We start from the raw sequence: 72,089 nt of genomic DNA on the forward strand, positions 1-72,089 counted from the left end.
AATCCAGTTTACCTACAGTCATCAGGGCCAATCACCTTTGAATTGCAACCCATTCAACAACGGCAGGTGTTAGAGGCCTTAAAAAGTGCGATGGCACAGCCTTCCCATTGGGGTTAATGAAGGCTGCAAGTATTGTTGGAATTACAGGTCTCAGTGACCCCTATGCAAGTGGTTTGGAGCCTGTGGCAAAGGGCTGTAACCAGGGTGAGTGCACCTCTTGATTGTGGACATGTAAATTACCTGAAGTGGCCACCAGATACACCCACTTCCAATAGCAGCTCTGCACCTGTTATCGGGCCCTATTGGAAACAGCGCGCAGGACCGCTGATGCACCATATGTGACCCTAAGACCTGAGCTGTCTGTCCTCACGTGAATTCTCACTAATCCTACTGAGAAGAGAGAGCAGGCTCTGCAAAGCTGCATCATTAAATGGAAATGGTACATTCAAGACTGAGCCTGAACAGGGCCCCAGGGAATCAGCTGACTCCATGAACAAGTGGTTGCTTTTCTGGAGGGGGCTAAATGGCCTGTGATCTCACCCCTCCTTTTGCCAAGTGGGTCCAGGGTTTGAAGACATTCCAGATGATTATATGGCTTCGTTCATGGATGGATCCATGAATCCCAAAGATGATGGAGCCCACTGGGCTGCTACAGATATCTATCCAGGATTGGCCACATTTTGGGTTCGAAGAGACAAGGATGACCTATCCAGTGGACCTAACTCCATGTGGTAGTGACAGCTGTGAAAAACACTCACCAGCACCTCTCTGCTACACATCTAGAGTTGTAGCTATTGAAAACAGACTAGCCATATTTGGTGACCAGAAGATCAGTGATTGGACCATTAAGGCTCCCCTCCATTGGTATGAAGTCCCTGGCAGCAATTTGTGAATGGGAAGGAAACCACTCAAAAGGGAATGGGAATGGAACTCACGAGCTGATCAAGCCTATGCTGCACAAACCACCATGCTTGCCCATCGGGTCTACCACCCATGGGGCATGATGACCACCTCAGATGCAAGAATGGGCCAAATCATGAGGACTCACCCTAGAAGAAATGGAAACCAAGGATGCTGCACAGTTTTGGGACTCATTCCAGGATCCCACACCATACAACATGGCAGATTAAGCCACATACCCTGAGACATAGGCCCCATGTGGGTGTGTGAAATGGACCCATTCGGACAGCTAGTCTCTAGTCATGGATTACAATAGTGTCTCACCACTGTGGACAATATGTCAGATATGGGACTGCCATTCCAGTGTGCCATGTAGATACAGGAACCACTACTGGGGCATTAGGAAAACCCCTTTGCTGTGTGTTTGACATTCAGCTGATTCCAGTCAATCAAGGTGCTGCATTCACTCACAAGCTACACAGCTATGGGCACACTCCCATGGCATAATTTGAATGATTCTTGCTCCCTAGACCCTCCAAGCAAATGGGATGGTAGACTGAGGAGCACTTCAGACCCATCTGATGGTTCCACAGAGGAGAGCCTTGATAAGCAAGTCCATGCAAGAGGTCAACGTCATTCCCTTCAATTCTGGGAACATGTGTGGACCCCAAGATCAGTGGCAACTTCCTTAGTAGTAATGCCTGAGTTTAGACATTAGCTTCAGAAAATCTCAATGATAGAGTGAGAAAGGATAATAGTATAAAGTATCTGGGAAGCACATGACCGTGTCCCCTCTGGATTTCTGGGTTCCTGGAAGAAAATATCCATGGTGCTCATGGATCTACGTAAAAAGATATGGAGTTCAGATGGAAGGAGGTCTAGACAAAGCGAGAGAACATCTAAGCCAGATCAGCCTTGGGAATAATGGAGTATAGGAAATGAAATAAGACTTTCCTTGCTCTGGAGGCATCCTCATATTGAAAGAATCTGAATGGGGGTGAACTGTGTTCCAAGCAAACTAACCATCGAATTGTCTTCAAGGAATTGGAGATCAAACCAGTGCTAGATGGCCTTCTTTTCTGTGAGGACTGTTGCTGGTGGACCTTTCCCACTGCTGTGGGAGGGGAGCTCTCTTCTCTGAATCTGATCTACCTTGTTAGAGACAGTAGGTAAAAGTTCCTAATTAGAGATATGCTAATCCAATTTTGATGTGGACCCTGGAGATGAGGTCTTTCCATTTTCAATCCTCAGAACTTTATTGCTTTTATGAGTGTTATGTCAGGAAGTTGGTTTTTTTTTTTTTTTTTTTAATTTTTTATCAGGGTATCACTGAACAGTAATTCCAATCATGTATAAGAAAACCACATGAACCCAGACAACAATGCCGGACAATAACATTTCCCAAAACAGACATGTTGATTTAAAGCCCCCTTTACAAGTTCTATGTATGAAAAGAGGAAGGGGAGAAATGGGGAAATAACATCGTTTTCTATTACAATTTATATTTACGTGAGACAAAGAGACAAATTATAAGCCGAGGCTTCTGTGGTCACGTTCATTTCCCCATGAGAAAAAAAAATAATTTCCCATATGTTGGAGTTGATATTAACATGTTGAATCATCTCAGTAAAAATAGGCTTTGTCACAATGGCTGTCACAGGAAATAAAACGGATACAATGTGGTACCCAATAGTCAGCCATTGAGTGACACAATTCCTGAAATGAATTATTATAAAAGAGGACTAAAACCTCTTACAAGAGTACAAATAAAAATGGGAGCAGTGAAAATTAAAATAGAAATTTATTCCTCCACTTCTTTTCCAAATGACTTCATTTTTATGTAAATATCCATATCCCTCTTCTTCTGGAGTACTTAAATGTGTACCTCTTGAAAGATAGCAGAGGAGGGACGGCCTTGGAATAAAGATGTGATAACCGTTCTTTCCACTGCGCCTGTTATCACTGGCAAAATTACATTTATCTTTCGGTTCAGGAAGCCAGGGATAAAATTCAATGAACTCCTAATGTGTTTGTATTTCAGGAACGCGTTTTACCTTATGGTGTGCGCATACTTTCTAAAGTAAGACAAGTTAATTACACAGACGAGCTCCAGAACCTTCGTGTTCTGCTATCATCATCACTAATTTGCTTTAAAGGAGTTTGCAAAATGTGTTTCCAGCGTGTAGCTCCAAGCTTTACTGCGCCGCAGTCCGTAAGCTTTCTAATTTGGGACAGGAACCCTGCTTTATAGTTGTCTTTTTCTTGGGCACGTGTCCTCATGCTCACTACGTTTTTAGGAAGGAAATGATAAGTTTTGTGGAGTTAGACCCATCTACGGAGTAAAAACGGTGGCCCATTTGAAGACCCTTTATAGGTTATTGTTTCCTCAATATATAGACGGATGCTTATAATAATGAAATGATTGTCATACTGATGTGAAATGATTAGTGTGGTGTGGGTGGCTGATTTTGTAGTTACATCATCTCCTGACTTCTGGGAATGAATTTGCTCCTCCAATGCTTGTGTCCCCGGGGCAATTCGGTAGCTGCTGGAACTTCCCCACTAATCCAGAACACTCCGTGTGTTCAGGCTGTGCTTTTCCCAAGCACGGGCCTCAGAGAAAGGGATGAGCACTTCTTCCAGAATTCGGCTCATCACTGGTGAAGCATTCTTCCACGGCACCACCAATGGCGGCCTCCCTGCCGGGCTCTGGTGGGCAGAGGGAGTGGGGTGGGGGTGAAGGGTAAGGGAGGCATGCAGGGAGGGGGGAGGTGGAAGGGTTTGGGTGATGGGACTCCACAACTTGCCTCTCGAGCATGGCCCCTAGTGCTATTTCCATTTGCAAGCCTAAACAATACAGAACATGTAGTAACACATCTTCAGCAGTTTCAATAAGTTCATGGTCTGAAGTTTGAAGTTAGAAACACTTGAGGGAAATCGACATTTTGCACCAGGGGGAACAAGTTACCAGAGTGCTTTTGTGGATCTCATCCTATCTTCTACCCAGTTATTTCATAGAAAACACCCCTTCAGTAAAAAGGAACAGTGATTTTCCTTCTATTTTAGTAGCTGTCTTGCTATGCTCTGAACGTAAACTTAACAAAAACTTGTTTCTATTAAAACTTCCCAAAGATAATCCTGAATGAAAAGACGAGTAAATTCCTCGCAGCATCTGATTGAACTCCAGGTGATGGATGTTAGGGCCGGAGAAGGAAGAGGGGAAAAGAAAGAAAAACACTTCTAATTATTTTGCAATTTGCTTTAATTTAAATCAGAGTCTAATTTGTTGTCACAACAGATTAAGAGAGCCTGCACAAACAAATGTAATGAGTTCAGTGTGTTTCAAAGCCAAGGGCTAAAACCTGGATTTACTGCGGCATGCAGTGTTCAACTCCATACTTTCAGAAAAAGAAATGCTTTGAAGGGAATAAACGAGTAGGGAAGTGACCCGTGAAGCGAATCTCACCTGAAACTGGTTGCACAGGTCTTCAAGTCAATGCCACAAACAGCACTATCCCTATATCGCTTTCTTTTTTAAGCAAGAATTAAGACTGTTTTATAGTACAGCATTGATTTGTGCTTAATCTGGAATAGGCCTTTTTATTAATATCGTACTAAACCCCAGGAAATGATGCCGTAGGCCACAGATTAGTGCCAAACTACATATGAAGCTAGTTGATTCTGTTTATTAAGACCATAGAAGGTCCCTGACCCCGTGGCGACGAACAAACCCGAGGCCAGCTGGCTCGGGCATTATTTGCCACAAACCTGTTTGCTCCTATCTGCTCACCACTTTCCCTTTCCTCGAGGTCACAGCAATTCAAACCTGTGTAGGGGCGCGGCAGTGGGAGGCAGGATTGTGTTAGCAGAGGGGTGTGGGGACCGGCGTGCCAATTACCCACGGCTACAATTGGGTGCTAACCAAAACCGGCTTTCTGCAAGTGTGCAGGAAACAGCGCCTGGGGGCTGTCACACAAGATGAGGTGCCCTCCGATGATTTCCTTCTCCCTACTCCAAATATTCGGTTGGCCATTGGAAGGGAAGCCTTGACTTTGAAAAGAAAAGACATGCGGGGCAAGAAAAAAAAAAAAAGATCACTTGTAATTCAAAATGGCCATCATGTTCCATCCAAGCGACACGCTGGTGACACATGACTAGTGGGCAAACACACACAGACACAACCACCACTGTAAGCAACAGCCACTTTACAGGTATTTTTTTTTAAAAACAACTGAACGTAGCATTTCTTTCCTCTCGTGTGGTTTGCTTTGTTTCCTTTTCTCGCCTCCAAAGAAGTCTGCAACCTGATGTTAAGTATCTTGGAAGGTTTCCCACTGTCTTCCTGACTTCTCGTTTCCGAAATGAAATGCTTGTATCACGTGGGACTGGGGTCCGCACGGGGTTTCCAACCAGGTCAGTGGAACAATTGCTAAAAATGTCACAGAAGTTGTAATTAAAAAAAAAAAAAAAAAAAAGCTCTTCAGAAAAATTTCTCTGTGTGTGTGTTGGGGGTGGGGGGCGGTGGTAGTCAGAGAGAGGACATCCAGGGCTTGTCACGGCCTGTCTGTGACAAACTCACTTCAACTTAGTAGAGGAAGGATAGTTTCATTTTAGAGATAAACGCGTATGCCTTTCCCTTGTTCATAGCACTGCAGGACTGGATGGTTCTGCTTGCTTGGCTTTGTCCAACCTGGTGTTTTACAAAGAACCTGGAGATATCCTGGCCGCCATGATGGAAGTGAGTAGGAGAGAGGCTCTTCCTCTCCTTTGGTGGCAGCTGTGGGGTAAGCTGCTCCCTGTGTGAGGAATGCATTTTCCTGACAGGTTCCAGATGCCGCACATTAGGGACCCACTGAGGTTTCCATGCTGAAGCCAGCCCTGGCCCAGACATCTCCCAGCCGCTACTGAGCATGGAGGTGTCCTACAGTCAGGCCCTTCCTGTCCACCCTCAGACGGGCCAAGGCTCTCTCAGAGCTGCACTGGGGGTGAAGGCCCATCCCCCCAATCCATTTCCCCCTCCTCCCTGTGCAGGTGTCCAGACCACAGTGCAGTCTCCCCACTGACTCTCCCCCCACCTCCGCTTTCCCCCTCTCCCAGCGGTGGGTGGCAGTGCTGTGTTAGCAGGAGGGTGTGCACCTGTCTTCACAGAGAGCCCCCCTCTCCCCCTCCTCCCCCCCGTCTCAAAAGAAGCGGCTTGAAAATTTTATTCCATGACGCCATCTGCTTTTTTTGGAGGGCTCCGACACGTAGTCAAGATCTTCCCTCTGCGTTGTCTATTTTCAGATTCTAAATACAGTAAAACCTTGGTCTGCGAGCGTAATTCATTCCAGAGACAAGTTTATAATCCAAAGCACTCCAAATCTCAAGAACCATTGGCTCCGGTGGTGATCATGTGACGTTCAGCACCACCTTCTACTCGTATTGCAAGACATCGATCGTGGGTCCAGTTAAAATTTATTAGAAATGGTTTCTGGCTCGCGGTCCGGGAGTTCGAGCCCCGCGTCGGGCTCTGGGCTGATGGCTCAGAGCCTGGAGCCTGCTTCTGACTCTGTGTCTCCCTCTCTCTCTCTGCCCCTCCCCCATTCATGCTCTGTCTCTCTGTCTCAAAAATAAATAAACATTAAAAAAAAATTAAAAAAAAAAAAAGAAATGGTTTCTGGTCTTGCAAAACACTCGCAGAACAAGTACTCGCCATCCGGGTTTTGCTGTAGATGGATCCTTCCAACCTTAAGCTACCCAGCGTGAGAAGCCGAGCTTAAGACGCATCTCATTAAAATATGGTCTGGATATGTCCCGAGAAAGCATTATTTTACAGTGTGTGACAAGTGACTTCGATGTTATAAATTGCGGTCCCAGAGTGGTCGTCCATTTCAAACATGTGAGGCCGTGCATCGCAGCTCAGCAAAGCGGTGAGCGCCACAGCATCTTTCCTGCCCTGCGGCCAGGTTGTTCTGCTGGGCTTTCGCGCACATTTAATTCAAATAAGAATTTAGAAAGTAATCCCATCGACCCCACTTAAATTGACAATGCATCTCCTTTCCAGTCACAGCCAAAGAGAACTCTTTTTTTTTTTTTTAATTGACTCAATTTATTTGCCACCTGTTTCCTGTAACAATCCTGTGTAATGTGACTTTTAATTTGGGGTGACTAAAAACCCTTTCTCAGAGAGCCTTCTAACCTAAATTTTTGACTCCTTGACTGGAGTTAATTAAACATCTGACTCTTGATTTCGGTTCAGATCATGGTCTCATGGTTTGTGACATCAAGCCCTGCGATGGGCTCTGTCCTGACAGCACGGAGCCTGCTTGGGATTCTCACTCTCTCCCTCTCTCTCTGCCCCTCCCCTACTCATGTTGTCTCAGTCATTCTCAAAATACATAAATAAACTTAAAAAATAACCAAAAGAAAAATAAAACACCAACACACTCGGGCACGCGTGCGCGCACACACACACACACACACACACACACACCCCAGGAGCCCACGTAATGCATCTGTATCCTTGATCTGCTCCCTTCCATATTCTTCACTGGTAACACAGATTCCAACCTCACCGCCAAATGAAGGCCTCGTCCATGGTTCTGTCTGTTCCACCTTCTCTCTTCCTTGCTCTTAAACATTTCACCCACTGCCAAGAACTGACTTAGTTCTCTGCTTTCCACCACTTTTTTTAAGTTTCAGCAGCCTGATCACAAGCTCTGCCTGCCCATTACAGCGAGAAAACCTGCCAGTAAGTCCAATTCAAAGCTTTTGAAAAAGATACGTTCATGGGGCACCTGGGTGGCTCAGCCAGCTGAGCATCTGACTTCAGCTCAGGTCATGATCTCACAGCCTTTGAGTTCGAGCCCTGAGTCGGGCTCTGTGCTGACAGCTCAGAGCCTGGAGGCTGCTTCGAATTCTGTGTCTCCCTCTCTCTCTGCCCCTCCTCTCCTCATGCTGTGTGTCTCTCTCTCTCTGTGTCAAAAATAAATAAACGTTCAAAAAATCTATTAAAAAAATAAAAAATAAAAATAAAGAAAAAGATATGTTCACATTAATGTTGGGAGAGCCTACATTCCACATTCTCTGGCTGTATCCGAGATCTGACAATGGCAAACAGGTTCTTGAAATTTTTAAGAGTGGAATGAATGCAAATTTGATTTTTCTCATCTTTTCTTTGGTCCAACCCCCATATCCTAATTAGCTACGTACAAGAATTCAGTCTAAATTTCCCCTTCAGGGATAGCCTCTCCCCTATCTCATTGTTATAACCCGTATTTCAAATTTTATTAGAATTCTACTTCTCCTGATGCTCCATTAATTTCACACTAGATATTCATCCACTTAACTAATATTTGATCGTGTTCATTTTCTCAGCCCATGTTAATTGAGTCTCTACTACCTGCTTTGAGCTGATCACAGATCATATTCTCCGACTTCATGGAGCTTATAGTCTAATGGAGACAGACTAGCACTAAATAAGCATGTAATTTCGATTCTGGTGAGTTTTTGAAGAAAGAGGACAGAAATTAAATGTGAGGAGCCATGATTAGAAGAAATATCCCCCAAATTTCTCTCTGAGGAAACGTTTGAGACCCAAAGACTAAGACTGTATAAAATGTGCACTACACCGAGATCTATAAATATGCATGTTTTCCTAATTATATGTAGCTTCTTTTGCTTCAGAAGCCGGGCTTCCATTGGTCATTATCAACGAGCAAATATAAAACGTGACTGTAGATTAGAATATAGATACAAACAACGCACTAGTTTCTCCATCTGCTTGCACATGCCTCCCTCCAAGGTGACAGAAGGAGGGATTTGGGTAATTAATTGGAAAGCAAGAGACAGAAAGGCAGGAGGGTGTTGTTTGGCACCCCTTTCCCCTCTGAGGTCCTGTCACCTGACGCCTGTGACCTCACCCGGGCGTCAGCGGGAGCGCGAATTCTTCCAACAGCTTGCAAGAGGTTCCTTTCCACCTGCTGGTCCTCCAGAAGACCCCTCCCACTCAGCCTTGGCCTCAGCCACATTCCCTTTCTCTTGATTCCAACATCTCCCTTGTCTGGTATTTGTGTTTTTAGAATTGGGACGGATGTGCCTTTCATACGGTTCTATTGTGAGCACTTCAGGCTTGTAAGTTGTCTTCAGGGAGGAGGCACACACACCTTTCTATCGCAGAAGGAGAGCCGGGAAGGTTCTGATGGATTGCTGACTCAGTCTTCCATCCGTCCATTGATGAGGCAGGAGGCTAGAAATTTGTCACGCCTTAAAATCGAGTGACACTTCTAGGCCATGCAAACCTGGCCCCAAACCCAGGTCTCCTTCCTTCGTATGTAAGAGAACCTTGCACTCTGGTTGTCTGGGAGAGTCCTGGCCTATCAATAATCCCAATAGGAACAGATTTATGCCTATTGTTTCCGTGAAATCATTACTCAAAACACTGTCACCTCCATGAATCCCAGTGTGGATACATGATAGGCTCCCTCTACATGGAATCCGTTGATCTTTCCATTGCAGTACCCATACGTTTTTGTGATTCTCAGTGAAGTTTGTGTTTATGTGCAAGTTATGTTTCCAAATGTAGCATATTGTTACCTAAAAGAAATGGTGTGATTTTTTTTTTTAATGTTCCCAAATGTGTGATATTTTTTATGTGGAGAAGAAACTTTCGGAATGGACCCATTCAGAAATCTAAGCTACCCACCTAGGAACATTGTTTCTATGTCTGTTATTTCGTTAAGAGGGCTGCTGTATAGCAGGTTGAGGATGTGATAAGAAGGGCAGAGAATTTGCTGACACTCTTGTCTAAGAGGGAAACTGAAGGTAGGCATGCAAGTGGACCGCTACTTAGAATCTTGGATGGCGAACAAGGTATGTGACTTTATAAAATTATATGTGTGTGTGTGTGTGTGTATATATATATATATATATATATATGTGTGTGTGTGTGTGTATAATAACTGTAATATATAGTATATAATTATATATATGTAATAACTATAATATATATTATATGTACAATAACTGTAATATATATAATATATGCAATATATAACATATAATATATATGTAATAACTAATATATATAGTATATGTGATATATAATATATAACACATATGTAATGACCATAATATATAATATATATAATATGTACTTACTCTGTGGCAGCCACTGTGCCAAGCCTTTTACTGGTATTACCTCAATTGTCACGATATCCTTATAAATCATATACTTTTACTTTTCCCATTTGAAAGATGGGGAAAGTGAGGCCTAAGAGAGGTGTGTAACTGGCCAAACTGCTCGGAGCCATCGTCCAGACCAAATATGCCTGACTTAACAGCTTGTATTCTTGTCATCAAGCATGCTGACTCCATTTGTAGTTACAAAGTTTACAACTTCCTCCGATCTTTGCATTTATCATGCCCTTCTTTCCCCCATGGAAGTCCAAAAGATGGCTTGAGTGAAACCAAAATCCATCACAGGGAGCAGACAGTGAGAGATGAATGCGGGTAATTTAACTTTGTGTTGCACTTCCCAGCTACTCTGGGATGAACCTGCCTCGTGGACAAGAGTGATTTTTAATAGCTCCTAACGTGACGGGCAAGCAGGCCGAGCAGTTCCGTGTCATTCAGAGGAATAAACAAAGGTGCTAAATGCCCATGTGAGCCTCAGTGGGGGCTGAATTGCAGATGAGCAACAGAAAGGCCAAAATTCTCCTTCTGGTACTGACGCTATTATTTATTATATCACAAACAACAAAATAATTATTTAAGGACATTTACTGAGCTCTATGGGGTATAAGGACTCAGTCATCTAAAAAGTGGCTAGACAATGGAATCTTCTCTACTTCATCATTGTAGGATTTACCATACTTATTACTATGGTTCATAACCCCCTGAAGACAATGTCTCTATAAAAGTACACTGGCAAAAGTTACTTGTTCTGGGCACCTGGGTGGCTCTGTAGATTGAGTATCCAACCCTTGATTTTGGCTCAAGTCATGATCTCACGGTTCTCGAGTTCAGGCCCGGCGTAAGGCTCTGCACTGATGGTGTGGAGCCTGCTTGGAAATCTCTCTCTCTCCTTCTCTCTCTGCCCCTCTTGCATTCTCTGTCTCTCTCTATCTCTCTCTCTTTCTCAAAATAAGTAAGTAAACTTCAAAGAAATAAAACTAAGTAAAAAATTAATTGTCCTATGATTATTTGAGAGTATTTTTATTGGCTAAGAGTAATTGTGGGCATCACTGATGTACCCAATGATAAAAAGTTCCGGGTGATCAAATACTAAATATATTTATTTTCATTTGATCTTTTTTTGAAGCAGGCTCCAACCCTAGCACAGAGTCTGACGCGGGGCCTGAACTCAAGACCTGAGCTGAGACCAAGAATTTGACACTCAACTGACTGAGCCACCCAGGCACCCCTTATTTGATTTTTAAAGAACTCCATTAGAAATAATAACTTTTTATTTGTCAGTTGTGTCATCGTATATTTATTAAACAAATAGTGTGATGTTGAAGGTACGCAGAAATATCAAGGGAGAGTCATGACCTCTGACCTAAGGTCTTACGATCACTAAAGAATAAGAAACACAGTATTGATAACATTTCATTCTTCCTACCTTCCTTCCTTTGTTCTTTCCACCTGTGTATATATTTTTCTGAGACTGGATAATAGATTCAGGGCATAGAAAGATTTCCAAGTCTTTGGGTTATGAAACAACCTGCTTTAAGGAGTCTTCAAATTAAGGAAACTGTACGTAGCAACATTCTTGTCATATTTTATTATAATACACTCAGGCTTTTATATAGAAATGGACAAGGTAGGAACGAATATCAATTGAACACCTACTCTGTCCAGGCACTATGAATGACACTCCATAGATATCCCATGGATTCCTCACAAAAACTGAAATTGTGTTGTTCATTTTCTGAAACTGAAGCTCAAGGAATTTAAATAACTGTTCTATGTGTGTAAAGTTAGTAATTGTCAGATAAACCACAATCATATTTGCATTCTCCCGCATGTATTTTTTTAAGCACAGAAAGAAATGAGAAAAATAAAAAAGAAACACTACAAAAACCGACTACAGACAAACGAAGGCATTAATGGAGGAAACGAAAAACAGAGCACCTTGAAAGCTGTCACATGAGACCAAAAAAAGAAAAAAAAAAAGCTATTCTATATCGATAAAAAGGTCGATTTCTTTAGCCTGTAACTTCAGCTCTCATGTCTTTGGGTTCGGTTACCAGGAGGTCATTATAACCTTTGGTGGGTCCATATCACCTTACATTTTCAGGTTCTCTGAAGCCTTGCAATTAACAGGTGCCTCTGTAGTCTTTGCTAGTTGACCGGGAAAGCGTACCTTTCACCAGCCCTGCTAAGGATTTCGAGACTTTCTTGGGCCTTCCGTGGGTATGTCACCTCCATGTTTCATGCTCCCTCTGGGACCCAGTTCTTATGCTAGTATGCACTCTCTCCATCCCGCAAGGCACTCCTTTTGCATTCATGTGCAGGACTAAGACGCGAGCTTGTGGTCTCTCCCTGGCTTCCAGAAGGAGTTGGCTTTCTGGGGGTGATTACTAGCCACCTGTGAAAGCTTGCTGTCGCCACCGTCAGGAACTGGAACAGACAGCTGGTCCCCAGGTGTGTGCAGCGTGCGGTGTGTGGGTCAGGCACACAGGGCTGGGGTGCGGGGTGGGGGTGTCCACAGGCAAGGTGTCTCCAGGAGCTCGGGGGAAGGAAACTTCTTGGGGCACCGGGCAGGATCCATCACTCTAGCACCCAGTAGATCCTGTCCGCGGTTCTCCCAGCCTCTTCCTGCCCCTGTGTTGTGCAGCTTGCGTCTCAGGACCGAGGATGGGGTGAGAGGGAGGTGTCCCCCTTTGGCAGTGACCCTGCAGCTGGGGAAGCCCCACGCTCACCCACACACTCAGCTTCCACCACCCAAGAGAAGTCCCCAGGGAGAAGGTCTCGCTGGACACTAAATTTCTCCAGGGCTTGGTGACGAGAGTAAAGTCAAAGTGGTCCTCTTACCCCTCTTGTGCATCCAAACTTGAATTTGCGTTGCTCCAATCCAGCACTGGGACTTCTCTGTTGGAAATCTGGGCTGGTCTTTGTGTGACAGTCTGAGTCCGTGTCCTCCAGGCTCCCAGACCGTCGCCATGAGGGGCTGGAGACGGTGCTGGGACCAGGGCAGCGACCACAGCAGGGACCCGGGTTCAGTGCCTATCACCACCCCCACACGGTGGACAGACTGCTCCCAGGGCCCTTGGAGTTTGATGCTCCATCCCAAAGGTCCAACAAAGGCGATTTTTCCATGGATGAATGTCAAATTGCTGTTGCCGCAGGTGTGTGTTGGGAGGGATGTCTTATCCAGCCACCTTGGCGGTGTCCCTCTGCCCAAGAAAATGATCCTGACACGCGAAATTCATCAGCAGCAAGCCCTCAGTCTGAGTAGACTTGGGCTAAGGCTGTATCCTCCTTATGGCCCAGCAGCATCATTTTCAGGTCAGAAGACCCCAAAAACTTTAAGCTGCCTGTCCTAAGGTTAAGAAAAAATACCCAAAGTTTGGAAATAACTCAACAGGATAACCCGTCATTTCAGTGTGGCACTGGACCATCACCTGATGGATGCACACTGGGTTTATTTCATTCCCTTGGGGAAGGAACTTCTGTTTGCTTTCGTATGTGTCGGGGATGCAGGCCAAGACCGTGGAACGCCGCATGTTGACTTGCAGATATCTTTCGTACATTTCTGCCTGGGAAGATGGACAATCACAAAGGGTGTGGCTTCATAGTGGTGCGGTAACAAGTTTTTGTATCTATCCTGGTAATCCTATTCCAGCCTCCTTTCTTTCAATGGCAATATTTATTCAATCCCTCAAATTTACCATCCCCCCGATGCCTTCATTAAGAAGCTTAAATACATCTTTGACAAAGGCTCCCTGTTTGTATGTGTCATTTTAACTTTGGTAAATCGTACTTAGAAATTATCATTTATTCTGTATTCTGTCTCCATGGGTAACTCTCTAGGGTGAAAGAGAAATTTATTGGTTAAAAAGACAAACATGAGAAAGATCCTCTGAAATGTATCATATAAAAGAGCATCTAAATTGGCTTTATCCTTGCGTTTTTATTTTATTATTCATCTTTCCGTACACCTTGTGTTTTGTTGGACTTTGTTGTTAGCCCTTCATTCAATGTTGGTCAGCCTACAAATGAATCCACTTATTCAAACCCTTCAGTGCTAGAGAAACTCATCCTTTTTTTTGTCACCTTTGTCTAATTTGGAGCAGAAATCTGAGTATAAAGGAAATGTTGCATTTGTAAATTAATTTCTTTATACTGTATAGCTAACCTCTGATCTACATTAGAGGTAGCAAATTGGAAGTGATGATCGCTTTCTATTCTTCAATTAAGTTCTAAACTCCCAAACTGCAATTTCATTTTCCTTCCATGGTTATGAAAATACCTTGCAAAACAGAGTAAATACCACCAAGGAAATAGAAACCGGCCACCATATTACTTTATACCTTGATGGTGCATCAAAATGATGTTGATAGAGTATTTGATTTGAAGGCATCACCTTTATTAACAATGGGCAGACAAAACAAAGATTAAAAGGTGTTTGTGCTATAATTGCATTTACAAAGTAATAGCAATATAAAAACATGACTCAACGATCATAAATGATTTTGTCAAAAATTTACCATGTGTTTTCTGATCTATAAGATAAGACAGATACCAGTTAGGGTTTTCCTAGGTACTTAGAATCAGCATAGAAATAAAATGAATTTAAGTTTGAAGAACAATAAGGAATGACTTAGATATCAGTGCAGTTTTGTTTTAATTCTTTTTGAAATGTTTATTTATCTTTGAGAGAGAGAGACAGAGAGTGAGCAGGGGAGGGGCAGAGAGAGAGGGAGACACAGAATCCAAAGCAGGCTCCATGCTCTGAGCTGTCTGCACAGAGCCCGATGAAGGGCTCCTACCCATGAACCGTGAGATCATGACCTGAGCCGAAGTCGGGTGCTCAACCGACTGAGCCACCCAGGCACCCCAGTACAGTTTTGTTTGAAAACATTCTCTGTCCTGTAATAATTCATGATGCCAATGTCAACACTGAGATATTTTGCTCAAGCTAGTGATTTAGGGGGTGATGAATCAAGGACCGGAGAGAAAGGATTTGAAACTAATTCTAATGACACCGGTGGCTTCCCACCCTGTCCTGGGTCATTGCTAGGAATCCCAGGCTATTAGTGAATTGTTAAACAAAGACACGTGTCAAGTGTTCTGTTCCCCATTCGTGCCTCTGGAACCTGTCACTGTTGTGTGAATACTTTCGTGTGATCTGATGACTGGGGCCATGGACCATGTGTGTCAACCCTGCGCATAAGCATCTAACATCCTGCTTCTGTTTGTTGTAGATAGACAACAACACCCATCTACTTCCTCATGGTTCTGTGGGTCAGAAGTCTAAGCACAGTGGCTTGCGGTTCACAAGGTCAAATCAAGGTGTCTTCAGGGCTGTGTGCCTTTCTGGAGCAGTCACAGGAGGATCCACCTCCAAGCTTACTCAGGTTGTTTGCAGAATTTAGTTCCATGGGGTGGTAGAATTGAGGTTGCTGGCTATTGGACATGGATGGTTCTCAGTTCTGGAGAATGACCACTTTCCTTGGCCAATGGCCTGCTTCCTCAGTCTTCAAGCCAACAATGGGAGGCTGAGTTTGTCTTACACCTCAGATCTTTCTGAGCGCCCTCTCTCTGCCTACCTGTTCAGCCACACATCTCTGATTCCAACTGGAGAAATGCTTTTGCTTTTAAAGGGCTCAAGTGATTCAACCGGGGTCCTTATGCATAATCCAGGATAATCACCTTATTTTCAGGTCATTATATAGTAACTTTAATTACATCTGAACAGACCCTTCACAGTAGTATCTAGATTAGTGTTTGATTAAATAACCAGGTGATGAGATTGCAGAACACATCATTAGAATTCTGCCTATGGAGAGATGCCTGGGTGGCCCAGTTGGTCGAGCGTCTGACTTGGGCTCAAGTCATGTTATCACGGTTCATGAGTTCGAGCCCCAGGTCTGCCTCTCTGCTTTCAGTGCACAGTCTGCTTCAGATCCTCTGTGTCCCTCTCTTTCTCTGACCCTCCCCTGTTCTCTCCCTCTCTCTCTCTCAAAAATAAACATTAAAAAAAAAAAGAATTCTGGGACAACTGGGTGGCTCATTCGGTTAAGCATCCGACTTTGGCTTAGGTTATGATCTCAAGGTTCCTGTGTTCAAGCCCCACGTTGGGCTCTGTGCTGACAGCTCAGAGCCTGGAGCCTGCTTCAGATTCTGCGTCTCCTTCTCTCTCTGCCCCTCCTCCACTGACACTCTGTGTGTGTGTGTGTGTGTGTGTGTGTGTGTGTCTCTCTCTCTCTCTCTCAAAAATAAACATTAAAAAATTACAAAAAAAAAAAAGAATTCAGCCTACTGAATACTTTTTTTTTAATTTTAACGTTTATTTATTTTTGAGACAGGGAGAGACAGAGCATGAATGGGGGAGGGTCAGAGAGAGGGAGACACAGAATCCGAAACAGGCTCCAGGCTCTAAGCTGTCAGCACAGAGCCCGACACGGGGCTCAAACTCACGGACTGAGAGATCATGACCTGAGCCAAAGTCAGCCGCTTAACCGACTGAGCCACCCACGTGCCCTGATCCTACTGAATACTTTAAGCAGCATGTTCCACAAAATGTCACCTGACCAGTAAGCTAACATTTCTCCATGGTTCATTATATGAATGTTGGAATAATCAGCTAGACCATATTAATCTCAGCCAGGTTGCCCTTTGACTGAATTAGATACTATGTTCCAAAGCTCTTCTGGACTTTTTCTCTGAGCCTCTGTTCCTCTGTCTCATATATCTTTCATGCCAAATAGAATTGTCTTCTTTCTTATATCACCTTACTATAGGCGTAATTCAAAGGGACCATTTCCCTTCTATTTTCTCAAAATCCCTCTTCCTTTAGGGGCACCATTAACTCCAAGGTTTATTATCTTCCTGTATATCGAAAGTCTCTGAATCTCTTTATGTCTTACCCTTTTCCTAAACTTCAGTTAAGTCTTGGTACTAACTTCTTTAATTAAAAAAAATTTTTTTGAGACCCACATAAGGTCCCTGTATCGAAATCTGGTGAGATGGGAAAAATTGGCATCTTTATTTACATTAACCTCTAGTGAAGTTGGTCGCTTTTTAAAATCGTCAGTGTGTTTCATAAGCCATTGTAATATTAGCAATCCCCATAAGTCTGACACCATATAGCACAGATATTTCCCTATAAAAGATGATTGCAGGGGAGCCTGGGTGGCTCAGTCGGTTGGGTGTCCGACTTCAGCTCAGGTCATGATCTCACAGTCCGTGGGTTCGAGCCCCGCGTCAGGCTCTGTGCTGACAGCTCGGAGCCCGGAGCCTGCTTCGGATTCGGTGTCTCCCTCTCTCTCCGCCCCTCACTGCTCGGACTCTCTATCTTTCTCTTGAAGATAAATAAATGTTTAAAAAAATTTTTAAAAAGATGATTGCAGCAAATGGATTAAAATATCTTTTACAATAGTTACTACATTGTTATTACTTTAGTAAATAACCCATCACTATATTCTGGAATGTAGAGTATGTACCATATTCCTGCACTTGACTGTGGCAGTCATGCCCCCAACCCATCGTGGGACCCAGTTAGCCCACCATTAGTGTGTTCTGAATTTGAAAGCCCTGCCCTGTATGGTGTAGAGGCCAGTCCTTTTTATGCTGCTATGTGTTATTCCCTCTCTACCATTATCTCCTGAACAACATACGGAAGGAGGTGGGTCGAAGCACTGACACTTTAATATTCACATTCAGGCTGATGAATATCAGCATTCGCACAGAGATCTCATTTAAAAATAAAATATAACTTTAACCTCCTATACTTTAAATGTCAAATCACGTAATGCCTTATAAAAGTGTGCACATTACTGGATTTATGTTTAATGTTTTGACAACTGCATTTCAATACAATTGGCTTTCTTCATAATCCTAGATATTTATACGCATTATGCCAATTAATCAGAGCTTTCCCAGACCGCCCAACGGTTCCATGGAATAGCAACAACCACTGCAACAAAACTGACCAAGAATCCTTGCACTACTGGGGCTCCTGGGTGGCTCAGTCAGTTAAGTCTCCAACTGGTGATTTTACTCAGGTCAAGGTCTCACGTCTGGCTCTGCCCTGAGGGTGAGGAGCCTGCTGGGGATTCTCTCTCTCCCTCTCCCTCCCTCCTCCCCACTTGTGTTCTCTCTCTCTGTCTCTCTCTGACAACAAATAGACTTTTAAAAAAGGAATCCTTGCAATACCAAAGTGTAACATACGTCTAAAAACAAACTCCACGATTTTCTACTGAATTCCACCTTTTCGGTTAACTCCTCAATCATATTGTGTGCATCACCACATGCTTGCCTTCTAATCTGTAGCTCCCACTTAACCCGATCTCGGCCCTCACCCCCACACTCCCAACTAATTTTGAAGCAAATACTAGATATCATTTGCCAGTTAATTTTTTTTAGAATGTATCTCTAAATGACAGAAAATCTCAAAGAAACAGAAACAATATAATTACCACACCTACAAACATGAAAAACTATGTTTCTACGTCAGATATTAAATTAGTATTGTCATGTTTTTTAGTTAAATACTTTATTTTGAGATAATTATGGATTCACATGCAGTTTTTTTTATATTTTATTTTAATGTTTGTTTATTTTTGAGAGAGAGAGAGAGAGCACAAACAGGGGAGGCGCAGAGAGAGAAGGAGACACAGAATCTGAAGCAGGCTCCAGTCTCCGAGCTGTCAGCACAGAGCAGGATGCGGGGCCCAAACCACAAACTGAGAGATCGTGACCTGAGCTGAAGTCAGAAACTTAACCAACTGAGCCACCCAGGCACCCCAGATTCACATGTAGTTTTAAGAATTAATATGGATATCCAATTTACCCTTTACCCAGCTACCACCAATGGGCACGTCTTATCGGACTATATATGTATCACATCAGGATATTAACTTTGACTGAATCGATAGACAAATATGCACATCACCATAAGTCTCCCTTATACTCTCTTCTGCAGCCTTATCACACTGCCCCCATCCTTGTCTCCAATCCCTGGAAATCAATCGCCTGCATACCACTCCTATAATATTGTCATTTCAAGAATGTTACATACACGTGGATACAGTTATACCCCTTTGCAATTGCTTTTTTTCCGCTCAGCATAATTTTCTGTGAATTCATTCAGGTTTGTACATCCATCAATAGGCTGTTTCTACTCAATTCTACTCAATCACATGGCTGCACGAGTTTTTGTTTGTTTTCTTGTTTTTTTTTTTGTTTTGTTTTTTTTTTTTAGCTTTAATTCATTCAAGGTATGAGGTGTTTCTAGTTTTAGGCTATAATGAATCAAGCTGCTAGAAACGTGTCTGCACAGGTTTTTGGGCGAACAAAAGTCTGTGCTTCTCTAGGGAAAATGCCCAGGAGTACAATTTCTAGGTTGTATGATATTTGCATATTTTTTTTTTTTGACCGTGAAGCTGTTGCCTAGAGTTGCTGTCCTCCTTTACATACCCACAAGCCATGGGACGGTGAGTTATATAATTTCCTACCTTCCTCACCAGCATTTGGTGTTTTCATTAATTTTTATGTTAGCCATTCTGATGGCTGCGTGATGACATTTCATTGTGGTTTTAATTTGCATTTGCTGAACGGCTAATCGAGGTGATCATCACCTCACGTGCTCTTTTCCTATCCCTGTGCCTTTTGCGGGGAGTGTATGGTCACATCTTTTTTCCCTGTAGCTTTTTATTCTGTTAAAGGAGTCTTTCTCAGAGCAAACTATTTTGTAATCAAGTTCAATTTAATAATGTCTGCTATTATGGGTTGTGTTTCTGCTGTTAGGTCTCCACTTTCTGCCTTGCCCTAAATCTCAAAGAATTTATTCTGTATTTTTTGTTAGAAGTTCTACATTTGGGGGCGCCTGGGTGTCTCAGTGGGTTATTCATCCGACTCTTGATTTCAGCTCAGGTCATGATCTCGCGGTCTGTGAGTTCAAGCCCCGCATTGGGCTCTGTGCTGATGGTGCAGAGCCTGCTTGGGATTCTCCCTCTCTCCCTCTCTCTCTCTGCCCTTGAGCACTTTTTTTCTCACTCAAAATAAGTCAATAAATCAAAAAAAAAAAAGTTCTACACTTTTACAATCTGGGTTTTAGTCCATGATTCATTTTGAGTTACTTTTTGTTTAAGATGTGAGGGTTTGGTTGAAGCTGTGTGTGTGTGTGTGTGTGTGTGTGTGTGTGTGTGTGTGTTCACGTGTATGCCTACAGATGTTCTGCTGTTCCAACACCATTTGTAAAAAAGGCCATCTTTGGGGCACCTGGGTGGCTCAGTCGGTTGAGCATCCAAGTTTGGCTCAGGTCATGATCTTGCAGTTCGTGGGTTCGAGCCCCGCATCGGGCTCTGTGCTGACAGCTGAGAGCCTGGCACCTGCTTTAGATTCTGTGTGTCTCTCTCTCTGTGCTCCTCCCCCTTTCATGCTGTCTCTCTCTGTTTTCCAAACATAAATGAAAGTTTAAAAAATATTTTAAAATGGCTGTCTTTTCTCCATTGATCTGTTTCCATGCCTTTGTCAAAAATTCCTTGGTAAATTTCTGTGTGCCTGTTTCTGGGCTTTGTATTCTGTTCTGTTGATCCATATCCCTCTGTCAATACCACAGCATTGATTACTATATCTATGCAATAAATCTTGAAATTGAGTAGACTGTCTCCACTCACTTTATTCTTTCTTTTCAAAGTGGTATCACTCTAGTTCATAAGAATGTCTTTCCAGATGAGTTTTATACAATCATGACTATGTCTGTGAAAAATATCGCAGGGATTTTGACAGAAATTGCATTAAAATTGCATATAAATTTTGGGAGCATCGACATCATTATTATGCTGAATCTTCCAATCTACAAGCATGGTGTACTTCTCCATTTATTTCAATCTCCTAAATTTCTTTTACCTGCAAATGCCGGTTAGACTTGCATTGAAGTATTCACTGTTTTAGAGTGATTGCAAATGGTACTGTGGTTGTAATTTTAGTGTAATGCTGTTCATTGCTAGTATACCTATAAGAGATTTTTTTATGTCTACCTCTTGTTTGTAATTGAAGAATCATTGACCCAATGTTACGTTAGCTGCAGGTGTACAACATACTGATTCTGTATGTGATGCTGTGCTCACCACAAGTATTTCTACCACCTGTCACCATACAGCATTGTCCAACACCATTGACTCCATTCCCTATGCTATGCCTTTCACCCCTGTGACTTGTTCATTCCATCACTGGGAACCTGCATCCCCTTCATTCATCGAGTCCCTCTTACCCCCCAATCCCCCTTCTGACAACCACCAGTTTGTTCTATGTATTTATTAGTCTGTAACTTTGATGAATTCACTTCTTAGCTTTAAAAGTTTATTGTAGGGGCACCTGGCTGGCTCAGTCAGTTGAGTGTCCAATTTAGGCTCAAGTCGTGATCTCACGGTTTGTGGGTTCGAGCCCCGCATTGGCCTCTGTGCTGACAGGTCGGAGCCTGGAGCCTGCTTCCGATTCTGTGTCTCCCTCTCTCTCTGCCCCTCCCCTGATCATGCTTTGTCTCTTTCTGTCTCTCAAAAATAAATAAATGTAAAATAAATAAATAAATAAAATGTTTTTTGTAGACTCCTTAGAATTTTCTACCAAGGCAATTATGTCATTCCTAAATAGGGACAATTGTGTTTTTTGCTTTCTAATCCCAATGCCTGTTATTTCCTTTCTTATCTTACTGCCTGCACTATTTAGAACTTCCAGCACTGTATTGAATAAATATGATGAGTGGAATCCTTGACTTCTTCATTTTTTTGGGGGGGAGGGAGACAAATATTTCATTATTTCATCATTAAGTATAATGTTAGCTGTAAGTTTTTTGTAGAGTCTCTTTATCAAGTTAAATAAGTTGCCTTCTATTGTTATTTTTGTGACAGTTTTTATCATGAATGGGACTGAACTTGTCAACTTCTTCTGCACCAACTGACATGATGAAATGATTTTTCTCTTCTACATTATATTAATTCTCAAATATTGAACCAACCTTGCTCGTCAACAATATACATTTGTGTGTGATAATGATGATGATGGGGTGGGATTTTTCCCCTTCTATAAAGAGCACACATTGTAAAAGCTTAGAATCACAAGACTCCAGAAAATATAGGCTTCGACCAGTCCAACCTCATAATATTTTGGGTACTCCTTTTAATAAATTAGCAAGAAGGAACACTTAAAACCCCCGTATGAAGATTCAGGTACAGCATGCACACTGCTCGTTGACTTAGTTAAGGCAGCCATGCATCCAAATATTGATTTAGCCCTTACACACCAAAGTGAGGACAGAATGCATTATTCTTCCACCATTGTCAGAACTGTAAAAGACAGAGAAGGTACTTCTATTCGCACTCTGCTCATAAGAACCTCATGATTTTGTTACATCGTATTTCTACCTGGCTGAGGAATGGCAAGCGGAAATAAAAGGATAGGGAACGAAGCAGGAATGATGCGGAAGATAGTATAACAATAAAGACATAGAAATATTTCGGTAAGAAATATGACTCAACTACTGATGGGAAAACGTCACTATGTAGAAAGAGTTTGAGCAGGGGTCATGTGGTCACACTGGGATTCTGGTAGATAATCGAGCAAAACAGTTTATAATGGATCAGATAATGAGGAGAATGATCAAAGGGAAAGCTACTGATATATAAACAGCACGATGATCGGGAGGATGTAGCAGGTATCAAAGTGTTAACTTCAAGGCTTCCAAGGAAAGGGATCAGTAATTAACAATTTCCCAGGTCTCCGCTCCTTAAGTGGGTGGTCGACATCAGCCAGATTCTTGGGCTGACTATGAACCGTGAGAGACAGTTTTCAGCTGGAAAATTCTGCTCCTAACACCAGAGTGCATCAATTATAATAAAAACTTTTCCAGAAGCCTTTCCTTAGAGGAATCTGGTTTGGAAGTTATATTGCTACTATTGATTCTGTTATGCAGCATTTTCCCTTGACAAACATAATACTCTTTGAAATACACATCCTTATTACAATGACAGAGTGTTAGAAAATCTCCAGCGTTTTTATATAAATCAAAGGAATTTAAGATAGAAAATATCAATATGTCAACCAAAGTTTTCGGTGTGATATCACATTGACAATTACAAGTTCATTGGAAATTATTTTTGTTGTTGTTATAGAAGAACCTCTTGTATTGGGTTCAGTATTTTTCGCAGTCGATAAAAACATTTACTTTTTAAACAGTTTACTCCATGTTATGCTAAATATGTTATCGTATCTGTTTTCGTATGTTTATGTTTCGTTGAATATGGTTGTGGTTTTTGTTTTTAACAATGTCAATTTTGATGATCCTGCCAAATTGGTTGAAATTTGGAAAATGGCCTTACTTTTAAGTACTTATGCTTTACAGCTACATCATATTAGGGAGCTGATTGTATAAATGCCTTTATTATATTGACTATTGTTGGACCTGGATCCAGAATGACATTTGACCGTACACATTTTTCATGCATCATTAGGAATTAAGGCAAATCAATAGGTGCACCATTAGTATTAAATAAAAAGAAACTGTGATGTGATTAATTGTCAAGTGATCAAACTTGGAAGTGTTGCCTAGAGCAATATCATTATCTTGAGAGGATTCTGCACTCAAAGAAAAGAATAATGTCATTATGATGCATTATGGTGAGAGAGATGAGAATATTTCTACCGAGGTTGGATGCAGTATTGGAGGATTAATTTTGGTTTTAGTTGGTTTTTGTTCATTTTCATGTAAAATTCCTTTTGGAAAGACGGGACTCGAGGCTAGTGCCAATGAATATTCCAACTGTTGCATGCATGCATCTAAACACACTTGAATTATCCCGATGTCGTCATACGAGATTTCAAATGGAAATATAATTATCTCAGGAATTTATCAAGGTTTTCTGTTTTTATTCACATTAAATTCTTAAATATGCTTAACATAAAATGCTTAAATTCACATTATAAAAAGAGCTTATCCCTATTCGGCATTTTAAAAATTAAATAAATTCATAGGTAATATAATTGGTTGCTCTAAAATTTGGAAAGAAGCACTGAAATTAAAATATAGAAGGGATAAATTGCCTCAGAGCAAGTGAAATAACCACATTAATCACAAAAGATAGTTTTTTTCCCCAAATATATCTATTCCAAATGTTCTTTTCTGATCATAAAATAATTATATTAGCATCAAGCCTTCCTTATGAAAACATCCTAAAATGATTTTACTCTATGGGAAATTTATCCTCATTGTTAAGTCAAGGTACCGCATATATACTGAATTCTTTGTATTTCCGACATGTAATTTTTCACCTCTTTTGAATGATCTAAGAGGCCTATTTAAAATTTCTAAATCTGTAGTGCGTTTTAAAAGAACGAATATTTCGGCCTGAGACCTTTGGCAATTGCAATGTAATACATCTGCAAACAGAATGGATTCTGTTCTACTCTTAACTCCAAAAATGTGACTTCAAAAGTTTCCTGGAAGATGTATTGCATTCTAGACTACGTATCTGTCATGCATACGAACTAGTTAACTAATTTGCTTGCTTTGGGGTCCTTTTTTTCCTTAGAAACTATATATAATTCTTTGAGTTCAAACTCGTAAAATCTGTTGATGAGATTCAGCTTCAGAGGAATATTTCCTGACTCATAATATTTCAAAAAACACATTTCTGGAAACTTCACTATATTAAATCTTATTAATACAGAGGTCTGGAGCAATCAGTATTGAGTTGTCATCAGAGTCTACAGAATATAAATCTAAACAAATGTGTCCAGTATAAAAAGAATTCTTTATTAAAACCACCTTTCTTTAAGGTTCTATTACCTCAATATGTGACTTTGGTGTGTTTAAACAGGGCTTTCCCACATGTCACTGTAACTGGCCACGGTTTGCTTGTTTTCCATCAAAACTGACACCATCAAGAATTGCAGAGGGCTGCTTGGGGGAACTTCCTGTTCCCTTAGAAAGCAAGCTCGGTCAGACAGATCAACTTGGGTACCGTTTTATCATAAAGGACGGGCCCCAATTATTCCTAGGGTTCAGGCCATGAAGGTTCTTCCAAATATCTGTGATGGTTTTCCATTTATATGGCTCTCCGTTTTTCTTTTTTTTTTTTCCTTTGCATCCTTCTCTTTTCTCCGTTATCACCTTCCATCTAAGAGATGAAATCCATTGTTAACGAAACGTCTGTACTTTTAGCACAGCCATCTATTTAAGAAACCGAACCTCCGATTTATCCACACTAGTGGTTACCTTGCTTAAGCCGCCTAAAATGCTGACATGTGCTCTCCATCTTGCAAAATGCACCAGTTTTTAAAGTGTGTTTGCGAGGGAAAGAAAAGGCCGAGCTTCGGAGACCCACAGATTGTTATATGTGATTTGCTACAGCTCACATTACTGCAGGGTGGAAACAATGTCAGCAGGAGCAAAATCAACGTTTTATACAACTCATTGTACGTAGCAATCCATGAGCTAATAAAGTCAGTATTACTATGTTGCCACTGTGCATAATAATTCTTAAATATAAGTTTCGTGTCTTAAATAGGGCAGTTATAATATGGCCAGTTATAATAAACTCTGATTTCATCACTGCTTATGAAATTCTTAAACCAAGCCAGAATTATATACGTATTTCCAAGACTCTAATGGGCAAGGAAGGAATGCCCAGTGCTATTTTATTTCAAAACAAAGAAGGCACCATATGCTTTAGCCAAATGAGGTGAAGATAAAGTTCACCTACCCGGCAGCAGCTGATATGCACATTGCAGTTCAGTTGAGTAAGCAGTTCTAAACGGGGACTTATAGAATTAGCCAACTGTCTTTAAGGGAGAGCGATACTTGAATTAAATTGAGCTAATTGTAGGAAAAGATTACACATCAGTATTTTTTTTTTTAATCATGGTAACTCTGTGTTTAAAGTGTATCAGTTATGTTACTGGGAAGGAAGATTGTCAAACTAGACAAAGCCGTCTGTATACTTGAAATTCTTCCAAATGCGGGGAATAAAAATCTGAATGCACTGAATGCCTCAACTCAACATCCCTGAGACAGAAAAACTGTTCTTGTGGTTGAAAAACCAAGATGAAGAGATATCACAGAGCACGTCTTCACTTAAGCACTGGTAATAAAATTAGGAACCCTCTGAACTACTTGAGAAGGTATTCTTAAAACAGCCAGGTCCCAATCTTCCTACGGTTTTGTCGGCTAATTTTAAGGAAAGTTTGCTTGTGCAGCACATAAAGCGTCTGTGCCTGCAGCTAGAATGAATTTACCTTTTTATCCTTGATCAGGCGATCAGAGATTTCAGGGGTCAGCTAAGAATTTAACAGGAAGGAGAGATTGTGCAGAGTGTGACTGGAGCTGGGAAGGCATTTGAGCCTCTGGGGAAGCTGTCTCTCCACCCACTGGCCTGGTGCTTTCATGCATCTGGGTTGCTCTTGCGTCCCCCAAATCCACTATGGATCCTGTGAAACTAGAATACCCCCTCCCAATGCACACCAGAAACACCACCTCCTACCTTCCAAATACGGTCCTGCATTTGCAAATTACACGAGTTCTTAAGGGCAATTACTCTATAACCTTTTACCATTATGAATTCGTTCAGAATCTGCCCATTATATATATGTTGAAGCACCAAAGCATTTCACGAAATTACTGCGAGGAAAATGTCACCTCTTTGAATTCCTGAAAAGAAAATCTTCACCCATTCCACCGAGCTCCATTTCCTCCTAAATTCAGTGTTAACTGTTTTTCTGTTCTCTAACATCATGGTGCCCGACCACATTCAAGTCATATTAATCCCAACACAGAACAAAATCTGCATGTGTTATATTCCTACCGTCCTTTCAAACAATTCCCATTTATAAGTTTGTGGCCACCCATCACATAGAATTTCTTTATCTTTTCATTCTTTAAGCCATAATCTTTTTTGATTGTGTGGGTAGGGCATATTTTTCCCTTTCTTTTCCCCATAATGACTTTTGCAACTATTTATGGTCGAAAATTTTAACATTCTGAGGGTAACGCATCACAGAAAACTGTTTTTTTAGAAAATTATTCATTTGGGACCTGAAGTAGCCATATATTGTGAATTGTGGTATAGCAAAATCAAATAGTTTCCCATAATTTATTATCAAATATACTCTTTATATGTATATTTCCTCATAGAAACTATTTAAATGCACCCTATATTAATGTATTATAGGTACTGTAAACCACAAACAGAATTGAAATTTTAAAAGAATGATATAAACTTGAACTAAAAAATTAATACAGAACTCTTTAATTTTCAAATTAACTAGGACAGCCTTATGCATCACTTTATTGTTGGTTTATAAAAGCAGTTCTGTGCTTTTTTTCTCATCTGTTTTGTTCTAAGTCTTTAAGAAAAAATCCTAACGTACTAAAAGAGTTTGAGTAATAGTATAATAAACACCCGGATATTCACCATCCAGATCCAACAATCATTAACATTTTTATCTTTGCTTTTGTGTAACCTGTGCATGTGTGTGGACACACAACCATGTGAAAATAGACTAAAATTATCAGGACGTCTCCTCTTTACGCAGTTCAGCTTGGCTATCCTGTAACCCAGGACGTTCTCTTCTGTAATCAAAATGCCGATAGCACAGCGAGTCAAATTAGCAATAGTTTCCCACTTACAGGTAATATTTAATATGTATTCATTTTTCTGAATAGTTCCCCAAATACATTCTATAATTGTTTTTGAAAGTATGTATTGATTTACCAACAAGACGATGTTTAATTACTACATGTCACTAAACAGTTGTCTGCATGAGAAGCTTCTGACATAAGTAAGGGTATTTTCTGACGGGGAGATAATGAAATGATCTGTCGTGTTGGTTTATCTAAGTATGGGGACCTCCCACCAGTCATTACTGTTGCTACCTGAGAGGCCAGAAAGTTTCTCAGGCAGCTCTACCTGGAGCTTCCAGAAAGAGGAAGAGTGTCAACAAAATGGCTTCCAGGTGCCCGCTACTCCTTATGCAAGATTCTACTTTGCTGCCTGTGAGTTGGGACCTCTCAGGGAAAGAAGGACGTTCCAGGCATGTGGGACAAAGTGGCTTCCAGGACCCTCGTTTTGGTCTATACACAAATGTTTAAAAATGGTTTTGCAGTAGGAACAAAAGTGTGATGTTGGCCACAAACATAAACCTCAAAAACTACTTAGGTAAATAGTGATAAATTATATGCATCTAGATGTATGTCATTGTCCCGATGCAAATTTCTAAATATATTTTAAATAAACAATTTATGTTTTTGAGGGACATTAATTGGCTTTCTGGTGGAGCAGTGTCTTGGTAACAGAGGTTTGGATTAAAATTTCAGGCTGACCACAGAATGGTAACCTGTTTGCCACAATTGACATACAGCCTGCCACAAAGGAAGATTCTTAATGGAGAAAAATCAGGTATGAGATTCCACTACACCACAGGCAACCAAGATTTTAAGGTTTTTTTTTTAATATCCACCCAAACACGTTGTAGTTACCCCAAATATGTGTTGAATATCTACCCTGCTTAAGCCACTATGATAGACGCAAAGACCTTGCTGGTCTCAAACATTTTAAAAGGTGGTTCCGGGGCGCCTGGGTGGCGCAGTCGGTTAAGCGTCCGACTTCAGCTCAGGTCACGATCTCGCGGTCCGTGAGTTCGAGCCCCGCGTCGGGCTCTGGGCTGATGGCTCAGAGCCTGGAGCCTGTTTCCGATTCTGTGTCTCCCTCTCTCTCTGTCCCTCCCCCGTTCATGCTCTGTCTCTCTCTGTCCCAAAAATAAATAAACGTTGAAAAAAAAATTTAAAAAAATAAATAAATAAATAAAAAATAAAAGGTGGTTCCCAGAGTGTCTTCAGTACTGTGCTAACCGTGTAGCCTACTTCTGTCAAAAGGTGCAAGAAAAGTTTGAATGCTTTTTGTTATCTAAAATATTCTTCGGGGCGTCTGGGTGGCTCAGTCGGTTGAGCCTCCGACTTCGGCTCAGGTCATGATCTCGCGGTCCGTGATTTCGAGCCCCGCGTCGGGCTCTGCGCTGACAGCTCAGAGCCTGGAGCCTGCTTCGGAGTCTGTGTCTCCCTCTCTCTCTGCTCCTCCCCTGCTCATGCTCTGTCTCTCTCTGTCTCAAAAATAAATAAAAACATTAAAAAATAAAATAAAATATTCTTCTACATCGACCATCACTCCCTACCATGGCTGTTTTCATCTCGGATCTCTGAAATTAAGGAACCACAGTAAGTACCCACATCTACCCCAACAACAAACAGCAATACACACACACACACACACACACACACACACACTCACTCACACATACACACACACACACACGTGAGTGCCCGAACTTTCAAGTATTTCCATTAGCTGCCAGTAATTGAAGATGTTTTAATCCTAATGAATTTTAAAGAAATCGCGTTGTTTACTTCAAGGACAGAGGGATGAATTAAAAGAAACACGGGGGATTATGTTGTACTTGGACACACAAAGTCACCAAGACTGTGTGAGATATGCAGCAACAAAGGTGTAAGCCAGAGTCTCCAACTTCAAAGAGCCCAGAGAATCCAAGAAGGATGTGCGCTTGTCCAGAGCAGAGGCTGTGGCGTTAGAAGGGACACCGCGAATGTGGGCTTCGTGGGGCAGCTGCGTCCCCAGGGAGAATAGGGGAACACAGCATCTGTCTCTCCACCTGCTCAAGCAATAGAACTTCTGTGTGTAAAAATGGCCTTTAACAATAGGAACCAGACTTGGGGGCTAAATGATAAATTTACAAATTGATTTTCAAAAACCAATACACAAGTCAAAGGAGGACTACCACTATTTTCCAGAAATGTTTATTCTCAAAAAAATTTTTTTGTAATTATAAATACAATACTCTGAATATCCAGGAACGCTATTCTTACTTGTGGACACAAACACATACATGCACCCGCACACACCTACACGTACATAAAACATGGAACATCTATCTATCTATGGTCCTAAGACATATTAAATGGGTTGGAAATAATATTTCATTGTTTTAACAATTATCTATTCTTTGTTTTGTAAACTCATCTGTCAATTTTGTAATTATTGATAAGATATATATATATATAATGGGATTACTTTCCTGATAAATATTTTAATTTTTTTTAACGTTTATTTAGTTTTGAGACAGAGAGAGACAGAGCATGAATGGGGGAGGGTCAGAGAGAGAGGGAGACACAGAATCCAAAGCAGACACAGAATCCAAATCCTTAGAGCTCCAGGCTCTAAGCTGTCAGCATGGAGCCCGACGCGGGGCTCGAACTCACGGACCGTGAGATCATGACCTAAGCCGAAGTCGGATGCTTAACCGAAGGAGCCACCCAGGTGCCCCTTTCTTGATAAATATTTTAAAGATGAAATGAAGTGCGAACATACATACTCAACATTTATCACATGATACATTCTAGCTACCGGTTCCTTATAATGGAGCCTGTAGAAGACGTTATTTTCATCTTGCCATCTTGTGTTTCACTTTGCCTTTCTTGAGGCCAAATCTAAAGTCATGTTTGAAAGACTCCTGAAGTATTTCTTTTTCTCAACAACAACTCAATGTGTCTATTGTCATAAGGATGCATATTTTTAAAGGTAGCAACAGAGGTTAAGACACATAGTATGTAATGCATGTTTTCTAAACCATGGCATCTTGTTATGTAAAATAAAGATTATACTACCTGTCAAAATATCCCTGTTCAAACATGGCATTACTAATCATAAAGCTCTAGGAGACTGTGTGGCAGCTGATGTGATGTCATATGAAGGATAAAAAAAAAAGCCAATGTGCTCAGGATCCTTTCTAAAATTCTCAAATAAACTCCCAGTTTTTAGGATGTTTAGAATTTAGAGGGATTAATTTAATGATTCCATGGTTTCAGAGGAATTCACAATACCATTTTTTTCTATAAAATAGCTGCTTTGATGAGTTAGCGTAATATGATAGGAAAATTCGTGGGGGTTCAGGTCTGGATCAAAAGAACAGACACGAGAACCAAGTGCTATGAGTGACGTTTGATCAAATATTGGTTTTAAAAATGCTATGAAGCAAATCGTGGCCTTGAAATGTGCTATAAGAGATAAACAGTGGATGGAATTCAGATAGGGGATGTGTATGATACAGTACAAGATTAATTGTTTTTAAATGAGATAATAGCATTGCAATATTTTTCGAGGATGTTCTTTGAAGATGCATGCTGAGATATTTGGACTGTGATAAGGTCCAAAACTTACTTTCAAACACACACTTGGAGGGAGCCGTGGGGAGAAAAGTGGAAAATAAATTAACTAGCGATGCACACATAACAGGGCAGGAGTGAAGTCTCTTACGTCACAGAAAAACTTTTGTTCTGAGTGAGACAGAGACACGCCCGATGGTTCTGGGATGAGCGGCGGAAAGATCCAAATTCCAAAATGAGCAGAGATGGCCAGGGGACCAGGGCACCGGCCAGGAGCTTGGCTAGGGGGCACTCACCAGAACCGGAACGAGAGTCATCATGGCCAGAGTTTCAAGAGGTGGTCAGATTCTGGATGTCTTTTGAAACCAGAATGAACAGGATGTATTTTGGGGTGGTGTGTGACTTTGGCAGAAGAGAGGAGTCACAGCTGACCCCAGATGTTCATGTGGGGACCTGGAAAAATACAGGTGCCGTTTATGGAGATGGGAAAGCCATCAGAGGAGTGGAATTATGAGAGGTAATCAGATTAGGAACTGTTTTCTTCAGCGTATTAGATCTTAAAGTCATGATCAAGTCCCATCAGTGGCACCCCTTCTGTTTCCTATTGATGCTGTGCCCAGGCTTCTGCTACTCACATTAAATCACGGTCATGTCACGCTAGTGGGCATGGCTTTAGGCACGTTCAGAGAAGGTGCTCCAGGTCAAAAGACCAGCTTGTACACAGCAAAGAGACCAGAAATTGCCTGTCACATATAGAGGACGGCAGTAAGTTCTGTATGATTGGGGTGAGTGCTCAGGGAGAGAACAGTCAGATGGAAAGGCGTATGGGGTCATGTCAATGTGACCCCTCTTTCCAGATACCTGCCGATTGACATTCTCAAACCAAAATCTTGCACGTTGATGCCTCTTCTAGCCCTTCCATAAAACACTTGCCAAGTTTCTCAACTTTTTCTCAGTCCTGGGAGAAGGATGGCATCATTTCACTTCAACGGTGGACAGTCTGAGAAGCAGATGGCCTCTCTTCCCGGTGGTGCACAGGTCGGCTACGCGTATCCCAAACTCACCCCTCCTGCCACCAAGACGTGTGCGTGCACACAGGTCATCCTACCCATCCTCGGCACTTACGTTCTCATCTGAAACTGCAGAGGAGAAAAGAAGTATGTAAGAAAGGAGCTCGAGGTGAGTTTTTTTCTCTACTCAGGAGAAAAAAGAAACTGGGTGCATTTGCATGCATTTACCATGCCAAAAGAGATGCGCTCACTCTGTTACTGAAAGAATCACTACCACATGTAATTGACTTCTGGGAATAATGGCCATGATTTTGAAAACTCCTTCCACCAAAAACTCTTCGCCATCATTAGCTAGGATAGAATTTGGAACCCGAGGACCCATTAGGCTCACCCCCAAACTCAAGGATATTAGTGCTATTTTGCCAACACTCGACATACATTTCAAAAATATTGTTGATTTGCTCCTGCCCACAGTGGAAGTGGGAAGAGGGCAGAACAGAGGAAGTGCTGTTTCATTTTCCATTCATGATTTTTTTTCCATCTAGGCTAGTTCCATTCGTAAATTTTGCATCCGGCAGTAAACATCGAAGAAAATCTTAATTCAGTGGCAGTATGTGGGCCTGCTGCGATGTATATTTATTGCCCTGTCTGTTTCAAGAGGCCATTTCTTTTAATTGGCTGAGAGTCCAATTCTTTATTTCTATATCCTATCATACAACCTTCATCTTGTTAGAGTTTTGTAATCCAACTATTTGTCCCTTTGGGTATATACATTTTCCAACACAGGGGCAAAAGTAGCTGGATTTTATCCATAGGGCTGAGATTAGTTAATAATCCCATTTATACAGTGTAGCATATAGATGAGACGAAGGACAAGATCCCCTTCAAAACCTTTAGCCGAACTGATCAATATCTGTATCTCTACGTATCTTCATGCATATATATGAAGGCTGATGCTATCGTGTTACCAAGAGCTAAGGAAATGAAATGTATCTGCCATCATTTTAAATGTACTTTCTAAAGTGTTCTATTAATAAAACGTTATGCATGGCAAAGTAAAAGGCAACACCAATGTGCTGTTGAGCAGTATAACCTACCCACAGATGGGGACGCTGGGTCTTACGCCATTTCACATCACTGGTCCCAGCATTTGGCTTCAGAAGGGAAACAGGAGACCCTATTTCTTGAGTTGCGAAAGCTTAACCAGAGTTTGGCAAGCATTTTCTGTAAAGGGCCAGGTAGTAAATATTTATGGCTTTGCAGGCCATGTGGTCTCTGTCACAGCTACCCAACCCTACTTTGTAGCAGGAAGCCAGCCGTAGACAATATGCAAACGAATTAGCTTGGCTGTGCTCCAGTAAAAGTTTATATACAGAGATAGATGGGTTCTGGATTTGGTCCCGGGGCCGTATTTTGTTGATCCCTGACCTAAACCAGAGACGTACCAACTCCATTCTTTGGCCCACTAAACAGGAAGATGACACTGGGCCCAAAAACATCTAAAGAAGAAAAAAAAATAGATAAAATAGCTTCAGGCTTCTCCAGTGGCTGTTTCTCTCTAACGAGAAATCAACCCTCTTAAAATGTTCCTTAAGATGTCAAATATTTTTCCCCTAAACTTCCTTCCCATTAATATTGTGGCATGCCATCAAATGTAAACTTATTTTTGCCTCCTAAAGGCATCTTTTCGTTTCTCAGGGAAAATATTTTGTATACATGTAAATTACACATAGTATTTTACAATATATGATATTTATATACATATAACTGTATGTATATATAATCATGTTAATAATGCGACTGAGATAATGCGTCGAGCACAGTTTTCTTGCCCTCACTCCTGGGGCTGTCCTTCACTCATGGGGGTGGGTGGGCAGATCAGCAGCAAGGTATTCTGAAAACACATGTTCACATGCACACGTATGTACATCACCCTTTGACTGTGAACGGCATCAACACTTCCTAATTGAGGAAATTATTCACCAATTACAAAACAGAAATTTGCTTCATGATAATTTTTGAACACAGACACATATTTGTTAAATAGCTGTGTGACCTTGGGAAATTCACTCAGATTCTCTGATACATAGGTGTCTGAATAATTATTAAAGGTGCCGGTGTAGTCAAATGCATACTTACTTACTTATTTATTTGTCTGTTGATTGATTGGTAGAGACAGAGAACACAAGCAGCGGAGGGGGTAAAGGCAGAGGGGGAGGGGAGCAAGCATCTTAAGCAGACTCCACGCTCAGCCTGGCCTGGCACGGGGGCTCAGTCCTACAACGCTGGGATCATGACCCGAGCCGAAATCAAGAGATGGGCATTCAACCAACTGAGCCCCAGGCGCCCCCTCAAATGCATATTCTTATAGTGAGTTTTGGAATCAACCATAAATTCTTTTACTTATTAACTATGTGACTTCAGGCAAGTTACTCAACCTGAGTGTTTGTGGCTTCAGACGCAGAACCAGGATAGTAACAGCTAAGTTATTTCTATCAGTTCCCGGGCTGACTTACCACTGCAGATTCCCAATATGTTTCAACCTCTATACCTTATTGATCAATGACCGCTGGAAAAGGCTACTGAAAGTCTTAAGGAGAGTGATATATAGTTTAGAGCTTTGGACAGGAGCACAGGGTAATTGTAAAGATAAAAATACCAGGTCTTATTTTCATCCACTAGGATACATAGAGAGTATTTTATAGAGAGAGAGAAAAAAAAAACAGAAAAATAGAGGAAAAGTTTGGGAAAGAGACAAAGACACAGAGCAAGATTGAAAAAAGAATAATAATGGAGAAGTCTCCTCCAAAAATAGATAGACCCTGGGGTGCCTGGGTGGCTCAGTGGGTTAAGAGTCAACTCTTGATTTCAACTCAGGTCATGATCTCACAGTTCATGGGTTCCAGCCCCACTTTGGGCTCTGCACTGACGGTGTGGAGCCTGCTTGGAATCCTTTCTCCCCCCTCTCTCTGTCCTTACCTTGTTCTCTCTCCCACTCCTTCCCTCCCTCCCTCTCTCTCTCTCTCTCTCTCAAAAATAAACAAAATTGAAAAAATTAAAAAAATAAATACAGGCCATGATTGGGGTGCCTGGGTAGCTCATTCAGTTAAGCATCTGATTCTTGGTTTTGGCTTAGATGAGGATCTCATGGTTTCATGAGTTTGAGCCCCGCATCAGGCTCTGTGCTGACAACATGAAGCCTGCTTGAGATACTTTCTCTCTCCCTCTCTCTCTGCCCCTCCCCTGCTCACACTGTCTCTGTCTCTCTCAAAAATAAATAAATAAACATAAAACAGATAGACCATGATATCTTTTGCCTTTGATAAGCGGAAAGCAACACAGGACTTACACATAACAACATAAACACTGGACGTTGACAGGAAAATATTATATCAACAACAGCATCACCTCAAATGCACTGCCATACTATCAACACTCAACTGCGGATGGACAGAAAATATTCATATATATTCATATGACAGAATTTTCTACCAGTTAAAAAATCACATATGTTTGCGCTAGTTGCCTTTAGAAGCAACAATACAAAATCACTCCCCAAATTAATAAATGTCCAGCTATGGCACATTAGCAAATGAAAATAGTGAGCTCGAGCCATAAAAACATCAATAATCATTCTGTGTAAATTTTAATAATTCAGCATGATGATCTTTGCTTTAGATTTTTCTTATAAAGCCAATATCTAAGAAGTGATCTTTCCCTATATGTAATTCTAATGTCAACTGTAATATCCCATCCTTTGAAATTCAAATAACATTTGCTCTAATCCCTTCCACATGCTCCGGCTGATCCATGCAATCCCACCTTCTTTCCCTACAACTCAGGCAGTAAGTCTTCAAAATAGAGGAGAGAGTCTCCTTGTTCCTTGGGAATCTGCATCTATCTGCTTCCATGGCCACTGTCCCACTATTCAACATGGCACGTCACGGGTAGAGCACAGACTCCTATCTTAAATGCAGCAAGTGCTACATAAGGAATTCCTAAATTTTTCTGCTGACAGATTTTATAATCTCTGGGTGGACCACTTTATTCTCTCTCCAGATTCATTTTGTCTTCATTTCCTGGTCCTCTCTCCATGACCTCCCCCTGGAAATTCAGTCTCTCTGGTTTTATTGTTGTATAAAATATTTAATTCTTCCACATCTCTTGAACACATTCTGGTCAATAATGATGGATCTGTAGTCAATCCACTCATTATTACTCAAAAGAAGAACAACAAGGAGGAAGAGGAGGAGCAGAAGGTGATGGAGAGAAAGAAGTTGTCCCAGGGAGGATGTTATTTTCAAATCCTAAATCTAAATAGTTGTCTCTGGTGCCGCCATTCATATGGGACCGTCAAGAGGTGGGAATCCAGGCCATGGGAAGTATTCCATGGTATTTTGGAAAGGAAAACAAAAAAAGAAGAAAGAAAAGAACTGCAAAACAACAGCAACAAACTCTTCTTCTTTTTTTGTTTTGACTTCTTAACAAAATTAATGCACATGTACATGTATATGTGTATATGTATATGCATGTGTATTTTTTTCCAAGAAAATCCTAGTGTCATTAATCCTCATTAACAGTTCTCTGGACATAGTGACTAAATTGGAGGTCAAAATTATCCCTGCTTTTCAGAACTTCAAAGGAAGGAAATGTCACAACAGGCTGGTTTTGTTTTTTTTTTGTTGTTGTTGTTTTTTTTGCTTTTTATTTTAGCCTCATCATTAGGCCTGGAATCAGTAACAATAAGAATGGCTAGTAACTTTCCTACATATTAAAAGGGTTTCACATTATTGATTTTAACTGTGCCTTGATGCTTTCTTCTCTCAATACCAGCTGAAGAAATATATTGATTAAATCTAGAAATGCTTTATTGCTGCCTCTTTCTTAACCATCGGTGTCAAAAGGTTCATGTACATTTAATCGATTTTTGATTCATTTGTGATTGGAAAATCAGTGAATTATTTCATTCAGCTTGAGAAATACACTCATCCCAAAGAAATTTAGTTGAATTGAACTTTGGCCATGAATTTGAAGGGACATTCATATGGCATAATTAAGTAAATACATAAATTTTATTTTATAAGGTGAATATTACCCTATTGGGGTATGCCAGGTTCTTGGTTTACATCCAGACTCTAGAATCTTGGCAGAGTCCTCCAGGGCAAATCCTGCCTCTTGTGAGAAATGTAATTATATCTTTAATATATACCTACTACGGACCAGTAGTAGGCATATAAATTTCTTGTGGAATATTTTCTTGGTAACAATGACAGAAAGATCTCGATTCTTTCTCTTCCTCCTTGATTCAACATGGTGTTGACACCAGGCTAGTATTTTCATCCACACAATGCAAAGATTGAATCACTGGATGGAAGTCTAGTAGAAAATGTGCAACCGGGGACAACGATGTAAGAGATGTGTTTTCTGCTGGTTACGGCTGTAGATCGAGAGGTCATTTCTAGACATGGCCGACTTTTTGACCTACAGGAGTAACCAGTTTATAGAAAGACAGGAAAAATCTGTAGCACGTTATGCACGTCACCTGACCCTACTGCATATGGAATGACTCTTCTGTGGGGGCTATTGAAGTGCATCTCCAAAATCTGTAGGGATAGGAAAGATAATAACTAGGTTGGAGGAAAGTGTTTTGGTTGCTTGGCTTAGGAAATGAGACTGTCCTGTTCCTTCTGCACCTGCTAAATTAAACCCTAAATAGCTGTAACCCTGTACCTCATTGTCCTCACATTGAAAGTGATATTAATGTACTTTGCAGTAAAAGGGTAAATGAAACATTATATGATTTTTAAAGTTGTCATAAATGCTTAATAAAGGCTATGGAGAAACATGATAGTAATTTTTCATAATGCTTTGGCTGATGACTCGCAAGTAATAATGAAAAGGTCTGTGAAGCTGTCCCTGCTTCACAGCTGCATTAGGATGCTTTCCAGTGTTAAGATATGTAAAGTACATTATGACACTTACATAAAAGCAAGAATAAAAGTGTGAAATGGCACTGTAATAACTATTTAGCTCCTCTCTCCTTCCCTGTTTGCTGTTTGTCAGCATAGAAGGCCACGCCAGCATGCCAGTCCCTCCCAAGTCAAGTCTTCCCGTCCAAGACTGAGATCATGCATTGCCTTTGCGATTTCAGTAACTATCGCTACATTCCTTTTTTTTTTCAAGTAATTTTTTAAAATGCTTTATTTATTTTTGAGAGAGAGAGAGTCAGAGCACGAGCAGGAGAAGGGCAGAGAAAGAGGGAGACACAGAATCGGAAGCCGGCTCCAGGCTCCGAGCTGTCAGCACAGAGCCCGACGCGGGTTCGAACTCACGAGCTGGGAGATCATGACCCGAGCTAAAGTCGGACGCCCAACCGACTGAGCCACCCAGGCGCCCCTATCGCTAGCTACATCCTTGATGTCCTTCCCGACTCTTTTTATGGATTGCTAATAATGGTTGATGGTTGGTCCTGGCTGTGAAATTGGGATCGCTTTTCATAGAAAGCGATGAACTTTGCACAGTAATGTGACAAGCCACCCATTTCCGAGTGCATTTTTCATGCGGCCATTGATCCTCGCTGTAAGCTGTGCAGTGTAATTTTGCCCCACAAAAGAAAACAATGTTTTCTTGAAGAATATGTGGAAACGGCCGAGGAGAGTTTGATGATGCAGGCGCTGAAGACGGTGAAGGATGATCGTCAGGCAAATTCTGAGCATTTGAAGAAATTGCCCATCAACTTTTTGGAATGTGCTTCTTGCTGTGCAATACACAAGAATCAATGACACATGACACCAACACACGCATGTGCCTATCATTGTGACAAACCCTAGGTGGTTTTTTTTTTTTTTCTTTCCTTTTACTCTTAAAGAGCGGGACTCACTTAAGAGAAAACAAACCACAGTAAAATATACCCTGTGCTTACTCATCTCTGAATTGCGCCTTTGAGTGAGTCTTCCCCTGGATATAATCCACGTGAGTAATTCTAGCCTACCTGTGCTCTTAGATGGTGTCAACCCCTTCAGTGAGCCCCCCTTCCCCTCCACGTGTACCTGGCGTCTCCTTTCTCTCTGATTGCTTTCTACTCTACTCATCTTTGACAAGCCACTCTCATTCTCCCCCTGTGCTATGCACTTCCGTCCAGCCCGGCTGAGGATATAGGCCACCATTCAGTGGCGGCACACCTCTAGGGTAAGACTCCCAGATTATAGTCCCCAGGTCTGTATCCTTGCCGTAGGTTCCTCTGCCCAGTCCTGTCTTGACCAGAGACAGGAGTCTGCCACACCGGGTAGAACAGAGGAACACTGACACGGGAGAAATCAGCATTCACTGATCCGTCTAATTTCCTAAAAGGCTGTGTATATTGTCACCTTATCATTAATCGGGAAATTGGCTGCTGTACCCTTTTGAGGCAACTGTATCGCTTTGTGGCCATGCTCTTGTCCAAGGTGCTTATGTTAAAATGTAGTAATAGTCAATGGAGAAATGGTGTTTACTGTAACCACTATGTTTTTGATATATAGCATAGTATATGTGCATATTTGCTTTATGTATTTTGAGAGAGGGCACAAGCAGGGGAAAAGCAAAGAGAGAGAGAGAGAGGAAATCCTAAGCAGGCTCCACACTGTCAGTGCAGAGCCCAACGCGGGGCTCGATCCCACAAACCATGAGATCATGTCCTGAGCTGAGATCAAGAGTCAGAGGCTTACCTGATTGAGTCACCCAGGTGCCCCTGTATTTGCTAATTTTAATGGTTTTATTTATATTCAATTAGCTTGTTTTTTTTGTTTTGTTTTGTTTTGTTTTTTGTTTTTTTTTTTTTTAGTTAGCATCTACTACCTGAGAGCATTGTTGAAAAGTCAAAAGAATATTAACTTAATAACTGTCATCCAGGAGGTGACAATCCAGTTGGGCATACAACCCACAGGCATACAACCCTCCATGTAAAAAAAATACAAGGAGATTAAGAAACACTAGGAATGTCAAATGAGACACCCTGCATAGTGGGACATGTCAAAGGTGTTCCTAGCACAAGCAAGAATATGATCAGAGTCTTTGAGGACTCAGCATCATCTTTCAGTTTCTAATTTTATCTGAAAATGTTCTATTTAGTTACAGTACTTACTACTATATTAGGAATTTCAGGATAATAGCAAGACTTCATCGGTTTATATGCCCTAATTCTTATATGACTTTGATCTGTGTCCGTTTGCATTATATGTTCACATTCCAACTGGGCTGAATTGTATATAAAAAAGGGAATGGATAATCTTCCCTCCTATTAATTGCATATATTTTAGAAGTTTCTATTTGACAAATGTTGATCCTTATGAAATGAAGATACGTCACAGTTCTGAATTATTTAACCAGTGTTGAAAAGCAAAATCATCTTTATTATGTGCCATAAGTTGCTATCACTCTTTGTAATCATCAGAATTAATGCTAAACAAATTTCAACTCAATGTATAAGGAACCCCCATACATAGTATATAACTATTTACATTTATAAATTGCAAAACATTATCTTTAGACTGGGTCTAAATTTACATAATAAACTATCAATGGCGTATCTGAATTATTAATTTTTTTCACAGACTCTAAGTAACAAGGTAATATGAACATGGCAATTTTGAAACATAAAGGTGGAAATGATGCATTTATTTAATAAGTTATGAAAAATAACTACACCCTGTGTGCTAAGTACCTTGCTTTGGGCTGTCTTCATACTAAGAAGCGGGATTGAAGCAGGAACAGACCTCAGAGCTTCTGACCAAGTGGGAATTACCTGATGGTTATATAATTGTTTGGTTCAACATTGGCCAAAACAAATCTCAATTTTGAATATATATATATATATATATATATAGAGAGAGAGAGAGAGAGAGAGAGAGAGATATAGATATAGATAAAGATATATACCTGCACACACACATACACACACACATATACTATGGCTATCAAATTCAGCAAATATTGCATGGACTCTATGCATACAAATATTTCATAATCGATGTTACTGTTGTTTATCTGAGATTCAAACATATCGGAGATAAACATTACCAAACATTGATATGATACTTCTATTCCTTGATATTCTCTTGTTTATTGACCCATGGCCATTGAGAGGCCTGAAGTATGACTCTCCCCACTTATCAATGATAACACAAAGCCCCCTAAAAGGATTACATTTTTTAAATGTTTATCTGAGAGAGAGAGAGAGTACGAGTGGGCGAGTGGAAGACAGAGAGGGGATCTGAAGAGGGTTCTGTGTTGACAGTAGTGAGCCTGATGTGGGGCTCGAACCCATGAACCGTGAGATCATGACCTGAGCCGAAGCCTGCTACTCAAGTGACGGAGCCACCCAGGTGCTTTTCTTGTCTCCCACCGATTAGGGGACAGAACTTATGCCACTCTGACTCCATGTTTGTTCCTGTGTCATGCTGCTTTTGAAAAAACTCGTCTTCAGGTGTCATCCGTCGTTTGTTCATTTTTAAGTGAATGGTTTGCTTTCTTTTTAAAAATTTTAAAATGTTTTTTACTTACTTTTTTGAGAGAGAGAGAGACAGAGAGTAAGCGGGTGGGGCAGAGAGAGAGAGGGAGACACAGAATCTGAAGCAGGCTCCAGGCTCCGAGCTGTCAGCACAGAGCCCATCACGGAGCTTGAACTCGCGAACTGTGAGATCATGACCTGAGCCCAGGTCAGAGCCTCAACTGTCTGAGCCACTCAGGGGCTCCATGAATGGTTTGCTTCTTGAGAAACAATTGGAACTATTACTTTGGGGGATATTCCTTCTTCCCTCCCTCCTTCTCTAGCTGTTCTACATACCAACTGCGTTAACATCTGTGGATATTGCTCATCCTGCAGTGCAGGATTTTGTCTAGAATTCCAGGGTTTTCATATTTGCTGTTTGAGCTTTTCTTATTAGCCCTTTAAACTTGGGTCTTTTCAGTGCCCTCTAAGTAGGTCATTTGTATCTATTTTAAAAGGTCATTGTTCTCAGCTTGAGCCTCTGCGTCTGCGTCTGCGCACTGACAGTTCTGCCCCCACCCTTCAAGGCTCCCTACACCTGAGCTGCGTCCCTGCTTACTGTCAGCACTTTTGATAATGGCTAGGCTTATTAAATTTTCTGCACATTCGACTGGATTCTGGGAATTTATGACTATCATGTTTGCTGCTTTATCATCCTTATTTTGCATGCTTCATTTTTTTTTTTAATATTGGCTTTTATTTCCTGTGACTGTATTCCTACCTGCTTAGGTAAGATATAACGGCCATATGTTCAATGTCCCTCTCCTGGGGACCCCTTTCTCTTCTTCTCTGCCTTGTGGCACATACGGTTCACTTGTAAGGTAGTTAGGACTATTTCACTGAATAAGCATTTAGGATGTGCTTTCATTTGTGCCCACTGCCCAAGTCATTGATTGCTATTCTCCGATTCCTGATTGGGTTGCAACGATAAGTAGAAGAATGTGATGTATTCACTTGCAGATAACGAACGCATTGGCTCTCCCATGGGGCATGTCATTGATCGGGACGGTCCTGGAAGTAATGGACACAACGAGGACAAGTTCACAAATATCATAGAGGAACAGAAACTGACAGTCTTTTCTTGTACGAGCCTAAAGATTTATGAGTATTGAGAATTTCATTCAACGGGTCCAAATCCTTACAATCGCTGGGATAATCTTAACTATACCTGATGATATATTGAGGTGATTCCACCACCAGGGAATTGGATTGTATTACCCTGTTGTCGTTATTATACTATCCAGGCTGCGTGGAGAATGCTAGCCTCTAGCTCTGTTGTGACTAGTATGTGCCTGGATATCTGAGTGCCTTATATTTCTTTTAACCGAAATGTGAGTCCTCTTTTTATACTCAAGTTTTGCTAACATCTAGTACTCCCTACTTAGCTTTTCATAGCAGCCTTTTCTTCCACCCTCTATACTCAGACACTGCTTTCCTATACTTTTATAACTTCTGGTTAGGGACCTGATTTAATTCACACATCTTTGGAAACAAAGGTCATCAGCTCCCTGTCTCACTAACTTCTGAGCTTGTGCTCAGAAACAAGTGCCCTACCCACTGAATTGTGTATTTGGAAGCCAGCCCAGGTTAGCTTAGAAATCTCTAAAATATCTCACGCATTGATTGAAACTTCTGGACACCTGCCTTGCAGCAAAACTTAATGACCAAATAGTCCTCCTTGTCTTATAAATACACTGAGAAAGGGGCCCCGGGGGGGCTCAGTCAGTTAAGGGTCTGACTCTTGAGTTCGGCTCAGGTCATGATCTCATGGTTTGTGAGTTTGAGCCCCGTGTCAGACTCTGTGCTGATGGTGTAGAGCCTGCTTGGGATTCTCTCTCTCTCTCTCTCTCTCTCTCTCTCTCTCTCTCCCTCTCTCTCTGCTCCTCTCCTGCTCACAGGCTCTCTCTCTCTCAAAATAAATAAATAAAACTTAAAAATATTAAAAAAATAAATACACTTAAAAAAAGAAAGGGAAAATATAGCCATTACTATGAAAATGTCAAACATATACAAAGTAAGGGGAGTGTGATACGAATCCCTACATACCTATTGTTCACCATACGAATCCCTATGTCTAGCATGATGGACCATTTTGGTGCTACCTTGACTGGGCTAAGGGATGCCCAGAGAGCTGGTAGAACACCACTTCTGGGTGTGTCTGTGATGATGATTTTGTGAGATAAGGGTTTGAGTCAGTAGACTCAAAGAAAAGAAGATGGCACTCACCCAAGTGGGTGGGCATCACCCAATACACTGAGGACCTGAATGGAGGCAGAGGATGAAAAGAATGTGCTCTCTCTTGAACTGGGAGGTCCGTCCTGTTCTACCCTCGGGTATCAGCACTTCTGGTTCTTAGGCCTTTGGATTCAGATTACAAATTGCAGCAACAGCCCTTGTGGTGTTCGGGCTTTTGGATGCAGACTAAATTACACCACTAGCCTTCCTGGGTCTCCAGTTTGCAGAGGGCAGATGCTGGGATGTCCTGGTCTCCATAATCATGTGAACCAGTTCCTGTAATAAATCTACTTATATATGTATCTTTATATATCTTCTCAGTTCAGGTTCTTTGGAGAACGCTGACCAATACATCTCCTCAGAGCTAATCTTGTTTGGTGTATACCAATAACCATTCTTCTCTCTCCTGACTTCCAGTTCATTATTATTTTTTAATGTTTATTTATTTTGAGAGAGAAAGAGAGGCAGCACAAGTTGGGGAGGGCAGGGAGAGAATGAGAGAGAGAGAGAGAGAGAGAGAGAGAGAGAGAGTCCAAAGCAGGCAGAGAGAGAGGGAGAGAGAGAATCCCAAGCTACACACTGTCAGCATAGAGCCCAGCACGGGGCTCGACCTCATGAACAGTGAGACCATGACCTGAGCCGAAACCAAGAGTTGGTCGCTTAATGGACTGAGCCACCCAAGCATCCCTGCCGTTGATTATCTCAAAGCAAATATCCCCGATACACAGTTTCATTTAATATACCTAATTACGTATTTCTAAACTACAACTCTATTTTCTAACATAATTACATCATTATCCCTCTAAAAATATCATTATATTATCAGTTTTCCAGGTACTACTCAAGTTTGCCAAACACCCACCCACACTCCCAATAATTGTTTGAATCAGAGTCAAACATAATGCATGTTATATATTGCAAACTAGGAATGATCACAAGAAAATGAAGCTTTTAATTAGTAATGAGAAGTACAAATAAGCAGCCTGAAAAAAAAAAAAAACACTGCGCTGTCTGTAACTGTATCATCTCTTTCCCGTGGCTGTGTGGATGCAATTCCACGGGAAATTTGCCCTTACCTTTAAAGAGAGAGATCATGTGCACAATTATATGTAACTCTTGGATTATCCGAACGCCTGCTTTTAATAGAAGCAAAGTGGTTTGCCTGAACTCCATCAGGAATATAAGAGATCATTCATTCAGCAGGAAAAAGAAGGCTGTGGATCGAATTAGTCCTTTTATGACGTTGTGCAGGCACACAGCACAAACAAACACACACACAAATGGATTGTGCGGCGCTTTGTTAAAACGATCCTTGCTCGAGGATGCCCTGACAGACTAAAATTCCGTAACCTCGGGGGAACAAAAAGGCGAAGGACTCACAGTCCTGAGTTGGCTGGACTTGTTGTACCTGGATAAATGCATTTTAGCTTTCACCATGCCTTTTCTGAGTTTTATTACTCTTTGCATTCTGACTACTAACCAAAAACAGGATTCCTTCAAATTCCTGGGCACCTTGCCACCACTTTGGGCCAAGGGGCCAATAAAAATCATTAGCAATACATAAATTTTATCCAGTGGGCTTTCCTGAACATGTACATGTGTTCATAAGGTCTGGGCACTGAAATCCACATGCTCTGTCTCATCATGTGCTTCTCATTTGCTTGCAATCGGTTATACTCAAGTCTGTTAGGTGATTATATCGTAATTTACATCAAATGAGGATCAATATGCCATTCAAATACGCTAATAAGAACGGTGGTTAGATAGACACTTTTGTTAACGCAAGACAGTAGATAAGACTGAACATAGATCTAGGGTTTTCAAGCTCTGCGGAACACAATGCGTAGTCTCAATTTTTATTTATTCATTTGCAGTGAGGCCGATATGAATATGTTTGTGAGAGGGAAGTATTAGAATGAAGTGAGCCTGTTCATGATTATCATGATGAAACGGATCAGCCACTATGGAAGTGAGAATCTCTAGCTTGCTTTTGTCCACTTACAATTCAAAATTGTTCATTGGCTCGGTTGATTAAGTAGCCATTTGTCCTTGTTTATATTTTATGAACGTTTCATGGTGGCGAAAACTTTTTTTATGAAAAACATGTATTTTTACCCAATGCCAGGTTGAGACACCTACAATAAACACGCTTGAAAGACTGTGTGAGGTGTATTTACTCTGAAATTTCATTTAAAAGTTCCGATATCATCGCAAGTGATACAAGATCTGGAAACATGCTATTTCCAGTGACTCTGAGCCCCTGTGTCACCACTATGTCCAGCATCTGCCTTGGGCGCATTACACAAAACAATGAAAATAAGAAGTAGGACATGAAGAAAAGAGAACACAGACTAAATGAAGATCTTGTATTAAGCACATGCGCACGCACACACACACACACACACACACACACACACAAACTCCTTTTAGGTGCATGTTAACAAGGTCGTCCTCTACCATATCAGTTGGATTTTCTGATGATATACTTCTTTTTGGTGAATAAACTTTATGTTTTGGATCCTAGAAATCACCGTTACAATAGAAATCGAAAATTACGAAATGAAAAAGGAAATCAAGGTGTACCTCCTCCTTAATTTAAACCAGAAGGTGGCCTCCTCTAGACTGAAGTAATCTAGTGGGAAATATATTTTGGCAATAAACATCTACTTAAAAACATTTTAAAACAAACTAACACCTCCTTGTACACTAATAAATTAAATACAAATCAAGGCCAAAACATTTTTCTTTCTTTCTTTCTTTTTTTAGAATCCAATAGAATATCAAGAGGTTGTCCTTTAAAAGGAGAGTGCAGAGAGCCAAAACATGAGGATATATTCTACACCCTGGCAGAATTTTATTAAACTTGTTCTTTTTTTTTTTTTTTTTAATTTTTTTTTCAACGCTTATTTATTTTTGGGACAGAGAGAGACAGAGCATGAATGGGGGAGGGGCAGAGAGAGAGGGAGACACAGAATCGGAAACAGGCTCCAGGCTCTGAGCCATCAGCCCAGAGCCCGATGCGGGGCTCGAACTCACGGACCGTGAGATCGTGACCTGGCTGAAGTCGGACGCTTAACCGACTGCGCCACCCAGGCGCCCCAAACTTGTTCTAAACCGTTGGGTTTCTATTTTTAAGAACTCTAGGGAAGAGAGTGGCCCATGTCTACAAAGCCCGTTCTTTTTTTTTTTAGTGTTTATTAATTTTTGAGAGAGAGAGAGCACGAGTCATGGAGGGGCAGGGAGAGAGGGAGACACAGAATCCGAAGCAGGATCCAGGTTTCGAGCTGTGAGCACAGAGCCCGATGCGGGGCTCGAACTCATGGACTGCGAGATCATGACCTGAGCAGAAATCACGAGTCAGATGCTTAACTGACTGAGCCAACCAGGTGCCCCTACAAAGCCTGTTCTAAAGGCTGCCGTGGTCCTGTGTTTCGTCAGCTATCTTCCAAGTGTATGCAAATATTTTGGTTCACTAGAGGATGCAATGACAAACAAGTTTAAATAAATTAGACATCAGGACAAGAATATGGCAACTTACTGTACTTTATTTGAAGGAAAGAATGAGATACAAGATTAATATTTAGCAGTTTCAAAATAAGCTTGTTATGCTTCGTTTCCCCCAAAGAATTCAAAAACCTTTGAAAATGATGCTTGTCTCTCATGTTGGTTTATTTATATTACAAAACATCTGTGAGAAAATTAATTTGCTTTTATTTGAATTTATATAGCTTTTTTCTCCCTGAACAGGGTGTAAGAATGCTTTTTCTAAAGGGTCTTTTCCCAGCAACTTATAATGTGTATTTCCAAATAGTAAAAGCAAACAATGATGAGAATACTATAATGACGTCCATTCATTTTCTGGTCTTTTTCTTTCTAATTTTATTTTTTTTTAATTTTTTAAATGTTTTTATTTAGTTTTGAAGGAGAGAGAGAGAGAGACAGAGCATGAGCGGGGTAGGAGCAGAGAGAGAGGGAGACACAGAATAGGAAGCAGGCTCCAGGCTCCAAGCTGTCAGCACAGAGCCCGACGTGGGGCTCGAACCCGCAAACGATGAGATCATGAACTGAGCCAAATTCGGACACTTAACCGACTGAGCCACCCAGGCACCCCTCTTCCTAACTCTAGAAACCATACATAATTAACATGAACAGAGATACTCACACAGGCACATTTGGAGGCCTAACGAGTGTTGCTCATTACAGACTCTCTTTAAATGTCAGACTTAAAAAATTATTGCATAAAATTGAACTGTTTCTCAAACATCATGATAAAAACATTGTATGTGGTGGCTACCATGGTGCCTTGCCCACATGCCATCTTCAGAGCTCCTGCTTCCAATGCTCATGTGTTGGGAATATGCCCGCTGAGGACTCAGCTCAATCTTTCTCTGGCAATTGGGAGCAGGGCACGGCAGCTGAGGCTGAGTCAAGCCCTCCCTCATGGAGTTGGCTCGTACCCAGTGATTGGCTGATGTGGCATGTCCATGTCTGGCACCCATGTGTGAGTTCCAATAATGCTGATCAAGCATGCCAACTCCAGAGCTTACTATAGAACAGGTGGAACCACATGGTGGGTCAGCCCCTGCCCCCCCCCACCCCAACACCTGCTTGTCTTCCTCCCTCACCGGTGCAGCTCCTAAAACCATCCCCCAGTGAAACCTATACATACTTCACTCCTTAAGGTGTTGTTCGAAGACTCCAATCTAAGGCACCAAAAATACCGCCATGGGAATAGATTATTTAAAAAGCCGTTCAAGAAATGTTTGCACACAATCTAACAACTTGCGTTCTACAGTGGCCTAAATATCACTTAAAATGTAACTATTTACAGTTCTTCATGTACTAGAAAATCAACAAGGAAATTTGGAACCTGCTGTGTGCAAAGTTCTCTGGATGTTGGGAACATGCCATGACATCTAGTCATTATTTATTTGTCAAACATCTACCGTTTGTATGTCCTACGTCCCACAGTCCAAGTGCTTGCAACCTGAGAAGCCAAAATACCTACATATAAAACTAACTCTTGTTTTTGCTGAAATGTTGTATTTCTATTATTTTCACCTCTTTTCTGCTTTTCTCTACTTTTTTACTCATCAGGATATTACATAAGATCATTGCTATAAGCCATCTCAACACTTTTCAAAAGAAATACATACATCATAAAATGGGGATTTAAACAGTGCTAATAGTCTACCGAGAGTTAAGGATCATGGCCTTTGAAGAAAGAACAGGAGTTTTTAAATGGACAGAAGCGGGAACTGCATTCCAGAAAAAAAGGATCAGCATTAAAGAAGAATCACAAAGTAGGATATGTTCTTGGCACATTTGAAATCATTCATAGTCCAATTTAGCTAGAGCTTATGTTATGGAGTTACAGGGGATGAGTCTGGAATGCTAACTAGGTCCAACTTGGCTACGAGCGCCAGGATAAGGAATTTAAGCTTGTTATGGAGAAGAACGTTGAGTTAATAGGCATTGAATCAAGACTACTCCAAAGATTTTTGTTTTATTGTTTTGACCATGAGAGCACATAATTTTTTTTGTAATGCAAAAAAAAATCAAATCAAATCAAAAATAAAATTGATATCCACAGAAATTTGGTATCAAACGTAATGAATAAACTTAGCTGCATGTGCAGCGGGTAATATATCCACACAGAGAAAATAATTATTTAAGTGATTTTAAGTAACAAATCAAGAAAATCCATTCAGTTGGAAATATCAGGAAGAATTCTTTTTTTTTCCCCTAAATTATGTCTTTATTAGCTCTGTGAAAGGTTAAAGAACTAGAGAGTCAAGGACAATCCAGCAGAAATGTGCACTCTGGGTACTCCCTACCAAAAAGAACCAGGACTATTTAAAGGAAAGGTGATTCCAGTCTGGGGAACAAAATATGTGTGATGCTTCCAGGAAATGTACCAAAAAGCAAGAAATACTAAACAACAACAACAACAAAAACAAAACAAAAAGCCAACCCCACATCTAAGGAAGTCACATTAAAAGACATGGGATAGGTCATGATGGGTTTCCAATACGTCCAAGATGAGTGATTTGAGCGTCTAACAATAACCGTAACCGTAATAACACTGCATCTATAATACCAACGAGTTCCTAGCGGGGGTCAAAGAATCTACACCATAGCACAGTTCACTAGGTCTGCGGATGTGTGAGAGGTAAGTACCATTCTATGTGGTTAACAAGACTCATGATCTACAGCGTCCATTTTGATGGTCCCTCCCTCCCCTTTTGAAGCTCTATTAGGAGCAGTTCTTGTTTTAGAATGCCCTTTTGCTCACAAGCCTCGGCAAACAGAACCCGTGGTTGGTTGAGATCTTTCTCAAATTTCCTTGAAATGAGGCCACCACAATGGGGTAGAACTTCCCCGTATTCACCAGCTGACCCTTCTACATTTTGAGTGATGCTGCGATGCCAACTCACATCATTTCCTTTCACGCTGTAGATTCTTCCGCTCTGTTAGCCACCCCTTCCGTACATCTCTTACGCCCCTGACCGACATCCTTTTGTTCCTTGCTCTGTAAGACGTATCTGGATAGGGAAGCTCTTCGTGCAAATCTGTCCCTGAATTATTATGCTGGCTCGGGTTTTGGTATCTCTCATTTCTCCCCTCCCAGCTTTCTTCTTCTTTGCTAGTCCTATTTCTGTTTCTTGTTCTTTGCTTTAAAGCAAAGTATGTCACCAAATACAAAAACAAAGAATCTATTTTGCCATTTCTTTTCTTATATTTAATGGCAGGTTTTACCCAGTTATGCAACCGGTGACATCTTAAAATGAAAGCAAGTTTTCTCTCCCATTGATTATATTAAAAATTTAAATGTCTTCCTGTTCTCACAGAAGTTTTTTTAACATCCTCCAGATGACTTCCAAATTTTCAGGATTGTGTGAAATTAGTTTTAGCTATTGCAATATCATGATCCGAAAAAGTGATATTTTTCTCTTTAGCGTTTACTATCCTCCATTCCTATACACCCTGTATACTTCAACTTGCTATAATTCTATTTCAGACAATTCGCATGTATATCTCTGTACACCTTCTTCTATGGTACATACTAACAGACTGACGTTATCATGAACGTTGGCTTAATTGTTCTAAAAATTGACGTTTACTTGAATTTTTCTAAAAGGCAGGGAAAATTTCCTCCCCGGTCATCAAATTCCCCCCACAGATTTCTCATCTTTGAAATGTCCATTCTAGGTCATAAAGCCAACTCTTGTGCGGCTAGATGCCCCTATTTTTCACTGGAAAGCATCCTGCACCTTAGCACTAAAGAGATTTCTCTCACTTCTATCTGAATCCTTGCATTTCAGACTGAAATGTTTTTCCGAACTGGTTGAACACGACCTTCCTCAGACCCAGAGTCAGTGTCTTTGACCTTCTCTGTCTTCGGTATTGCGCATGGCCAGAATGGAAGGGCAAACCCCCAGGAGGCTGGAGGACAGGGAGACCTCGGCCGCCCTGAAGTCCCATCTGGTCACCTAACATGTGAGGAAACTGTAGCCCAGAACACCTAAAGCAAAACAAAGCACACCTGTCTGTGCAAACTGTTCCTGTATTTGTCCTCTTTCTCCACCCATCCTCGAATTCCCCTTCCTTTCTTATGTTGTTTCCTCTCCCTTTGTTTCTTGTTTTGCTTTTTGTTTCTGTTTTCTGTTTTGTTTCGTTTTGTTTTTTTACTGTAGTTTGCTTTCGCCTCCGGTCACTGTGATGAATTTAATTCATTTACTTTCTCACAATGGAAGCTGAATGGAACCCATTCTCTGATGACTCCTCTGATACAGGACATCATTCCTTCTTTGTGCTTCTGTGTAAGTTCTTCAGGCATCCTTTTGAACTTGTCTCATTTAACCTTTGTGCCCTTGAATGACACCTCATTTCTTTCCGTACTTCTTTTGGTTTATCTCCTCCTGCATTTAACCTGTTGGGAAAGGAGGTTCTTCTGGTCCTGCTCTTCTCCTGCATTTGGTTTGGCTTCTGCTCATTGTCTCTGCTCTCTTCTCCTTGTCTCCCTCGCCTGGGACCATAGACAAGAGCCCCCCCCCCCCCCCAGCTGAGGTGTCCTTGTCCTTTTCTCTGTAACCTACCTCTCTGCCCTGCTGATCTCCATATATGTGTTTTCCTTTGTCTTTTCTGTCTCACCTCAGCCCAAATTATTATCTTTATTTCTCCCCGTTTCTGCTTGAAGGCCCCCTCGCTCCTCCCACCCAACCTAGAATCTTTGCTGGATTAATTTGGGCGAATGTTACCATGTCCAGCTGTTCCTGTATTTTTCCTTCAGGACTCTCATGCCGAGTGCGTGAAGTTGGTGCAGCTGTAGTCTGGTTTGCACAGGCGGTGTTCCTTTGCATAATAAAGGTCGCCTGCATTTTATTGGAAAATAAGCCATGTCCCTTCCTCCACAGCAAGCGCACACATTTCCTGACTGTGCAATGCTCCCAGATGAGTTCCAAGCCCTTCTACAAAGCGTGTCTTTAATTGTCTTTTTTTTTTTTTTTTATAATGACAACCGTTCTTTGTTTCTGTTGGAAAACACCTGGCAAGTGGCTAATCCCTCCCCATCCTTGCTACGTTTCTGTTTCACACTTACGTTTCCTAGTCCAAATCCCAAACCTGTCTGCTGCCTTCGCTGGAAATATTGACCCAATGCTATATCATCTTAGTTCCTACACACTCGCCACTTCATCCTGCTAATTGGAAGCCACACCATATACTCGTATGAATGCCGTGATGCATTTTCAGCCAACTTTAACAGAATAATAATAGCAATTAATGCTAACAATAAAATATATTAGTAACAATAAAACATGCTAACAATAAAAATAAAACAAAAATAAATATACGCTGTGTATTTTCTGTTCTCTCTACTTCGTCTGTGGTAGTTGACTCTTGAGCTGTATTATGACTCTAATTTGTTTCAAGATAAAATATCCATGCTTATAGTTATGTTGACCTACCACTATTTTTAGAATTTTTTTTATTTCACTGCTAATTTGTGCTCAACTGTCGCCGATTGAAATGCTCATTGTTATCTTGCTTTAGGTATTTAAATGACTATGATATTTTCTATTTTTCCTTATGTGTGGCTTCTGAAACTACTGATCTTTTTTTTTTATTAAAAAAAATTTAATGTTTATTTATTTTTGAGAGAGATAAAGAGACAGAGTGCAAGCAGGGCAGGAGCAGAGAGAGAGAGGGAGACACAGAATCGGAAGCAGGCTCCAGGCTCTGAGCTGTCAGCCCAGAACCCGACAAGGGGCTCGAACCCACAAACCGTGAGATCATGACCAGAGCTGAAGTCGGATGCTTAACTGACTGAGCCACCCAGGCACCCCAGAAACTACTGATCTTTTTTACTGTCTCCATCATTTTACTTTGTCCAGAGTGTCACATAATTGGGATCATACCACATGTGGCTTTTCACGTTGGCTTCATTGGTGATACACATTTAAGCTTCTTCTGTGCCTTCCCTGTCTTGATGGCTCACTGCGTTTTAGTGTGGAATAATATTCCATTGTCTGGTTGTAGCACAATTTGTTTTCTCCATTCACCCACTGAAGGACATCTTGGTTGCTTTCAAGTTTGAGCTAATATGAATAAAGCTGCCCTAAACATCCGTGTGCAGGTTATTGTGTGGACATTTTTGTATATCTTCAACTCCTTTGGGCAAATACTAAAGAGCATGATTGCTGGCTCATGTGGTAAGAGCCTGTATAGTTTTGTGAGAAACTCCCCAAATATCTTCTAATGTATCTGCGCTGGTTTGCATTCTCACGAGCAATGAAGGAGAGTTTTTCTTGCTTCACATCCTCGCCATCATTTGGTGTTACCAGTGTTCCGGATTTCGGCCATTCTAACAGATGTGTCGTGGTACTTCATTGCCATTTGAATTTGAATTTCCAGGATTACTTATGTCATGGAGCATATTTCCATATGCTTAATTTGACATCTTTATTCCTTCTGCGGTGAGGGGCCTGGAGCTTTGGTTCATTTAAAAACATCGCATCATTTCCTATTGTTGAGTTTTAAGAGCTATTTGTATATTTTGGATCGCAATTCTTTAGTGTCTTTTGAAAATATTTTCCCTCAGTCGGTGGCTTATCCTTACGTTCGTCAACTTCTTTTGCAGAGCACAAGTTTTTCATTTAATGGGGTCCAGCTTATCAATTAATCAATTCTTTTTTTTAGTTTCATGGATCGTGTCTTTGTTATATCTAAAAACTCATCACCATACCCCAGGCCATCTGGGTTTCCTCCTATGTCATGTTTTAGTAGTTTCATAAATTTCCACTTTACGTGTAGGTCTGTGACCCATTTTGAGTTAATTTTTGTGAAAGGTGTAGTTCTATGCCTACACCGTGTTTGTTTGTTTTGCATGCGGATGTCCAGTCGTTGCAGCACTCTTTGTTGAAAAGACTGTCTTTTCTCCATTATGTTGCCTTTGCCATTTGGTCAGAGATCAGTTGACTTCATTTATGGGGATCGATTTCTGGGCTCTTTATTATGTTCCATTGATCTATTTTTTCACCTGTACCCCACTGTCTTTACTATGGTGGCTTTGCAGTAAGTCATGAAGTCGGTGGTGTCAGTGCTCCAATGTCGTTCTTCCCCTTCAATATTGTGTCGGCTGCTCTGTTTATTTTTATTTTCTTTAATCGTTGCCTCTAAACTTCAGAATTACTTTGCCGATACCTGCAAAATAATTTGCTCGGACTTTGACTGGGACTGAACTGAATCTATAGATCAAGTCGAAAGAATTGATGTCTTGACAATGCTGAACCTTCCTTTTCGAGATCATGAAATATCGTTCCATTTGTGCATGTCTTCTTTGATTTCATTGATCAGAGGTTTGCAATTTTCCTCATACAGATCTTATTCATATTGTGTTAGGTTTATATCTAAGGGTTTGTTTGTTTTGAGGGGTGCTGATGTGAATGGTCTAATGATCAGTGAATAATGGTCACACGGAGACGGTTGTAAAGATATATAAAAGGAAAAGCGGGATATACAGAGTGATATTCATAAAAAAAGCAGAAGATTCAGAGTATAAAAAGCATTATCGCATATTTTTCTGGTCTTACATATTAATTGAAATCTTATGTAAATGTAGTCCTTTCTGTGATTATACATATGTTTTATTTTTTTTTTAATTTTTTTTAACGTTTTATTTTTGAGACAGAGAGAGACAGAGCATGAACGGGGTAGGGACAGAGAGAGGGGGAGACACAGAATGGAAGCAGGCTCCAGGCTCTGAGCCATCAGCCCAGAGCCCGACGCGGGGCTCGAACTCACGGACCGCGAGATCGTGACCTGAGCTGAAGTCGGACGCTCAACCGACTGAGCCACCCAGGCGCCCCTATACATATGTTTTAAGTAGACCTGAGTCACAACCCAATATATGACTTCAGCTTTTATTGACAGTTAAGATGGTCCTCTGTATATTCCATTTCTGAGAAATTTGGACAATTACCTACTAAATTACATGCTAAAATACCTTGTCACTGTGTAAGAAAGTTTGCTTTATACAGTTGGTAGAAAGAATTCTACAACAGAAATTAGAAAATGTTAAATGCAGTATTTTCTTTGCTATTAGTTAAGCTCTGTAAATACGGGTAGATCAATTCATGTTAACACTTCTACTTCTAAACTATAAAGTAAGAATTTCACACTAATTGAAGACAACATTCGAAAAAGTAGAATTTTCAGAAAATGTAGGATATTTCAGATGTAGAAATTATTTTGTATATACAACACCATGCATTGTTTTGAATCAGTTAAATGAATACCTTGATATTACCACTCCACAGGAAAATAAATTATTTTCCAAGTAAAGGAAAAGGAATTATTGCCATTTGAGAAATCTCTGGATAATACCAGTAAGTCTCTAAGGAATATTAACTTCTGAACTGTCATTCTCGTAAGTTGCACATAAACACGTTTCAACTGCTAGCGTGCTAAACACTATGAATTTGGAAAACCGTCTATGAGCCAACGATCTCGTCTCAGTTGTTAAACCCTCTCTTTGGAGTTGCCTGGCTTAATTCTTAAACTCACAGGCAAGTACCACAAGATCAACCACGCTATACATTTTATCATTTTGTTATTGTTTAAAGGTAGAAACATCCTAATCCACCATATTCTAAACTCTGTGAAGGATGTCTTCATATTTCTTCATATATCTCCAGAGAATCTAGTACTGTATTTTGTACACAAAGAAAGCCGCTAACGGATTGATCTTAAAATATCTCATTTGGGAAGAAATAGTAACTAAGCTATATACACAACAGGTTGGTTTCCATTTATTCATACAGGCCAGTAAAAATATTTTTATGTCTCAGTATTTTTTTTCATGCGTTGTACAGTTAAGCTATAAAAGAACATCAAAGAAAAGTTTAAACACATCTGCACCCTCAAGAGTAATGCGATTTCTTTTGCTTTGTTTTTGATAAAATGGAAAACCGATTAAAACAGTGTTTTTTTTTTTAAGAAGCGTGGTTGTGTGTTATCTGACGCTGGTATCCGCATTAGAGTTGCCACTGTTACATGTGCGGAAGGCTTAGCTACTTTTTAAAGATGTCCCATAAATTCTGCAACATATGTGCACTGACTAAGCATTTCCTGTGCCCTCGGGATCCACTGTGTGTCTGGTTGTCTGTTTCCTTTCTTCTCCTCTACATCCCCCGGCTACTATTCCAAAAACAGAAGGTGGTATTCATTGCCAAAGCATGTTGTATTATTACTATCGGCTTCATATCTTACTTCCTCTAATTTTTGTTAATTCTCTCCATGGGTATGAGGGATGTCGTACAGTTGAGAGAAAGTGGGATTACCAAGCAGGTTAATAGAAAAATAACAATATAAGATTTTTCTCCTGCTTTAATCACTTAAATGCCCTTGTTTATATGTCTTTGTCTCTTTCATATTGGATAGCCTTCTGCCCACCTTTATGGTATCCCTGTGGCTCACCTCAATCTGTTTTCCTCTCTCTCCTGGCTGCCAGCCAGCTACTGAAGCAGCAACTGGGCTATTTATAACTGATGGGTCTCAAAGGTGAGTGCTTCATATAGGGTAAGTACTCCTTTGTCTTGCTGTCACGGAGGCCACCATCCCAAAGGGTTCCAAGGCTATATTACTACACCTGACTTCTGGTGAACTAAGTGTCAATAGAAGGTCAGGTCCTGAACCACAGTAAATTGTTATGTCGTCTCAAAACGGCTTGAGCTTTGCCAAGATTTTTGATGTGGGATATTGTATGGTAAGGGTATTCACTATTAAAAGTGGTGCTTGGTTAACACTTGGGTTGGATTAAGATAGAAATACATCCGACTCAAATGTCTTTTGATCTGAGGAAAGAAAAAAATCCTCGACATTATAAAATTCTTATTAGCCTGCACAAGTGAATGCCAGGAGCGTAGGCAGCCATTTTGTTCCAAAAATTTATGAACGGAACACCTGAGTCACATATTTTAAGGAAAGAGGGCCCCCTTGGGCTGGCTGAAGGAAGTTCTAAAAATGGGAGGGCTAATTTAAAGACACCGGTTCTGAGCTTCCATGGTAACCTATAGAGACTTCACAGTCTATTCTTAGCATGACTTTTCCTCGTCATCTGTCTGGTGTTTCCTAAATTCATCTTGGCAGTCAACTGTTTTTGTAAATAAGTGTATATGGAAACATAGCCACATACTCACATGTTTTCGGCTTGTGTATACCTGGCTTCCTGTTACAAAGGTGGTCTTCGAGTAACTACCACAGAGTTGAGTAATTATCACAAAGACCGCATAGCCTGCCTCGCTTAAAATACGTACTATCCGCATTTCTATTTATCAACCTCTATTCCAAAATATGTATCTGCTAAAAGTCTGAGTGAGCTTACAATCTGATGTGTCCAGTACAAAATCATTTTTAAGCCATTCATTCATATGTTCATTAGTTCAGCTAGAGTTCTCACGAGTCAGACAACTCTTGGCTCAAATCAGAGCTCCACTGCCGTGCCGGCCTTTGGGAAAGAGTACAAAAACGCACGAAACTTTGGTTTGTTCACCTGTGAAATGAAGACGGTGGTTGTACCTGCTTCATTCTTCCACTGCATCATTGAGAACTCATGAATGGTATCCGTAGGTCTACAAAACTGGCTTAAATTTGTGGAAATACTGCCTCAGTTCCGGTCATGTTGCCTCCCTGTCTCCCAGGTCCCTTCTTCTCATTTTCTTCTTTCTGCTCTCAAAAGATGTAAATGCGTGTAATCATGTCTAGAACATATAAGGTGCAGGACCGAGAGTGAAGAGATGAATGACTGAATGAATAGAGATAACTTTGCTCTCCCCATGATGTTGTGAGGTTACATGCCTTTAGCCCAAATTGCAACATGGATCCAGTGGGGCTGAAAAGAAACAATGCCTCAACTGTCACAGATCAACTGTAGGAGATGATTAGCAGATGATTCTTGAATGAATGCAATGAAATATTAGGTGAAATGCTACATTGTTCCACAGTAACATTGTCAAAGACAGGCTAGGTAGGTCCTGAAGTCCAAACCTATTTTTTTTTTTCAGGTTGGATATTGTAAAAACAAACAGAACATAGCCATTTGCTATGATTTGTTGGATTGCATATATAAACAGAAAACAAAGAATAAGTCAGTTACATGGGTCATGACATTGGCACGGAGAGAGTTTTCCTCAAGCATGAGGAACACTTGTACCTGGACACATTTAACCAATGCTTCAAAAACTAGGAGATGCTGATTCACTTTCAAAAAGTTGCAATCCCTCTTGATATTTGAGTACAGTCAATAAAAGGCATGATTCCTGACATGGATTAGATTCGTGTTGGCTGTTGAGATTGAAAACTTCCATCCTGGTATAACCTAATTTAAATCCCTTTGCTTGGGGAAAGGCTTTCACATTCAGAGAGAAGGGAGATTGGCAGGACAGAATATGATATTAAAACACCATCTAGGAGGAAGGAAGGGCTAAGTGTATGTATTCACCTGTGTGTAGGGACAAAGTTATTACATCCGTGTGCATTAGGGTCACTGAGTTGATTTGTTCTATCATTATTCTTTAGTTTTATTGAAGGGAAACCAGAATTACGCTAAAGACTTAGTAGGATTTGGGAACCAAACATCACAGTAAAGCTTAGTGGGGAGAAGAAATACTTGCTCGTTTGTTTTCATTGACTACAGCAAACTTCCAGCAATGTTTGAACTGAACACAGCACCATCGGACCTATTTAGGGTGCACAGCAATGAGAGGAATGGGGATAAATTGTTCATAAGACACCTTTGGTCTCCCCAAAATAATTGAGAGCGGCCGTTTGGGGAAAGAAATTCAAGTACGTAAATACAGGGTATATTCACATGTGTGAATGTGAATATACTAACATCGGTATACCCAGTCTGGGGAGAACTGGGGGACATTTCAGCTCCGTGTAAAAATGAAAGGACACATAAGAGTGAACGTCTTCCTTTTGCAGTTAACGATGAAAGAATTTGGACGTTTGTACGTCCACTCCATCCAGGAGTGTCTGAAAGAATAAGAACGGTAACTCATTCAAAGAGCTCTAAAAAAATAGGATAAAACTTACTATCATTCAGCTACTCTACTTGTATGATTTTAATGAAATACTGAAATGTTAGCTTCTGATTTCGAATAAGTACTATAACTCATACTAATTGCAATTAACTTCATATAAATACAGAAGAAAATGAAGAGAAAATACTTGGTTCTAAGCACAATGCCACAGCTAGTCCATTCATTTCTTTTCTTTGGGCTTGATGAAATGTCTAAGAACTCTCAGAGTGAAGATGCCAAAAATCAAAGATTAGTCTTGCAAGATGAAAACAGTGCTTAGACCAACTCATTTTCCCCAAATTTTCTAATAATGCCACTTCAGAAGGTTTTTTCCCCCCTGAGAAATAATGTCTGTGTTTTTAATTCATGTCCGCAGATGTCGGTCTCATGGTGACCCAACCCTGAGAAAGAACTACAAATTGTTTGAAAACTATAAATACTAAGGAAGAAGAGAACACAAAGCTGATTTTTGAAATAGGCTAGTTAGTGCCATTTATATTTTTTTCATTTACCTGGAACCTGATGAGATTCAAGATCTTCAGTCCTTCTCTTCTCTTCCATGGATCAGTTAGTCATGGAAATTTTATAACTCTTCATATACTGAACGACCCTGTTCTCACCAATTGGACTATCATAGATTTAAGGCGTCTAATACCCAGTTAGCCTGGGTAAAAACCACCCTACTAATCCTGTAAGAATTTTGAAAGTTCCTGATGCACTTGTAAAAAATGAAGCGGATTTGTCCATGATCTAGCTGCTTCTCAGCAAGTCATTAATCCCTAACACACTGTTGACACTTAGGTGGCTTCAACTTCCTCTGTCCTTGGATTTTCAGTTTCCCCTCTTTAGCAAAATCCTATCTTTTGACAGCCCATTCACATCTCACACCTCCAGGGGCATCGGTTCCTCTTTGCCTCCTTCATTAGCAGCTGCAAATTTCGCGGTAGGAGCTGTGTCACCCAATATTTCACAACACGCTCTTTTTTTTTTTTTTTTAATATCATGCCGTGCATCCTGTTTGTTATTTTTGTCATCCCAGCTAAATTATACGCTCCTTAAGGACAAATGAGATATCAGTAAGTAAGATAAGTAAGATAAATATTCTTTATTTACAGATGCCATGTGCTGTGAATTTTGCAACATGGAAACTTTTCATGTCAATAATACCAAGTTTTAGAAAATGAGAAGGGTCTACCTGAAAATTAAAGGGAATTGCCGACTGGTGGTGCTCTGTTTAATGATTAATAATGTTTTATTCTTGTTTAATATTCATATAACAATGATAGTCTTGGCACACATTCTCGGACATCATTGATTATCTACTTAATTTTATCTTTGCGAAACTGAATATGAGTGCTTGCATGTTTCTTGAGGTGGTGGTGAGTTTCATGTAAACAGGACGACAAAGCACGGGAAGAAGTTACACAACATAGAGAATTCACTCATTCAGTGGGGGAGAGTATTTTTCCCTTAAATGAGGTAACCCACACTCTCCATTATTTATACGAAACGCTTCATTCGATCAGTTTCTGAGTTGCCTATTGTAGGATTCACACATTTACCCTCGAAATTTCCAGGAAAAACAAGGCTTGCACATTTCTTCCAAGTAAACAAAATGATTTTTATTAGTTTTTAAATCTCACCCTCTGTATAATACACAACATAGAATCACAAGATATTAAGTCCTTCCTGGTTGTAATTTAGTTAAACTGGGAAGATAGTAATTCCCTCAGTGACTGATGTGCTGAACTGTCCCCAGGCATTTTAGGACATGATGGTAAGTGGAAAGACTAAATGATTCTAGACATATTTCATTTGCATTTAATGTTTTGTTTCAAGAGGATGCAAATATATTTCTTGAAGTGTCTTTGAAATAATTTTCAACGGCAGTGGAAACAAACTCAATCATATATGAACTGCCTGTTGAGGAATTTTTCTGCTGTTTAATATCTTCTAATATATATCTCAAGATAATAGATGTTTTTATAGTATGCAAGTTAAATTGAATAATGGTCTTTCATTACTTCTAAGATACCATTGCATTTTTCTGTGACTCATATATTATCTTCAGAGCTTATTCCTGAAAAATAATACTTTATATTAGCAACTATCGCTAATAATCATACTAATAATAATTAGTACTTTTGAAGTTCAAAAGGGTTTCTTTGTTTTCATGAGTCCTTAAAGGTCACATTGCGGTTTTCTGCGGACAAATTTTTGACGTACCCATTATCCCCATCCCGCTGATAAGCATTTGACCCTGGTTACTCAGTTTATAAATTTCCAGAATTCTCCTGAAAACGCCTCTTCTCTTACTTTGGTGTAAAGAGAGAAGGAGGGGGCTTTAGTCTTTAAATACGATATCAGGAAAGTGCATGAAAGGATTATCCTGCATAGAGCAAAACAGAAATAAAGAGACTGCAAAGAGACACCAGCAAAGAAAAATTCGAGAAGAAAGTCAGCAGGAAGTAGAAGGGCACAGAGACAGATTGAATAACGCTGATGTCAAAAATGAAAGAAGGAGAAAGGAAAACATTCTCACAAAATATTTTCTAATATTTTGAAACTCACGTTTGCGTGTAACTGAACTTTTTGACAATGGATTCGATCGTTGAAAGATGTAACCTTCCCATAGTTTACCTCACACTCTTTAATATAAATTATCAGGGTAGTTGTTACTCTGGACACATAAAAGAGTATATTAACTACTGGGGAGGTTCCTGAGTTTTAAACATTGTCGCTCTGCTTAGAGTAGGCTGTGAATTAAAGACTCTGTCTCCAACACAGGCCACTTAATGTCGTGCGCATCAACATGGAAAACACAAAAAAGAAAACCCGAAAGTGTCCCTCTTAAATTCTGTGTTATCTGCAGACAGATTATTTTGCCGAAGATTTTTTTTTTTTTTTTCTGGCACACACAATTCATTTTTGGATACAGTGTTGCAAGCTTCGGACTCCTTTTCCTCGCCTCAAGGATTTCTGTTGATTTCTGCTCTTCCGCAGATGATTTCCAAACAAACACCTGTGACATTTTGCAAACAGTCCTCATCTCCCCAGCCCTTGCCTGGAGCCATAAAATCTTTATCTGATTGCAGATGGGCCAAGTGTTGGCCTCAACAGTGACTCACCTGAAGCTCCAATTTTACAAGAAGAGCGCAGAGGAGGGGATGGTGGGAGAAACAGACTGAAGAATTTAAGGAGCAAACAGCACGCGTCCCGACGCGCGTCCGTTCCTCTGGGGCCTGATTCTGATCCATGAGACGGCATTCCCAGAGGGAAAGAGACACCAAGCCAGGGTTTTCGGACATGAACTGTGATACTTCTGGCAAAATCATCACTGTTTAAAGCATACAGAACTAGCTTTCAACAGCAGTTACATTGTCGTCGTGGCTTGGTGATGTCGCCTCAGACCGTCGTGTAAAGTCTTTCGCGGTTTCATCTTCACTGGTTTGAACTGTGACGTGTTCGAAGCCAATTGTGGCAGCGTGATGTGTGCGATTCGATTTACCTCGAATGCCTGAGCAACTCATTTTGCCCGGCTTGTAAGTGCCAGCGTGAATAGAAGACTTCGTTTTGATAATAAGAAAATTTAAAGTTTGGCTCCACAATCTGGAAGAACAAAATGAATCTTGACATGGGTCTAAAAATAAGAACATCTGTTTGCAGCAGGAACCAGGCATGATTTATGGTTCCGACATCATCGTGTGATATGTTGTTTCACTTTATGGTAATTTACAACGTTTAATGTACTATATAAATCGACACAAACTGAGGTAATGCTCCCTCAAAATGCAATAAAAGGAACAAGAACGTGGAATATAAATGTTTGGTTTCCTGTGTGAAAGTTTTGGTTTTACAGCGGAGATTCATGTGGGAGGAACAGAGAGGTTCCAAACCCAAATTGCCCCCTGGGCAGCTTTGAAGTCTTGCTGGTATCAGCATCCCACGCACACATGATGCCCAGGACACTGGAGTGAGTCCCGTGGCAGACCTCACGTGCCATCGCCCTATTGATGAATTTTTATGTACAGTTTCACAAGCCTGGCCTTCCTGCAAAGTTCTAAAGCCCACACGAATGCCCCGGAGTCACACACATTTATCTTATTTCTTTGGCTAGTAATACCACTCTGGACTTTTTTTTTTTTTTTAAGTCTAATAAACGATTTTATACGACATTGTCCCTAACCCTAAAAAGAGAGCTGCCCTTGCGTGCATTTCAGAAGAATTCTTACACAGCTCTACATCAATAGCATTTTATTCAAAATACATCGGGAGCGGAAAACTGTGCTATGCGCTCGCGAAGCTTCACGAATGCCTCTCCAACAAAGGGTTCATTCACCACCCTACATATCTCACCGGCACTCCCCAGAGTCACAGCTCTTACACCTGCTGCGTATCTCCTTCTTGGTGGACACAGCGGGAGAGGCTGGGTCCAGGGCAGAGGTGAGGATTTTGCAGGAGGAGATTCAAAGAACCTTAGGGCTCAAACTTTCGATGCTTTCCACTGCCAGGGTTGATGGGAAGTCCCTTTAAAGAGAAATCAAGCTATCTGCCTGGCAAGAATTGCAGAAATAGAAAAGTCATGCTAATATATAGAACACGTCATGTGGGAAGTAGAACAGTTTTAGAACTCTGTGTCCTCGCTCTTTTAGGGGAGGGTGGTCTCGACTCTCAGACCCTTGCCCCATGTGTCCCACAGTTCGGGAGCATTCAGTTCAGCCAGTATTATAGGAACCATGTGAGTGAAATGCAGAAGGGCGGGTGGGTGAGTGCCTGCTTGTTATGCATGCATGGAAAATAGCAGGTACTTTAGTTAAAATAACACCTCCAGAGGATTGTCTAGAATTTTCTGAACTTTATACCCTAGCAAAATCGCCCCCGCCCCTTGGCACCATTAGTCTCCATTTCACAGATGAGGAAACTGGGGCAAAGAGAGGCTAACTAACTTGTCTAAAAACCAAGAGCTACTAAGCAAACGTGTCAGAACCTGGAATCATCTCTCTTTCATCTGGAGCCCACACTCTGCACTGTTGTGCTTTTTGAACCAAATCACCTAACTTCCACGGAGTTTCTTTAGGTAACAGGGTTTTCCCTATGGAGAAAACCTCAGGATTTAACTCATCATTCTATACCTAATGGGTCCGAAACTAGAGAGAGAGAGAGAGAGAGAGAGAGAGAGAGAGAGGCAGAAAGACAGGGAGAGAGAGAATCCCAAGCAGGATCCACACTGTCAGCATAGAGCCCCACAGGGAGCTCCATGCCAAGAACTGTGAGATCATGACCTGATCCAAAATCCAAAGTCAGACCCTTAACTGACTGAGCCACCCAGGTGCCCCCTTTTTTTTCAAATGTTTATTTATTTTGAGAGAGAGAGAGAGAGAGAGAGAGAGAGCTTGCAAATAGATCTCTTAAACTGGCATCAACAAATCAATTTTCTCAAAAAAAGGGGAGAGATTATCTGGCAAAACACAAAGGCAGACCTTAATTTCACTTCTAACCATAGCTTAGGCTCTGTCCCCACTGGGCTTTTACATGTATGACATACCCCATCAGGAACATAGTTCTCTTTCTCTACCAAAATTTGTCTCTCCTTAAAACACCTTTTTAAAGTCCATTATCTGCCCCCACCCCACCCCACCATGGGCTTTACTTGCCTAAAACCTTTTAAAACTAATATTCAAGTCGTTTAGAATATTGCTCAACATTTATAGCTGAGTACCCATAATGTACAGATAATGTTTTGTAAAAATGCACATGTATGTGTATTGTTTATGGATACTTAGAGCGGTAGTTCCTTAAGGGACTTCTAACGTGGCTTTCGTTGTTTGATGTTTCCTTTTTGATCTATCCAACTATTGGTAGATTGTGCTATAACACTAGCAGCATAATTATGAGTATTTTTTATCATAATCTTTATAAATATCAATGTGAAAACCCAATTATTATACCATGCTTTTCTTTCATAGTTTCCTGCCTTGGATAAATGCTTAGCTATAAACGAATTACAAGTTTTAACTTGGTAGAAAATTAGCACACTGTTTCATTTTTATCTCATTTTTTTTTTTCCGACGGGAGCTCACAATACAAGTTAATTCAGACTACTATTTATTTCTTTTTCTTGAATGAAGTTTGACAGTCTCCTAAGGGAAAGACAGAAATCACCATTTTATTTTCACCCCTTTTCTTCCCATTTACTCTCATAACTAAGTCTGTGGTAATTTCACAGAAATGAGCATTTTCTGAGAATTTTCCATCATCACATAAACATTCATTTTGGGATTTTGTGCATTTTTGATGGTGTTTTTTTACTTTTCTGTCTTCAGAATTACTGTCATTCTAAAATGATTATCTATTCTCACTGAGGTCTAATGATATTGCCCTGATAGGACACCAAATTATTTTTATGCGTCCAAAGGAATTTACCATTATTTAAATGTATCTTTTTATGTGATTTTACTATTTCCACTTCCTCTAAATGCTGGAGAAGAATATTTTCAAATGATTTCAAGAATAATCACATATTATATTTTATGGGCATCGCAAATAGTAAAGTGCTTAGGGCTACAGGGCACGATATTTCACAGGAACATCTGTCTGGATTGTCAAAGGTACAGAACAGACTCATTCTGAGCATAACACAAAATAGAAGGATAAACATCACTCCTCAAAAGGAAACACATTCTGTCCTATTGACGAGTCTGCACCATATGCAGATTCTGATGCCAGTGAGGTTAACTGCTAGGGGAAGATTAAGAAGTTAATCAGGGATCCGGGAATGTCAATTCAAAGGTCTTTTGAAAAGTGCTTGTTTCAGGGTAGAGACAATATGATTGCACATTTACAAATGAATTAATGAATGAAGGGAATGCTGTGTTCATGGGCCATCAGAACGTAATGTGTTCAATGTTAAGGCTCAGTGATACACGAAAGTGCTTAGATTTGGGGTTTCTATAAATATTTCTAGGGAAGAGTGTTTTTAAGTCAGGCACCCAATGTATGCTCAAGGGACTCTCTCAAATTTTAAAAAAAGATACTTTGTTCAGATCTAGAATTGGGAAAACCTGATTCGGTTTCCTGTGCTGGACAAATGCTGTTCAATCTGACCTCGCCTGTTTTCATCAGGCACTGATGAGGGACAGTCAGTCTCCTGGAGTTTCTTCATTTTGAATACAGATCATTAGAGTCAGGAGGTAGGGTTATGATGAAGGGGACTTGACCTAGAGGAAAAGGTGCACTGTGAATACATGTTTAGAAGATGCGATTCACTTCCAGTAAAATGGAAAGATGATAAATTCACAGGGTCGATTACAATTGTCTACATGCATATTTTTTTCTATTTCTAAACATTTTGTTTTTCTTTTTTTTCCTAACCATTTATTTATTTGGGGAAGGAGAGAGAGCGATCAGGGAAAGGGCAGAGAGAGAGGGAGGGAAGGAATCCCAAGCAGGTTCCACGCTGTCAGAAAAGAGCCCGATCCAACTCATGAACCGTGAGATCGTGACCTGAACTGAGATCAAGAGTGGGAGGCTCAACCGGCTGAGCCATCCAGGCGCCCCCACACATTTTCTGTTGAAGAATGAAGCCACAGGAGAGTGCACAAAACAGGATCATATAGCTCAATTAATAATTTCAAACTGAATACAAGTGCAGAAGTACCATCCCAGCTCAAATAATGGAAAGTGATCAGCACCCCAGACGCCCCCTCGTGACCTGGATCCCTACCCATCTGTCATCCCTTTCTAGGATTCTACAGTATACATTGAGTTTGTCTGGTTTTCAATTTCATATGCACAGGGTCATAAAGTAGGTAATCATTTCAGTTTGCATCTTTCCATCCGTGTCATTTTATGTAACGATAGTTCATTTACTTTCATTGCTATCCAATCCCATTTTATAAAGGGTACACTTACTGTTTATCCATTGTATTTATGATGGACTTTTGAGTTGTTTCACGTTAGTGTTTGGAACAGACTTTTGGCTTACTTGTATCTGCATGTACGTTACATTTGCTGTGCAACGCCTTGATATGTCACGCATATTCTCAGTATTAGAAGATACTTGCCCACGTTATTCTGAGTCATTAGACCAAATGCACTCCCACTAGTAGTGAGAAGTTTTCGAATAGCAACCTATTTGATATTTCCAAGTTTTTAAAATTTTGATATACTTTCTGATGCACACACACACACACACACACACACTCATACACACACATACACTTTTTTTTTCTAACTGTTTGAGAGTAAGTATCAAAGTTGATACACTTTATCACTAAATATTTCAGTACGTTTTCCTACATGCAAGGCATTCTCTTAGAAAACCACAGTAAGACTATAAAAAAATGGTGACTAATATTGGCACAATGCTATTATTTTTCTAGAAATTTGTTGATTTTACATAAATTTTCAAATTTATTTCTTTTTTCCCATTTTTTTTTAGTTTTATTTATTTATTTTGAGAGAGGGAGAGGGAGAGAACAAACAGACGAGGGGCAGAGAGAGAGGGAGAAAATCCCAAGCAGACTTTGCACTGTTCGCACTCAGTGCAGAACCCAATGTGGGGCTCAAATCCACACACTGAAAGATCATGACCTGAGCAGAAACCAAGAGTCAAACGCTTAACTGAGTGAACCAGCCACCCAGGCGACCTTCAAAAAAGAATTTTTTTTAAGTTTGTCACAGTATCATCTCATTCTGTAGAATCTGTGATGATGTTTTGTTTTCCATTTATGATATTAGTTATTTGTGCCTCGTCTCTTATATTCAACAGTATTCCCAATACTTTTTGATCTCCAATTGTAGATACTTTAGTAAAAGAAATCTCTTCCATTTTCTATTTAGTGATGATTTTTTTTATCATAAATGGATTCGAATTGATATAAAACATTTTCCTGTTCCGTTAAGTTTTTTAAATCGGTTTTTTCTTTTATTATCTTTGAGTTGACTTGTTCTATTTTTAACTTCTTGAATTGATTTTATTCCTTATTTTTCTCAATGAAATTCATGAATTGTTGCACATTTTCCTTTGATGCAATTTTATTTGTGTGTGCTGAGTTTGAAATCGAAGTTCTAAATAATATTTAATTGTAAACATTTTCAATTCCCATCAACATTCTTTCTTTGCCTCCTGGATTTTTGAAAAGGCTAGGATGTAATTTCCCAATTACATAATCGTGGGAATTTTCCAGTTATCTTTGTGTTGTTTTTCCAAATTTAATGGCATACTATTCACAGTGTGTATTCTGTGTGATTTCATTTTTTTGGAATTTTCTGACAATTTGATTTATGGTCTAGAACAGGGATTTTCTACCATGGTGCTACTGACGTTTTGAATGAAATAATTCTTTCTTGTGGGGGTATGTTGTTCAGCAGCCTCCCTGGTCCCTACCCACCAGCAGCACAGCATTGTCCACTATATCATGACAATCAAAATGTCTTGAGACATTAGCAGGTGTCCCTTGATGGGTGTAAAGATTCCCGTTCCTTGAGGATCACAGGGTAGAAACGGTTTATTTTCATAAACGTTCCATGTGGCCTTGAAGCAATTTACATACATTTCCATTACCAGATTTATATGCAATGGTTGACCCATATGTAGATAATATGCGTACTTCAAAAAAATAAGTTATCGTGTTTGTGTAAAACATTCAATTTGCTTTTATAAATATACCTACATGTTTACATGTTTTTCTCTTTGTTATACTCTAGCTCTGAGTTTCCACATTGGGTCATTTTGAAGAACATGATTTTTTTGTAGATCTTTTAGTATGGTTCTACTGATGATCTGTTTTTGTTTGTGTAGGTATTTTCAAAGTATGTATATATATATATATATATATATATACACACACACATATATATACACATGCACGTGCACACGCGCGCGCGCACACACACACACACACACACACACACACTGGTGGGAGAGCTTTCCTTATTTTATTTTGCTCTGTTTTGTTTTTATTTTATTTATTTTAATCCCAGTATAATTAAATCACGACATTCTATTAGTTTCAAGTGTACAATACAGTGAGTCAAACTTCAGTACATCCCCAGGTACTCATCAGGACAAGTACCCTCCTTAATCCCCATCACCTATTTCACCCATCCCCCACTGCCCTCCCTTCTGGTAACCACCAGTTTGTTCTCTGTAGTTAAGTGTCTGTTTCTTGGTTTCTCTCTCTCTCTCTCTCTCTCTCTCTCTCTCTCTCTCTCCCCTTCTTTCCCCTTTGCTCTCTTGTTTTGATTCTTAAATTCCACATATAAGTGAAATCATATGGTATTTGTCTTTCTCTGACTTATTTCGCTTAGCATTGTATTCTCTATCTCTATCCATGTTCTTGCGAATGGCAAGCTTTCATTTCTTTTTATAGCTGAGTAATATGTATCACATAATTTGTGTCTATTCATCCATGGATGGTGGACACTTGGATGGCTTCCATATTTTGGCGATTGTAAATAATGCTGCAATCTAATAGGGATGCAGATATCCCTTTGAATTAGTGTTTTCTTTTTCTTTGGGTAAACACCCAGTAGTGGAATTACTGGATTATATGGTAATTCTATTTTTAACTTTTTGAGGAACCTCCGTACTGTTTCCACAGTGGTTACACCAGTTTACATTCTCACCAGCAATGCAAGAGGGCTCCTTTTTTCTCCGCATTCTCACCAACACTTATCATTTCTTGAGTTTTTGATTTTAGGCATTCTGAAAGGTATGAGGGGATATCTCATTGCAGTGTTGTTTACATTTCCCTGATAATGAGTGATAATGAACATTTTTCATGTGTCTGTTTGCCATCTGTATGTCTTCTTTGGAGAAATGCCTGTTCATGTCTTCTGCCCATTTTAATTGGATTATTTGATTTTTGTGGAGTGAGTTCTATCAGTTCTTTATATATTTCGAACACTAACCCTTTATCAGATATGTCATTTACAAATATCTTCTCCTGTCCAGTAGGTTGCCTTTTACTTTTGTTTACTGTTTAACTATTTACTTTTTGTGCAAAAGTTTGTTTTTTGTTTTCTGTTTTTGTTTTTTGTTTTTGATGAAGTCCCAAGAGTTTATTTCCCTTTGCCTTGGGAGACATATCAGTAAGAAGTTGCTACTGCTGATGTCAGAGTAATTATTGCCTGTGTTCTCTTCAAGGATTTTTATGGTTTCAAGTCTCACATTTAGGTCTTTATCTTGAATTTATTTTTCTGTATGGTGTATGAAAGTAGTCCAGTGTCATTTTTTTTTTTTTTTTGCATGTTACTATTCAGTTTTCTCAACATTTGTTGAAGAGGCTTTTCCATTGGATATTCTTTCCTGCTTTATCAAAGATTAATTGGCCATGTAACTGTGGACTCGTTTTGGGTTTTCTATTCTGTTCTATTGATCTATGTGTCTATTTTTGGGCCAGCACCATACTGTTTGATTACTGCAGCTTTGTAATATAAGTTAAAACCTGGAATCATTACACATCCAGCTTTGTTTTTCTTTTTCAAAATTGCTTGGGCTATTCAGGGTCTTTTGTGGTTCCATACAAATTTTAGGAGTGTTTGCTCTAGTTCTGTGAAAAATGCTGTTAGTATTTTGAAAGGGATTGCATCCAATGTGTAGATTACTTTGGGTAGCATGGACATTTTAAGAATATTTGTTCTTTCAGTCCATGAGCATGGAATGCCTTTTCATTTCTTTGTGTCGTCTTTGATTTCATTCATCAGCGTTATATTGTTTTCAGAGTACATGTCTTTCACCTCTTTGGTTAGGTTTATTCTTAGGTATCTTATTATTTTGGGTACAACTGTAAATAAGATTATTTTCTGGGGCACCTAGGTGACTCAGTCAGTTCAGCATCCAACTCTTGATTTCTGCTCAGCTCATGATCTCATGGTTGTGACCTGTGCACTGAGCATGGATCCTGCTTGGGATTCTTTCTCTCCCCCTCTCTCTGCCTCTCTCCCTTACTCATGCCCTCTCTCTTTAAAATAAAAAAAGAAATGAAATGAAATGAAATATATAAAAAAAAACATTGTTTTCTTAAATGGGCATGGGATTCTAGGTTGATAGTTTTTGTTGTATTTTGTTTATTTGTTTGAAACACTTGGAAAACATAACTATATTATCTTATAGCTTCAATTATTTTAGTTTGGGTCTTATTATTTTCCTTTGAATGTAACTTGTCTGAATTTGATGAACACTCTTAAGATTTTTGTCATAATTTCTGCTGTTTAGCAGTTTTACTATGATGTACCTTATGTGTGTGTCTGCGTATGCATAAATCTGCTTGGGGATTGTAATGCTTTTATTTTTTATTTTTGGTTTTTAAATTGAATTACATTCCAATTAGTTAACATGCAGTGTAGTACTTAACATTAGTTAACATGCATGTGACACCCAATGCTCATTCCGACAAGTGCCTTCCTTATTTCCATCACCCATTTAACCCATCATCCCACCTACCTCCCCTCCA

Source organism: Herpailurus yagouaroundi, unplaced genomic scaffold, assembly GCF_014898765.1.
Source record: "Herpailurus yagouaroundi ecotype Mexico unplaced genomic scaffold, PumYag 164, whole genome shotgun sequence".
NCBI lineage: Eukaryota > Metazoa > Chordata > Mammalia > Carnivora > Felidae > Herpailurus > Herpailurus yagouaroundi.